Here is a 62,320-nt window from a genome sequence, read left to right as displayed (position 1 = left end):
TTAAATCTAATTTTGTATGTATTAATAGTAGCAAGAACTGTGTTTGCATAGGGTTGGGAAAATGAAAACAATATGAGAAGAAAGGAGAATCAGGAAAAAAACATTGGATTGTGTAGTATTGAACAGACTTGTATTGAAGAAGCTAAAATGTAATAGCGAGTAACAAATGGATCTGGACATCACGTTGTTTACTAAGCACTTATGCTTTGTAATAATAAAAGTGAATAAACATTAAAAAAAAAACCTCTGGGATGTAATCTGTCGGGTCCCCGTGATTTATATTCATCAAGGTCGGATAGGTGTTCTCTTATCATTTTCTTGCTTATTTTAATTTTTGTTTCTAGTTTGTCTTTTGCAGTAGTTTTTGGGGTATGTTGGGCTATAATTTCTTTTTGTGTGAAGACTGATGCAAAGAATGAGTTAAGTAGATCTGCATTTTCCCTACTGCCTGTTACTTCCTTCCAATCTTCTCTCTTTAATGGACCTACCATTTCCTTGACCTTTTTCTTATTATTAATATTTTGAAAGAAACTTTTTTTTATTGTCCTTGATTTCTGTTGCAAGTCTTCGTTCATTCTGAGCCTTTGCTTTCCTCACTTTATCTTTACATGTTCTGGCTGTCTGCTGATAATCAGCAATGTGCCCTTCTTTCCATTTTTTGTACTTGTCCTTTTTGTCTTTCAGTCTGTCAGAGAGAGCTTTGTGCAGCCATGCTGGTTTCCTCTTGAATTTCTTGTTTTTCTTTTTCAGTGGTATTGCACTGGACTGGTCCCCTATGATCATACTCCTCAGGGTTTCCCATGCTTCTTGGATTGTTTTCCCCTTTAGGATTTTCATCCATGGAATCTTTCCTAGGTTCTCTCTCAGTTTGTTAAAATAGCTCTTTTGAAGTTTAAGACTCTGGTTGGATTATTTTTTATTGCTAGTGTTTGCATTATATTGAATTTCAGCATGATGTGATCACTTTCACCCAAGGTTCTGGCAACTTCAACTCCCTCTATCCAGTGGTGGGATTCAAATATGCGAACAACCTGTTCTCTGTGTGGATGCTGTTCTGGAAGTCCATTCTGGGCCTGGGCAACAAAAAATTAGCTACCCGTTCTGCCGAAGTGGTGCAAACTGGCTGAATCCCACCACTGCCTCTATCACTTCTTCTCAATTAGTAAGGATTAGGTACAGTATGACTTTACTTCTAGTTCCCTCTTCTACTTTTTGGATGATAAAGTTGTCAGCTAGGTTGGTTAAGAATCTATTTGGTCTCCCACTCGCTGCAGAGTTTGTCTTCCAATTGATATCTGGATAGTTGAAGTCTCCCATTACTACTGTGGTATGCTTCCTACATGTTTGTTAATTGGTTGGCAAAGAGTTCATCTATTTCTTCTGATTGGTTGGGTGGCCTGTAATATACACCTAAGGCAATGTCACTTTTTTCCTTTTATATTGACCCATATACATTCTGGAGGGATTTTATCTTTGATCACATGCACCTCTGTAGATATGTAGTGTTCTCTTACATATAGTGCAACTCCCCCTCCTCTTTTTATAGATCTATTTCTTTTTAACAATTTGTATCCATCCATCAGTACATTCCAGTCATGGATTTGGTCCCACCAGGTTTCTGTAATGCCAACTATGTCATACCTGCTGCCATGTACTATTGCTTCTAATTCACCCTGTTGTTCTCCAAGCTTTGAGCATTTGTATATAAGCATTTATGACTTTACGCCTGTCCATAGGTATGTTTCCTGCATCTCCTGATTGTTGTTGGAGTTTTTCTTTTTTCTCATCACTCCCTACCTCATTGTTTGATTTGTTTTCTTGGAATTTATGACTGGTTTTGTGTTCTAGAGATTCTAAAGATTGGTCACCCTTTCCCCTCAATTTTAGTTTAAAGCTCTCCTGATGAGTTGGGCCAGTCTTTTTCCAAATACATTTTTCCCTGTTTTATTGAGGTGCAGCCCATCCCTTGCCAAGAGTCCTTCATGCAGGAAATGCAGTCCATCGAGGAAACCAATCTGAGGTCCAGAGAATTTTTGATTACTGCAGAAGGTAACAACTGCCATATCATTTCGTTTTCATGAAAAAGTCTAAATAGTACGTGGATTTCGTAAAAAACTCCTCAATAACCTTTTACATCCATGCATTCCAGCTAATACACTTACTGTACTTACAGAGAATACCAGAAGCAACTGCAAAGGTATGGGATTGTTATTCTTGATACGAGTTACTGCCCATGTAGATAAACTCAAAGTTATTGGCACTGAAAGAACAACATTTGTTTAGTGAGTGGGTCAAGGCTTTCAAAGATGAAACTATTACAGAGTCAAATGGAACGGAGATGCTGAAAGAAATTCAGTTGGCAACAAAATGCATGAACAGATGCAGTGAACATCACTAATATATATCTGATGGGAGAAATCTTGGCACTGCCTGTACTGAAGTAGCAGAGTCTGTTGTTGAGTTCTTGAATTAGTGCTTTGAAGTTGATACTGAACTATTGCTAATTATGAAGCCTTTTGCCACTTTCCAATCTGCAATAAGCCTGGAAACAGTTCACAAGGTGTTAGGAAATGACACTGATCTGGTAGGACTTTCATCAGAACACGAGGACATAATTTAAGTTGTCAATCTGACAATTTCAGTGACATCTGCAAGATGACATTGGATAGTGCAAGAAAATGGAACAAATGAAACAGTCATTATAAAAAAAATGTCAGAGTAACACTAATATCACCTAAGCCTCATATTGTTGGTGCTAAACATCTCATTAGCATCTGTGCAGTGTTGAAATTTGTACCCCCAAAGAGAATCTCAGTTGTGTCAGAAATTTAATATAGTAGGCCTTTTGATTTAATGGATTAATAAGTGGGCACCTGTCAGTTAAAATTGACTTATCTATTCAATGGCAAACAGGAAAAAAGAGGAATCTTGGGACACAACAAGAAACAATATTGTGACTGAAAATGATTTGGCAACCACAAATACAACAGATTAGTGCACCGCAGAAGAGGTAGTGTGGAGGCCGAGAATCAGATCATGTGGGCTTAGTGTTTCTAGTGGCAGTAAAGAGAGGGCAGTCTAGGTACCAGGCAGTTCCAGTTGCTATCACCCCCTGCTTTGTCAAATCAAATCAAAAGTCTGCTCAACCAAGATTAAGTCGAGAATTTTTGGTACGTGTGTATCTATTACAATATACTCCCGTTCACTGAATGGAATTTTAAAACATCCTTACAATCTTGCGAATGAGTAAACAAGACCAAGCACACAGCAAAAGCAAGATCGCAAATGTGATTCAAAGGAAAGTCTTGCAAGAACCAAGGTTTCTCCCACTAGATGGTCCAGATGACCATACTATGATCAAACAAAGGAAATCATTCAGTATAATGTGAAAGGAGGCACAGTACTATGATGTTTTCCTTATTGTTCCAGAGAGAGAGAGGGAGGGAGGGAGGGAGAGAGAGAGAGAGAACAATTTATAACTACCTTTAATTAATTGGATAATTTGAAAAGAAGCAATCTTATTTTTTTTTATATACTTTTTTGCAACTGTTTTTTGTTAAACTTTATGCTTCCAGCTGCACAAAACCCTAGATCCAATTATATATTTTTTCTCAACACTATGTGCCCAGCTATACATTAGAACAGGGGTGGGCAATTCATTTTCCCAAGGGGCCACATGAGAAACTGGGACTGTTGTGGAGGGCCGAAACACCGTAACCAAATTTGATGTCCTCAAACTCTGTTGCCTCAGCTCCTCAGGCTGCTCCAGGCGAGGGCGAGTGCTGCACAGGTGCAGAAAAGCACTTTCTCTTTTCGCTTTCCCGCAACCATCAGCTGACTGAAGGAGTGCATGATTACTGCACAGAGCCAGACCCAACTCGGTTTCTTCTCCTGCCCCCTGTAGCATGCTTTGATTGCTAATTTCCAACTGACCTCCCACCTCCCTGGCCAAGCAGACACAGCCAAAGGTCTGAAAATAGCCCAGGAGCCATAAAATGCATTAGACTAAATCTAATTAGGAATAGATAAGCAATGCACACACAATCGTGCCCAATTTTTCTAAATGTATTTATGACAATTGTAATACATACTGTACCTAGAAAAATGGCCCATCAATCACAGTGAAGTGTACTTCATGCATTATGTTTCTCTGGTACATTTCATTAAAATCATTGGGACAACATAGGTTAATTTTGCACATCAGGCTATGTAAAAATGTGGTTTTATTTAGTTTCAGCTTAACCAAGAAACCATAGTTTTAAAAATTGTGGTTTAATTCAACAGGTTGAACCTGATATGTCTGCAATTAATTTCAGCCAAACTCAGAGAGAAATTCTAACTATGAATGGATCTGAAATCCAACATGTTTTCTCACACTAACCTTTAGTTTAAAAATAAAATAAAATGAAACAAGTAGGATAAGAATCAATATTCTTTTAGATGACAATGCGATGATATGTATCCAGGAATGAGGCCCCACTGAGCTCACACAGAACTGTACTGGTAATACGTTTGGGAAATCCAGTAATGAATGAAATGTTCAGCTAATTAAGAAGGAATTTCCTCAAAGACAATATGGGGATAAAATATATACTGTTGGAGATTGATGTGTTCTGTGTTTCATGAGTGTTCCTGAGAGTAGGTATTTGAGTAATGATTGGCTGAAGCAGAAAGGAGATGTATTTATAAGAAATGATAATGGGTTTAGTTAAAATCTACCACCTGTGAAGAAAGGCAGAAGGAGGTGATCTCAGACTAGTAATCTGAAGTGCTGAAGGGTTTATTCCCCTCTAGTCATAGCATGAAGAGTTATTAAAGAAACAGACACAGTTGGAGCATATCAAGAGAAATGATAACAAACTGCAAATTGTGTGCATGTGTGGGTATGGGTCAATTTAAAACTTTTAAAAGAAAACATTAAAACTAATAGAAACTAATATAAAGTAAGGGAAAAAAGAAAAAGAAAGAAAGAAATCAAGAGAAAAATATACAAAGAAATGGCTCCTGATATTCTTCACAGCAGTTATAAGTACAATTATATTTTAACTTCTCTCGCTCCCAACTTACTTCATAATATTCTTTATATAATTTATCTTGTCTAATCATCAGCCATAAGTCGCAAGTTCTTTTTTATTTTTATACAAGTCTACAAAGAGTTTCTAGTCACCAATAAATATAGCAAATTTAGCATTCTGAGTTGAACCGAAATATTATTTTAACTAATAACTGTATTCATTCCCAAGAATTCTATTTCCTGTTTGTTTTGTTTATTTGTTTGTTTCAAGTTTTGTAACCTGACTTAAATCATAGTGTGTGGGCAATGTATCACAGAGTAAAAGTGCAGAACATAAAAACAAAAAGACACACAGTTAAACCGATGCCAACCCTTTTGCTAGTTACAATGGAGAGCTATAAAATTATTTCAGCATATAAATAGTTTATAGAAATTACAACTCAGAATTTTGTAATATGTGATTTAAATGAAAGCAACTAAAACTCAGAATAACATAAACTTTATATGTAATATTCTAAATGAGCCAAATACTGTTTTGCTTTTAAGATGTATAGAACATGTTGTAATTAGAAACATGTTATAAGGGTGCAGTCTAAAATATACTTATCACATTGATTTCAGTGGAGCTAAACTTCTCAACAAATAAAAGCACCTCTGAAGTACAGAGTTAGAAGCACTGATTCTGGCTAAGTCCTTTTAATTTCTGGAGCAACTTGAGAGCTGTTTCCTAAAATCCTTTGCAATGTCTTATTCTTGTCAACCAATTGGCCATGCTGTGCTGGAGCTTATAAGGGATGAAATCTCATATACTTGGAGGGTATCATAAAAGGGAAAATTGCTATTTACAACTTCAAAGTGTTATTCCTTTCAGCTACAAACAGACCAGGGCTATAATTTTTGAATTATATGATTCAATTCTGGTCATGTATTGCTGATGTAAGAAACTATTAGTGTTGCATTGGGCAGTCAAGCCTGAATAATGTAGAATTAAATTTCATAAGTGGCAAAGTTCTGAAGAAAGATAGGCTTAACCTTTTCATTTTGGCGCACCAAAGAAATGCATTATCTCCATTGGGGGGGGAAACGTATTTTGTTTCACATACTCTGGAAAAAATTAGGAAAAAACAAAAATGTTCAAAAGTGAATGCTAAATTTATCCTGAAAAATGGTGCATTGATTTGAGTAGATATACACATAAGTACGAATGCTGCAAACCATACACACGTTGGCTTCAAACCCTTCACAGCAAATCTTTTATGAAAAGCTTCTAAGCCCTGGAATGTTTATAGGCCAAAACAGTAAAATGGAACTTTCTGTTCTCATAACCCACTTAAACTGCTGCCCAGACAATTAGCTTAAATAATGCTGTATGTATTGCATTTATATTAGCTATGCAAACTTTCCATGAAGGTTCATTGCTGCTTTTGTGGAGATTTCTAAAGTTGTGTTTGCATTAAAAACCTTAAAAAAGCAGAACATCTATAGCCGTAGACTTTTTAGTGAAAAGGGGCACGGTGCTTGTGTAACTTACTGGGCCTGATAAATACAACAACAATTTTAATGCTAAAGGCATGTTTGGGCGCATAATGGTTAAATTAGTAAGCTTCATAACATTCCATTATAGTGTTTCTGCATTGCCCTATAAATAGGGGATTGGCAATGAGTCATATGTTAGAGGTCAATTCTGTTCTCTCTTCCTTTTTGGCTACTCAGATGTTTTCAACTGAAATCCAGTACCATATAAAAAAATTAATTTTAAGATATTTACATTTTTACACTGAGGACTCTACCAATCAAATCTGCAAAAGTGACAGAAATGTGTTGTCAAGATATATTTCATGATGATCTTTCCGTTGAATATAGCTATTAATTTATTATATTGTAGTTATCATTTTAGATAACAGACCCATCTTACAGGCTTGGTGTTGGTATAATACATGGTAACAATAGTGCCAAGCTTGTATTATATATATTTACATTTTTAATACGCAGTGTTTTGATTATATTTACAACTCTGCTATTCTGATCATAAATTCAGAAATATGTTTCATTTAGTTTTATTGGATTTACTTTCAAGATAGTAATTATATGATAACCACCTTTCTAAATTGATCCCTATAAATAGAAATATAAATGTCTTGGTTCACAAACCCAGTGAATACCTGCATCCTAAAATTAAGGTTACTTTATTTAGGACAACAAAAATACAAACGGCAGTAATCAGTGACAGAACACTCTAGCTCTCTATTGCCATCTATCAGTAGTCTGAATTTTTGCAGTCCAATATGGTAGCTCTGAGTAAGATTTCTAGCTTTTTATTAAACCAGCAACTTGCCTTTAACACTGGTGTTTTCTATCAATATAAATTGCATAAAAATAGTATATCAACCTTTTTCTAAAAATACAGCTTTCATACAAATTAAATAATTTGCCTATTGCTTTTTGTTGATACTATAAAGAGATAGTATTAAACCAGATAACTTTCTTGTTTTAGTTAGCTGGCTTAAAAATAATTAAGTGGGTTGATGCCTGGTCTTAAATTTAAGTGTCAGGACTGAAGATAATGTTGCTATCTGGGAACAAAATAAATAACATGGAAACTAAAACTGTCCTGAAAACCAACTAGTTAAGGCAATCATTATGTGAGGAAAATGTTGTAAATGACAGAACTGAGAGATTGAAAACATTTATTACTCTATATTTATTTGTCAATTATTCATGTTAGAAAAATATTTTTGTCCAGTTTAAGCCCCTAAAGAGTTCACAAGGCAGCTCATATAAAATTCAAAAGTATTATAATTTGAAATGAATATAAAAGGGAAAGTTAAACCTAGTAAAGATATTAGAAGTTATACTTCTATGTTTACAAATACTATGTAATGAGTAATTCTAATCCCTGCTAAATCTAATATTGAATAATAATGTAGTTATTTTCAAAGAATTCAAAGAATATAAAGATTAGTCATCCAGGAAGTTCATCATTTTTGTCATGTTCTAGATCAGGGATGTCAAACTGGCAGCCCACAGGCCAGATGCGCCACACGTAGGTCACGCCCACCCAGACTCCGTAAAGGCAAAAAACGTAGCGATTGAGTTTGACACCTGTGATCTAGATGGTATGGGAGATTATGTTGCATTGTGACATATTACAAAGAATATTTTTATTGTTTCTGTCAATCAATTCCTAAGAATTAGAACCATATTATTAAATAAACTGGGCTTTTAAACAATGAAAATACATCATATTCCCATCAATCCTCCCAAAAAAGAAACAAGTACTTTTCCATGTTCTTTTATTAAATCTAATAGTTTCTCCTTTAAATGGTCTTTGTATTGTATATTTGTCTCAGTGAAATATTTTCATTGAGAAACTAGTAAGCAAATAGTTGTGATGCACTAGCAGCATTTTTGACCCAAGTTTGCATGGAACTTTAATACCTTTAAATATATGCAACTTGGGCAATTCTAAAGGTTTTCACATCCTGTATCTTGGCTAATCTTTGATTTCTTTTCTTTACCACTTTATTATTTCCAGGACCTTTTAAATAGAACTGGGTGTTAACTGAATAAAATTGATTTTTCTGAATTAGGGCCTAATTAAAAAATGCATGCTTATAAAGCAGAAATTCCTTTGAAACAGAATCCCTCATTAGAACTGGCTACATCCATTCGTGAATTATTCTATTTCCCCTCTCGTGTACACAAACCATACAAATAAAGTTGAGAGGCCAAGTCACATTATAGAATCAGTGGTAGATTCTATCATCTCACAAATATGTTTCAGAGCTCCCAAGGAACTTCTTGGAACTTTTGGTTATTATCCATTCAATTTCTTGGAACTTTTGGTTACTATCCATCTTCAGACGACCAATCAAGACCTTGCTCTTTGGCCAGGATTTTTAAGCTGGAAAAATAACATATCTAGCAATTTTTTTTACTGAATATTTAATTATTTATTTTTATTGGCTGTCCAACTCTAGTGGACTCTGGGTAGTGTGCAAACTAGGGAAAACATAAAAACAGCTAAAAACATTGAATCACATAGACAGCCCAGACTAAAATAATCTAATAATCTAACAAACTAGGGGCTATTGAACAAATAATAAACACCAACCCCAGGCCTGGGACAAAAGCTAGATTTTTATGGCTTTTGGGAACCCAGGAGAGAGGGCACCCTCCTTATTTCTGAAGGATGCTGTTCCAGAAGATAGGAGTCACATCAGAGAACATACAGTTGTTAGCTCCTGCAAACTACAATGTTAAATGGAGGTGATCTGGAGTGCACCCACTCTGCTGAAATGCACAAGGCAGGCAGAAAGGATTGAAGACAAATATTACTCAAATATACAGGTCCTACCTATACCATATAGGACTATATAGGTAATAATCAGCACTTTGAATTCACCTGAAAGCCAATTGGCAGCCAATGCAGCTTGCGTAGCAGTGGTGACACATGGGCACATCAAGAGTTACTGCTGGCACCATTGCATTTTGACCCAGTGTAGCTTCCAGATGACCAAAGCACCCTCCCCCCCAATCAAGGAAAGGGAGTAATTGGTGCACATGGTGAACCTGTGCAAAGGCCCTCCAGGCCACAGCTGCCACCTGCTATTTGAATAGTAGCTGCAAATCCAGGACTCCCAAGTTATGAACCAATCTTGCCTGAGGAAATGCAGCCACATCCAAGATAGAGGCATCCTCGACCCAGGGGGGTCCCAACAGTCACAATCACTCCATTCAGTCGTGTTAGGATTCAACTAAAGTGTGTTCTGCCCAACCCAAACCCAGAAGCCTCCAGGCACTGGGTCAATGCATGGATAGCTTCATATGGGCCACTTGAGATGGAGATGTAAAGTTGGGTATCATCAGCATACGGATGACACTGCACATCAAACAAGCAGATGATTTCACCCGTGGTTTTATGCCGATGTTGAACAGAAAAGAGGAGAATAAGCCCTAATGAAAACCATTTATGGTTTATATTATAGTTTGGATCGTTAGCTAACTTGCGTACCCCATGGTGTGTGGGATTTACATTGATATAAATAAACAAATACTAACTAATATGCTAGCTGTATTTATACAGCACACTAAGATAATGATGTGGCTCTTTTGGGGTTTAACTTATTACATGAACCAGCTATTGTGGTTTATATGCTTATGGCTTAACATGCTTTGCAAATTTAATGCATTGTGGTTTTTCCAACAAATTACCATTAAACAAATGGTTTGGCTGCTGTACAAATGTTATATTTTTATGAATCCACTGGACCTGGCATAACAAATATTTGTACTTGTTTCATTATAAAAGTCCATTTTCAATTAGTCATAGTCAATAGCGATCAGCATCATGTGTACATATAACCAAGTGGAAAAATACAAATTAAGTAGCTTATTTGACTTTTATTTATTCAATATCTATAGCCAATCATCTCAGATAAATGACTCTAGACATCGAGTAATAGTACATGAATACAGCTACAATTCTACTTATCATTTTATTCTAAGAATTTCACATATGACCACTGGCTCCCCTAGTAGAATGGAAGATGTCCACATAACAAAATAAATGGTGCAAAAACAAGCAAAGAAGGTCAAGAACTGGAGTGCCTCTGGTTTAGATGAGCTGCATGGATTCTGGTTGAAATCACTAACAAATTTGCATGCAAGATTAGCAAACCAGATGAATCAGGTTTTGGAAACACTTGACAGTGAAAAATGGGTAACAACTGGAAGAACTTTTTTGATTCAGAAGGATGCAGAGAAGGGAAACCTGAAAATTACAGGCCAATCCCTTGCCTGTCGACAACATATAAATTCCCTACAAGCATTATTGCAAACCAAATTATGAATATCTAGAAAACAAGGATTTGCTGCCTGTAGAACAGAAAGTGTGCTGCAAAAATTCAAGAGGAACCAAAGACCAACTAATGATTAATAAACTGCTTTTGAAGAATTCAAAGAAAAGACGAACAAATTTGTTCATGGCCTGGATTGATTATAAGAAAGCATTTGATTCTGTTCCACACAACTGGATTGAGAAATGCTTAGATATATTTGCAATTAGCAGCAAAATCCAGAAATTCCTGAAGACTTCCATGAAGCTATGGCAAACTAAGCTGATGGCCTATGGAGAAGAACTTGGTGAAGTTGAAATCAAATGAGGAATCTTCCAAGGCGACTCATTGTCACTTCTGTTATTGGTACTTTTGATGGCGACACTAACAAGCATTTTGAACAAAATAAACTGTAGCTATGAATAGGCTAAAAAAGGGTCCCCATTTGCTCTACATGGATGATTTAAAACTGGAAAAACAAAAGCTGAATCAAGCTCGCTGCTGAAAAGCACTGAGGAGTTTAGCAGAGACATTGAAATGCAATTTGGCATTGACAAATGTGCAACAATTGCTGTTAAGGCAGGAAAAATGGTTGAAGATGATGGATTCAAACTTGATAATGAAAAGCTGATAAAAGCAGTAACACCAGAAGAGGGGTACAAGTACTTAGGAGTTTTGGAAGCTTCTGACCTGTTGCATAACCAAGTCAAGGATGCTACTTCAACAAAATACATAAAACAAGTCAGGAAAAACTTGAGATCAAAGCTGAGTGAAGAAAATATCATAAAGGGAATTAACATCTGGGCAGTGCCTATAATATGGTACTCAGCTGGAATAATTTATTGGACTCAGTTAGAACTTGATAACATGGATTAAAAGACAAGAAAAATAATGCACCATGCTCTGCAATCAAAAAGTGATGATTGATTGTACTTGCCAAGATCTCAGAGTGGCAGAAGTCTCTTACAGGTGCAACAAACTGTGGAAGAGGAAAAACACGGCTTAATTGACTGCATAAAAAAAGCAAAAAAGCCTCTGCTGAAGGAGGTGAAGAAGGAAAACCTCTTGAAAACAATAAAATTTGAAAGCAGAATATTGAAAGGAAACAATTGAGCATCAGGTTTTTAACTGGAAAAAGAAACCTGTGCACAGTCAATACCCGAAAGACATTGAAGGAAAGGTAGATAGGTAGATACAAAGCTAACATGGAGCTGGTTGAGATCAAGAGTGCTGAAGAAAGAAACTGAAGTTTTTATTTTGGCTGCCCAAGAACAAGCCTTGCAGACCAATTCCATGAAAGCAAAAAATCAACATGGCAGCAACCACAGGAAATGTTGCTTTTGAAACGAGAAAGATAAAACAGTAGATCACAATCTAAGCTCTTCTACCTCCTTGTATTTATGATGTACAATCGTCCATTTGATTTTTGTGTGCTCTATATGATTTCCATATATATATATAGGTATCATTTTAATTTTATGAATATGTTAGCACTGAATAATATGTAATGTATACTGTATCACGTAAGATAGAGGATTTTATTAGACAGAGATTACAATGAAAAATGCTCGTAGTAGTGCTTGAAAATATTTCATAGAAAGGAAAACAGAAAGGTTTACTAGAAAGAGGTTCAGAAAAACACAATGGATCTTGAATTGATGTTGTCCACAAAGCCTCATGAGTTCCAGGTATTTTATATATGGTTTGTGAAACATAGAAAAGCTGGATTCAGATTTTCAGAAGAGCTTCTTATATGGAAAAATAAGGACATATTGGATTAAAAATATTCTGGTCATGCATATTTTCCTGCTCTCCCAGGAGACTATTGGTAAAATGCCTATTCACATTATGAAACTGCAGTGATTAACTTCACGTTATGAAGTTAGAAAATGTATTAATCTTACCTTTCTCTAAGAAACTGAAAGACATGATTGAACATTGTAGTAAATCCCTACTCCCACATTCAGTAGGCTCCAGTAATTTTGTCAGAGTAGGTTTCAGGCTATTTACATGAACAAGGCCTAAACAGATATTACTTTTAATTTTAACAACTGTACAATTTTATTCATGTTTGCTTTCTTTTTTCACTCCCAAATTCTTCCCCACTTCAACAGTATTGCACTATAGTTTTAAGACAAAGCACTCGCAAGCTGCATTTTCCTACGTAGCTCAGTACAGTTCATACTAAGTAGCATAGCAGCATTTTTAGGCATTTCCCAGTCTTAACCTGAAATATGAGAGGGACCCTGGATGGAGACTTCTTCCCTACAAAACTAGGCACATGTTCAACGCAGTACTATACTAGTCTAGCTTCTTTTATGTTGCTGAATTGTTCCACTCCTGCCACTCCCAGTATCCATCATTTATACAAAAACACGAGGAATATGCTTGCTTTTAAAATCAGCACACCCTTAATGTGACTCTGAGCAGATAACTCACCACCCCTAATTAATCACTACCTTGGTACAAATATTAGGACTTTTTCTCCACCGCTTCTTAGATTCACCATCCACGTAATGCTCTTGAGATCTTTCACTATTGCATCATTATACTGTGCAATTAAACTTTCCTCCACAGTGCACACTTGGCTTGGATTGTTTCCAACTAGTGCACAAGGTCCACCCAATTTTCTGCACTGATATTAGTTTGCTTAACCTTTTAAACTCTTTTCACCTTAATCTGTGCTTAAACTCCTATATCTCCTGCAGCTTGACCCTATGTATATTTACTCGGTAAGGATGAATTTCTTGGAAAGTACTCCTTGAATCCAGCATGAAGCAATTCAGTTTGAATTCCTCCTGTCTGTGTTTTCCTTCTATAAAACAAATCCAGGGTCCCTTTTCTGTTGAAGACAATCATTTTCCCCAAAGTTGGGAGAATATAGAAACAAAGGATAAAAATCACAAACCAAAAAGTAAAAGCATATGTAGCAGGGGTGGGCATTCTTTTTTTTTGGGGGGGGGGTGCATTTTTTTTTAATTTAACCTCTGAGACCAATTGGGAGGTAGTCAATGGTATATTTATATGCAGGCAAGATAAAAGAGTCAAGAATGAATGTTCCTCAGCATGTAATCAGAAATTATGAAAATCAATAAACAACCACAAGGGTAAACAACTATTAGCAATCACTTAAAATTAAGTGTAAAGAGAAAATAGGAGAAGAAAGATTTACTTCTTTTGAAGCAAGCCCTGGATTCATTCTGTTCGATATATAAATGGAAATTATAAAATAGGCCATACGTGGAAGCAGGGCAAGTTGTAGGCCAGGGTTTTTTCCCCAGATCAACCGGCTGGCCTTGTCCTACCTACAAGTGCATATTGAAAACAAGGAGAACAAGCTGAACCAGCAGAGCTGTTTGCCTGGAAAAGGTATCAGAATCTCAGGATTGCATAATTACCTTTAGCTTAAATCCTCCAAACTCCTGGAAAATATGAAATGACATTATTAGAAACTTCAGCTGTACCGACATAAAGTAAAGAGATATTAAATTTAATTAGAAGACAGAAGAGATGCTTATACAGGTGGTTCTTGACTTACAACAGTTCATTTAGTGACCGTTCAAAGTTACACCACCACTGGAAAAAGTGACTGATGACCATTTTTTACACTTATGACCACTGCAGCATCCCTAGGGTCATGTGATCAAAATTCGGACGCTTGGCAACTGACTCATATTTATGATGGTTGCAATGTCCCGGGGTCATGTGATCCTCTTTTGTAACCATCTGACAAGCAAAGTCAATGGGGAAGCCAGATTCACTTAACCACCATGTTGCTAGCTTAACAACTGCAGTGATTCACTTAACAACTGTTGCAAGAAAGGTCATAAAATGGGGCAAAACTCACTTAACAACAGAAATTTTGGGCTCAATTGTGGTCATAAGTGGTGGACTACCCGTGTATGGAGTATAAAGGTCTTCAACAAATATGTACTTGAGAAATAGAAATAAAATGAACTGCTCTCTTAGGTCATGTTTGACTTACGTGATTTATTGACTTCAACCTTTTTCAACTGTTTTTTTCCCCAAAAAAAGTTTTATAAAAATAAATCTGTCAAATAACTGAAAATGTATATTTTAGGGTTACTACCACATTTATAGAATTTATTTTATTCTGTTGTCATGTTGGTAACATAGTCTACATGATGCTTTCCAAAAACAATAACTGTCTTCTGGTTATGTTAATGGTTGTTTTAAAATGTCTGATTATATGTTTGCATTTTGTTTTGATTGTAAGCCACCTTGATGTATCTCAAATGAGTGGCTATATCAATCAGTCTATCAAATAAGGAAACTATTTACCATCATTTTCTTACAGGATTTTTTTTCCAGCTTTCCAGTCCGGCCTACATCCCTGTGATTTCTTGTTGGTCTCCCATCCAAGAATCAGGACCATGATTTATATGGCTGCCCATCTCACAACAGTAACTTTGAGTAGCATACAGAGTTAAAACAATAATACTGTTGAACTGGGGATCAGCTACCTATGTATGTAGGCTGTATCTGCAGTACACAGCTACTGAGTTTACATAGGGATAAAATTGGTTCATGGCAGGACAATTACAGCAGATAAGCAAAAAATACTTTGTTTTTTCTGCACATTCCATGATATTGACCAAATGGGACTTCAGAATAACAATAGCTGAAAGCAGATATGGAAGATAGTCACCTTTTGTTATTATAAGGAACATGATATATTCCATTAGTGTCAAATTATGTCTTTTAATGTTGCAACTGACATAAAGTGACACAAACATTAAAGTTCAACTACTAAATGATGTAATTGACATCAATTATATAATTTTGGATTTAATGGATATTTTGATTTAACAAATACAACTTTGTTCAAATGATCCACTTTTGTTTTATTCCAGATTTTTGTTACTCAGCTTTATCGTGAAAACGGACTGATTGGAACAAGTAAATGAATCTGTATACCTTAGTAGAATGCTAACTAAAAAAATAAAAAAGGGTGGAAAAATGTGGTAGAAATGTAGTGAATAGCACTAGAATTTAGATTTATATACTGCTCTATAGCACTTTACAGCAGTCTCTGGGTGGTTTACAATGTAAGCATTATTTGCATATTCCCCCCCCCCCCGACAATCTATATAAAACTGAATACGTTCTCGCTATTCTATAGTTAACTTATGGATCAATGGTCACTACTGGCAACAGGGTGCTGCCAAGGTAATTGAACTGGTCCATTGTGTTTCTGCCATTTGACTGCGATGTTGAGCACTCTGTGTGGTCCACGATGAGCAGACTGATGCATTACTTCAGTCTTTTGCATATTGATGGTGAATCCAAAGTTGTCACAAGCCGTAGAGAATGTATTGATACTGACTTGCATCTCTGGCTCTGAGCCAGCATTTAGGGCTCAGTTATCAGAAAAGAGGAAATTTCCCAGAGCCATTTCCTTCACTTTGCCAATAGTTTCCAATCCTCTCTGAACTTAAGGCTGATACTGTTCTGAAAGACATCATTCAGCATGACAATAAACATCATGCTGAACTGTGTGGGAGCAAGCAAGCAGCCATGTTTAACATGGTAGCTGGGAACGCCATAGAGGATTCTCCAGCAGTTAGGCCATCATGCCAACATGGAATATCATTTGAATTTGGTGGGACAGCTGAACTTTGACATAATCCTCCATGGGCCTTTTTGGTTGACAGTATTAAAGACTTTCATGAAGACAACACTGGTTGCATAAAGTCCACGATTTAGCTCCTGATGCTATTACTGGCAGGTCAATCATGGTGTTGTTGATGTTGACTTGGGGAACCCTATCACCTTGTTATTAATAGATGACAGTTGGTTGAGGATGGCTATAAGGTGTTCAGCCCAGTTCTGCAGGACCTGAGTCTTCTCTGTAATGAAAGTTGTACTATCTATACTGGTATTCCCAACAGACTGAGGTTTCCAGGGAGTGCTAAAGACTTAACCAAACCATTTCAAGTCTTTACTATTAGCATATTTTGTCTGCCTTGGTGCTCAGCCAGGCATCTTGCATTTTATGCAGTTTATTCTGGACTATCCCACAAGCAATGGAAAAGGCGTTTTTCTTGGCAGATGATAAGTTGTTCTGATGGACATGATAAAAGTGATGCTTTTCAACAAGTAGAGCCTGTATCTCATCATTCTCATCAAACCAGTCATGCTATTGGAGAGTCCTAGTATCTTTAGTGCACATGAATGGACAACATCCATTCTCAGTTGTCCTCAGCACTGCCAGCAAGATATAGGTCAGCTAGCTTAGTTTTTAAGTCTAAACCCTGCTGGTTTTTTTTTTTTACTCTTTACATTAATTCTTTTCACGGCTTTGCATTCTTGTAGTCCCTTGTTGGGTCTGATGAGTAAGCAGGACTGCTATAATAAAACTAAGAGGAAGTGTATTGGGTATGTTCTATCAGTTGAGGAAAGGTAGAAGACAAGCTTGAGTTTTGCTGCACTGTAATTATTCTCTTTCTGAGCCCTTTTTTATTGTTTTGTGACCTACATCCAGGCTACTTTTCAAGACAAATTAAGTGACACCTTTAGGAAAGGTTTTCTTTTGAATCTTCTGTTCTGTGATTTGGGAAGATTGCAATGTATATACTGAAGTTCCTGCCAGACTTTTCCTCCAATCCCCTTGAAGTAAAAGTTGGACTTAACATTTTCCTATAGTTGATTCCTTTTTGGTTAGCCCCTGCCAATAGTAAAGCCAGTTTTGCAGTCTCCAAGATTTTTTTTTTCAACACCCTTAAGGTATTTTATTAAAAATAAACTACTCAAGCAGAAAGAAATCCAGGTTTTTCACTTTTTCATCTTTTTTAAAAAAGATATATGCAGTTTGCAAAATACTTTAATATTTATTATTCTGACTTTATAAGTAACTCAAGGCGGCAAAAATATGTAAGATTCTTTCTTCCTGCTATTCTCCTCACAACCCTGTGAGGTAAACTGGGCTGAGAGAGAGGGACTGGCCCAAAATCATCCAGCAGGCTTTCATGCCTAAGGTAGAACTAGAACTCAGTCTCCTGGTTTCTAGCTAGCACCTTAACCACTACACCAATGCAGTTATTTTTAACACAGTTAACCAACTCTCAGTAGATCTTTCACTTATAAGAATTTATTTCCATGTTACTATTAAATTGGTCTTGTCAACAATAGCTCTCCTGGGAAAGATAACCTTTCCTGCTGATTCATTAAATGAAATTACATAATTCCGATTCTTTTAATGAAGTTTATCTAAGGACATAGCTGGATCTATTTATACTCAATTTAAGGGATTGCTCACAACAGCAATAACCTGCCCTTTGTGCTAGATTGGGTCCGTATAGTCTGAAAACCTTGTCATAAAAAAGAAAACATTTTGCCTTTTTTTTGGACTTGAAGGTTAAAGTCTGTACAATGTGCTGATCTAGGCTTGCTTGCATATTGGTAAGAATATGCAACATGCTGAGAGATCAGCTAGCTCAATTTCAAGGAACAAGGCATCCTTTTACTATTGGGACTAAGAGTAACAGTTCAGGGTACAAGATAAAATGAACTACTGTACCTCATTGCACAACAGTGCTACTTTTTTTGCTTCCTTTAATGCCAGAGGTATATCCCCATGTTATACGGTAATTGTTGCTGGATTAACAGTTTGAGCCTGGCACTCATTATTTCATATGGCTAGAAAGCTGACTCAACCAAATAGTCATTCAGAGCATAGAACCTAGCCAGAAACATCCTCTGTTTTTCAGCAATTGTTGCATTGGAGCAAGGTTGTACACTGAATTTAATGTAGCAACATAAACAAATACATCAAGACTGCGATCTATTTAGTGATAAACAACTAAACACTGGACTGTAAAAGCATTCTTACCTCATCCGTTTAACTTACTTTTTACTAAAGGAAAAAAGATGGTTGGTTCTAGAACTGCTTTTAAATAAAAAGGCAAGAGATTTTCTTTGTAACAAGAGTTTGCTTTTGCTGGAAATGGGGAATAGACGAAATGATAGAATTAAATAAGCTAAACAATCTTTAAATTACACTAGAAATACTATAGGCTCTTTTTACAGATAAATTATGTGTGCTGAAGAATCCATACTTTCATAATGCCCTTGATGTCTCTGCAAGCTTAACACACTCAGCAGCACATAGTTAAGTTGTAAGCTGACACCATCATAGGTATAGTATAAAATGATGTGATAGAAAATGTTTTCCAGAAAGTACAAGAGGTATTTCCTGACATCTTACAAGTCAAATATCCATGCAGTTCTCAGGGCTGATCCTTGAAGTCTAAAGTGAAGTTGGCCCAAACAACTTTTGTGGAAGTTTTTTTTCTTCACATATTGTACTTTACAAAATATTAGCACTTCAAGGGGTTTGCCTAATGAAGAGATGTTAACCACATATTAAATATACAGTATTCAAACTGAATCTGGTTGCCAAGTATTATAGACTTTAAATAGGCCGTACAATATCTTTTAACATGTTATGCCATTACTGTATTAATTTGCAAACAGTGGTGCCGTGCATTAAGTGCAATGAAAGAAAATATGTTCAAATAGTAAAGCAATTAAATGCATACAATTCTTTTATTCATGAATTAATATGTGAATACAAATAGCCTTCTCACACAGTTCTTGTTTCAAAATCGCCACCGTTTTGTACACAGAACTTAAAATTTGCCTTATTTTACTATTTATAGCAGATGTAACCATGGTCGGATGGAGATAAGGTCACAAAATAGGCAAGACTAGCTCAAGTGCGGGTGAGAGTAGGTTTCTGAGAATATCTGCGTTTAAAAAAAACAAACACAAACCTGTTTTAAGGCCTATATTTTTAATTTGCTTCCTATCTCAACATAACAAGAAATCATACTCTTGCTTTTCAGCAGCCATGACCAGAAAGGCTTGCAAGGGCCCGTTCTTTTCCCTCTATCCTAAAATTACGGTCACTGTTAACTAATTTAATTACCTTTTTACACACCACCATGCACTCAACCTCACTTGAATATTCGCCCAAAGCGCTTATTTCACGAGGCAGCCTTCAAACTACCTTCACACCCTGACCGATACTAGATTTCCCACGTACTAGGTACTGCAGGTGTGAACCTAAGGTGCGGCAAGGAAAACGATGCCACGCAGATCGATAGGGGTCTGCACCCCTCACGGCTGAGCCCTTTCGCCGGGGAAACACCTGACGCGAAGTGCCTCCGCGGCTGCCTCCCACAACTCCTCCGGAATGACTCAGCGACTCCCATGCCCTACTGACCTCGGAGGAGGAGGAGGAGGAGGCAGTTGTGGAAGCTCTATTCCTTCTCCCTCTTCCTCCTCCTCCTCCTCCCAAGAGGCGGCCGCCTCAGCAGCCCAGGCCATAAACGTCAAGCACCGGCACCAGGCATCATCCACCGACCAGTGCGGCCCCACCACCGACTCCCCTGCTCCGCAACTGGCCGACCTAGCAGCATGGAAGGAGCCGCGCCTGCTGAGAGGAAACCTAGTTGGACCACCAAGAGGGGCTGCGATGTTTTACGCGACCCTGCCTTCAACAAGGTTCGCGGGTCGGGCTGGGTGGCTGGCAGCAACTCCGCGGAGGAGAGGGGCGCGGGGGCGAGAGCGGCTGTCGTGAGAGAGAGAGAGCAACCGGGGGAGGGGGGAGCCTATAGCTCCGGCTCGGTTCCAGCCCCTCTTTTCCCGGGACGGGCTTCCAAACAAGGGGAGTTTTCTCTGGGCGCCGAGATTCTTCGGCGGCATGACATTTTGGCGTAACCGAGCCGGTTTGTATTTTTCCTGCGCTGGCTCCGCCTCAGCGCTCGCCCGGTCAGCTAGAGGGAAACAACTACCGCCGCCCTGCGCAGGAACGAAGCTCCCCCCTCCCACCCCCAAGCCGCTTTTCTCTAGTAATTTGAACCCAGGCTCCGTCGATTGGTTGGGTTCTTCTGGCGTCTAACTCAGTTGGAGTTAACTGCAGACTGGACGGGTTGTGTGTAGCGTGCGAAGAACAAGACAACACTTCATACAAGGGGAAGGTGGCTGGGATAGAAAAGGGGGATCGGCTGCTTTTGGGACTTCAACGCTTTGCTTTAAAAGCAATGCTGGAAAGAGCAGGCGAAGCGGTTCCAAGGGACGGCCGGATTGACACGCCGTTTAAAGGGACACTGACAGCTCTTAGTTGTAGTAAACAGAAAGTACAGCGTAGCTTCTTAAGTCAACCTGGTACCATCCATCCACTTTGCTTTCTTAGCGGAATTAGCTGTCTGCGGTGTGAGCCTTTTTCAGTGTGTGTTTACTGTACACAAATAATCAAACCCTAGTTAGCTTTGTGTTCTGATCAACAATATCTGGCTTTTTCAGCAAGATTTTATCAGTATATCATAAGAACATTGTGCTCTTTCATTTTTTCCTGTCAGGCTGCACTATTTCATTTTTTTTTAAAGTCTACTCTTACACTACCACAGCTGGCCATAACAACCCAAGCAACATTTTCTCCATAGCCCTTCAGCTTCATCTGATTAGAGATAAATTACCAGACTTTGTGGATAAGGCCACAAAGGGGGGGAATGGATGGAATGCAATTAAAAAGGTACTTAATATGGGATGAAGGTGAAATTTGCAGAAAGAAGTCTAACAGGCTAAAGGTATTTTCCAATTGAACTTGGAAACTACATGGATGTTACTATATTTTTAAAATTATGGTTTTGAGAGAACCGAGGAGTATTCTTTCATAATACCATACCATGTAGTAAAATGGTAAAAAATATTTGGTCTATAAAAGACACGATTAGGGCTTCTTTCATGTAGAAAACAAAAATAGGATTTCCTCAGGAGAAATGATTTCCCTTTGCATTTAATGGGAATTATTTCAGGAAGAAGTAATCATAGGACTGCAGCCATGTTGATGAATTTAGCTGATGAGGAAAAATTCAAGTCATCTAGTATTATGCTAGAATAACGGAAATGAAACCTTCGTTATTGTGCAATTAGTTTCTTTCAGCTTTTTTGCTCAAATGGCAGTAATTTGGGTATAAATAATTTTCACCACTGCTCTTTCCATAGGTTAGACTATGTGGTGAGTCTTGCACGTTTCCATCTTTTAATGGCACTTTTTAAAAAAATTATATTGTATAATGGTTTTTACTGTATGTCACTCGAGTTGGGCAGCCTTATACATTTCTAAAATAAAGAAATGTACCTAATATAACAATGGAAACAAATAAAGTTCCCATTATGTTGACCTTGACTATTAATGACTACCTGAACATGTTTGCTTGAAAAAAATATGGACATAATTTGCCATTATATTTTAAAACACTTTTTAATTAATTTACATAGAGCCCTTGGATTTTCTGTACAATAGACTTGTTTGTAAGTCATATCCAGATCTGACTCTGTTTAGCTTTTCTCAGATTAGACAAGGTCAGGTAGATGCTGCCACCTGCTGTGATAATAAGGAGTGTCTGTATGTAGTGCTAAGATGTTACAGGTATTGTAAATTAAATAATAAAAGCATTCTATACTGTATATTTTAAGATAGCATGTACTTGTAGCCCTTGATTAAATTTAGGAATAAATGTCACTTTGTAAAAATTCTGCAAAGGCCTGGTCTTTAACAACTAACAATCTTAGGTCTAGGCACAATATATGACAATATGTGGCAAAGTGGAACCTAATCTTCTGAACATTTTTATAACATTCATATTTTTCAGTCAAAAACTAAAATTTAAATATGAACCTAAGTGTTTTTGCAGAGGAAGGAAGATAGATAAACTATCAGTAGTTTAGTTAAATAGAACATTTTCAAGGCTAACTCTATTTCCTTGTGGAAATAACAGGAAAGTTTGGTGATGCTATTTTAATTAAATGCTGTGAAAATGATATTTAACCTTTTATTTTCCTTGGAGATCACTAATTATTTTCCGTCAGTCTTGAAAATTAACACTCATTCTTATTTGGAAACAAGCATCCTAGTTCCAAAGGTAGAAAATTGGACTATGTCTACTTTCTTTTATAACATATGCAAGATAATTTAGCAAAATGAAACACATTTAACTTTTCAAGGATCCTGAAGAATAATTTTACTTATATACAAATTATTTTCCTGAGCATCATTAGGGGCCACACTGCAAAATTGCAAAAAAAAAGTCCTGTTATAGATATTTATATTGTTTACTTTTAGTTTCTTCTTTGTTTATAGGATATGAAACTAGTGCTCAAAAATGTCCATGTCTTGGAAGTTATATCCATTGATATGCTTTTTGCATCTCTCATGCATGTATTGTGAATCACCCAGAGTCATTTGGAATTGGATAGTGCCTAAATCAAATACATTAAATTTAATTATCCCTTCCTCACACTCTTTTGCACCGTCCTCATGCCTTGCTGCACCTTTTGTGCACTTTCCCTGACCCTCCTACACACCCTTATTTCCTTCCCCACCCAGCAGCAGCCACTTACTTGATTGTATACCTGGGTCTTGCAGTTTTTTGCCAGCTTTCCCACTGACTTCAGTTGTGGGAAACTGGCAGGAAGCTGCCTAGCCTAAATGTTGTGGGAATGCAGTTATCGGCAACCAGGAGTCATTGCTAACTGATGCAGTCTTTTATTAGTGTTGGAAATTCTAGTCCTAATTACTCTCATATATTGAAGATTACCTATATATGTAAAATTTGTACCTGACTCACCCTGTATTTAAATGTTTCTTTGATTAAATTTTTTTCTTCATGGAAATCTTAGCAACAAACAGGGACCCAGCATTTCTGAATCATCCTTGAACTTCTGTTCTGATCTGTCAGTAGCATTTTCCTTTGGGGTGTGTACCTTCCCTGGTGTGTCAGCCAGAAGTGACAGATACTGCAATTACCTCTTGACGTTTTGGTTCTTTGATGCTACTCAGGTTGATTCAGCACAACAGAATTCGAATTGCACATTATATTGTCAACCTACGTAAATCATATGATTGCATATTGCATAACTATATGAATGTATATTTCTAACAGACACGATTAACATGTAAGATGAAATAATGCTAAAAGTAGGTTAGTGTCATACTAAACCTTGCGTGAAAGCTGAAAGAGTGCCATGAGAACATCTAATGACTTTAACACCAGAAAAGTTGTTATTTATACTTCAACAATACCTATTATTTTCTCCTCCTCCTTTATAAATCTCTGGTTTGCCTCAAAATTAACTGGACAGCTTTGCCTTAGTCATTCTTGTAACTAGCAATTAGATGATCAGCTGTCTGCAAACTGCTTTTACTAATGTCTACAGAATACTACTGATTAGCAGTGATTTCTGAGAAGGACAGAGGGAGAGGAAGTTTGTAAAGTGGGACATTGTGTATACTTCAACTGTTGCCCATGTACTCTTTTATTCTACAACCTATAGTCTTTTGGAATAAAAACATTATATATATCATATTGTGAGGATAATATTAGAGAGGCAGAACAATGATATCATCTTGAATTCTTTGAAAAAAAGATGCCATATCAATTCCTTGAAATACCCGTAGTTGGAACATTGTTTTTTGCTTGTCTCATGCCTTTCACTTCTGACTATAACAAAATTCTATTTCCTATTGTTTGTGAAGTGAGGAGATACTTCTACATTTCAAATTACCTCATGTAGAGATGAAGTGTTGGAAACATGCAGTTAAATTATACAATTTGAGAGGCCTGTAGGCACCTATAGCTGAAGGTAGTGAATTGTTAATCATTTTTAGGTAGAAATGAGGCTTATCATTCCATAATATTGATGTTTAGAGTTCCAGTAATAAAAAAAAAGTAGGGCTAGAAGGATTTGTGGTGAATCCAGAATTATTTTTGCAGGCTTCTGTAATGTATCTTTGATGCCAACCAAATAAATTAGTGAGTAGGGAACCCAAATAAATGGGTTCCACACAGGTGGTAATCTGTATAAGTAAGCATGAAAAAGAAGGGCAAGGATCAAGCAATCTCTACCATATTGGCTACTCTCAAATATATAGATGGTTTTGACCACCTATATACTACTAAAACCCTTGTGTTTGTTTGATTCATTACGTACAATTGAGGACCCATGACTCCTGTGAGAATGAAAGTTGGGGAAGTTGTTGCTGCTTCAGCACCACCACTGCCCAACTGTGGTCACATGTTCATCATGATGGATAAGCTTGCATGGAGAAAGTCAATGGACAACTCAGGCAGGGAAGTTGCAAGTGCACTCAATTTGCACATTTGCATCAGCCACTTCTTGTCTGCTGGCTTTGGACATGCAACTTCCTACCTAGGACGCTTGCAGGGAGAAAGTCAATGGGAAACCTGGCAGACTAGCAAGTTTCCCCCACTTGTGGATTCTCTTCCAGTTCCTCTGCACTCACACTGCACTTACATGCCTTCTGGGAAGGGAAGGGAAAGGAAGGGAGAAAAGAGGACAGAGGGAGAAAGGAATATACTTGCCATAAACATTTGTGCATCATTCTAAATTAAGTGATTTGTTTTGCTTTTGCTTTAGTACATTAAACTTTGCTATTATGCTTTATAAACCATGACTTGGATGCATCCATCCAATTATGGTTGATTCAAGAAATCATGACTAAATAAAAGATGGCTTAGAGTGATACGTGGTCACTGAATATGATAATTCAAACATGTTGTTTGGTTCTTAACATTTTACAAGGATACAGCCATGTGGCTCTGTATACATCTGAAATGCATCAGTGTAATTAGGATGTGTTCCTTATATCTTTCCATGATGCTCAGAAATTAAAGGGTTTTTTTCTGAAAGCCATTGTTGATACATTTATTAGAAAGTTTGATTTCTAAATCAAATAATTATAACAAAAGACAGAGATCTAGAGATGAATTGTGTAGATGTGGATATGTTTAACTACTTTGATTTCAACACAAAAGAATTGCACATGGAGATTATTAATGTGAGCATAAAGATTTGACTTTTAAAAGCTGTCTGGACTTGGTCCATGAACAACTCTTGAAGGATGTCTATAGATAAATCTTTCTTTGGCCACATGTGCTGGACTAGATATACCAGCTGAATTCCGAAAACCAAAAGAGAATAACAAATAACAAACAGTAAAGTTTCTGGGCTGGTATTACATCTTTTAAAAATGTTCAGATTATTGGCTTTCTACACATTTTAAATGCTGTTACTGTAATGTTTTTTCCAAAGAATCTTTTGCATATTTTCAGTTATGAATTCAAACTGTACACAATTGCTCTTCATATTGTATTCTGAAATTAAATTCAAATTAATTAAAATTTAATTAAAGTGAAAATAATGATTTCACGAATGAGACTCAGTTTTTGGTTAAGTACTTAGTGATTAAGATAAGTCCTTAACCTGATCGATGCCACATGTACAATGAGTGCATTTCAAATCCAGCATATATAAATATCGTTATCTACCTTCACATTGGGTGAACTGTGATTCATAATTAAGAAAAAAATTGAGCATAACACTGTTAGGATATTCTTTCTTTTTTTCCAAATTCTTGCCAAGTTCTTTATATACTTCTGTATTCATATAGAATTCAAGTCATCAAAATAAATTATACCATTTGTTAATTTATATGGCATTTTTGTTCATAGAATATCATAACTTAAGCTATTTAATTGCATAAATTAGTATTATATTTTGATTTCATATCTGGAATCTGATTATACCAGAAAGTTAGTATTTTCCAGAATAATGTCTCCCAGAGCATGATATAACTGTAATATGTGCATTTGTGGGTGTATGTTTGTGTGTGTAGTTGAACATGATTTTCTGAAGACAAAAGTAGAAACGAATCTTACAAAATGTGGCAACTCTGTGTTCCTTACTGTGTGTTCCTTACTGTGAAACATATAAATATCATTTGATCTTATGAGGATGCTTTAACAAAATGAGTTAGAAGCACTGTGATGTACGGTATGTATTATATTTTTACAGCAAGACATATTTGTAGATATCTAGGGAAACATTCTCTTAGGGATTAGATTCAGTTTTTTGTGGGTGCTAAAATTTGTCATTCTCTTTGCCGGGCAACACCTTTCCCTCCACCCTGCCCAACCAGGTGACCTCCCCCTCTTCCAAGGATTCTGTGAGTTGCAGAGAACGTGGTGGAGCAGATGGATTTGGGTTTTCTTTTCCACAGATTTTGCAGATGCTAGAAGCAGCATCTTTATAGAGTACTATTTTTACAAGAGCTAAATAGAAAAATTAAACCTGCACTGGAGACCTGGAAGAGAGGAGGTTTTGGGTTTACTATCGCAGCAATGATTTGAAAGTCTAACAAATATTTTCCCATTATCCTCTTTGCACCCATAATATTATGGTCCCATAAAACATAGGTTAAATCCTTGTTATTTCAATAGCAACCTTGGCTGACTTTCTATTCTTCAGTCTAGTTGTTCTGGAATATTTTATGGTTTCATATGGAGCTTATAAAAATTCAACAGGAAGCTAGGAATGTATCTACCATTTTTAGTTTGTTCTAAGGACTAAAGAAGGAAATAAATTATTATAGACATAATAAATGAGTAGCTAATAAGCCATTCAAGATTAATGGTAATTTACATAAGCATTCATTAGAAGAGTGCTAGTTTGGCTTTTTTAGACTAGAATAGAGCTGGAAGGGACCTTGGAGATCTTCTAGTCCAACCCCCTGCTCAAGCAGGAGAGTCCTATACCATCCCAAACAAGTGACTGTCTCTAGCCTCTTCTTAAAAATCTCCAGTGATGGAGCGCCCATAATTTCTGGAGGCAAGCTGTCAGGAAGTTTCTCCTTAATTCCAGGTTGCTTCTGTCTTTGGTCAGTTTCCAACCATTGTTTCTTGTTCTGCCCTCTGGTGCTTTGGAGAATAACATGACCCCCTCTTCTTGGTGGCAGCCCCTCAAATACTGAAATACAGTTTCCCCCATTTTTTCTTTTCTTTAGACTAGCTAGCCAAACCCAAGTCCTGCAGCTGTTCTTCATATGTTTTAGTCTCCAGACCTTTGATCATCTTAGTTGCTCTTCTCCGATTTTTTTTCCAAACTCTCAACATCTTTTTTGTGATATGGTGACCAAAATTGGCTGCAATATTCCAGGTGTGGTCTTACTAGGGTTTTATAAAGCGGTATCTCACGTAATCTTGATTCTATGCCTCTGTTTATACAACCCAGGATTGTATTAGCTTTTTTGGCTGCTGCTGCACACTGATGGCTCATAGTCAAGTGATCGTGCACTAGGACTCCAAGGTCCCTCTCACAGTTACTGTTTTTAAGCCAGGTCTTGCCCAATCTGTACCTGTACCTTTGATTTTTCCTGCCTAAATGTAATTGAAACTCATTTTGTTGGATAGGGCCCATTGTTCAAGTTTGTCAAGATCTTTTTGGATCCTGAGTTTGTCTTCTGAAGTATTGGCTACTCCTGCCAGTTTGGTGTCATCTGCAAATTTGATGAGTTCCCCTTCAATTCCCTCATCTAAGTCATTGATGAAGTTAGTGAAGAGAACTGGGCCTAAGATGGAACCTTGTGGTACCCCACTGCTTACTTCTCTCCATGTGGATGTAGTGCCATTGAGGACTACTTGTTGAGTATGGTTTGCCAGCCAACTACAGATCCATCTGGTGGTGATGTTGTCTATTCTCTAGCTTACCAAGGAGTAGGTTGTGGTCTACTTTATCAAATATCTTACTGAAATCTAAGTATACTACATCCAGAGCATTTCGCTGATCTACTAGTTTAGTCACTTTATCAAAGAATGAAATAAAATTGCTTTGGCATGATCTGTTTTTAATAAACCCGTGCTGGCTACTAGTTATAACTTTGTTTGCAGATGTTTTTTGATTATATTTTCTAGGATCTTCCCAGGTATTGCTGTTAAATTGATTGGTCTGTAGTTTCCTGGATCCATTTTTTTCCTTTTCTTGAAGATGGGAACACATCTTTCCAATCTTCAGATACTTCCCCAGTGCTCCAGGATTTATGAAAGATGTGGTGCAATGATTCTGAGATAATATTTGCCAACTCCTTCAGAACTCTGGGATGTAATCTATCGGTCCCGGGTCAAGGTCGGATAGCTGTTCTCTTACCATTTTCTTGCTTATTTTAATTTTTGTTTCTAGTTTGTCTTTTGCAGTGGTTTTTTTGGTTATGTTGGGCTATAGTTTATTTTTGTGTGAAGACTGATGCAAAGTATGAGTTAAGCAGCTCTGCTTTCTCCCTGTTGCCTGTAATTTCCTTGCCATCTTCTTTCTTTAGTGGACCTACAGTTTCCTTGACTTTTTTCTTGTTGTTAATATGTTGGAAGAAACTTTTTTTATTATCCTTGATTTCTGTTGCAAGTCTTTGTTTGTTCTGAGCCTTTGTTTTCCTGACTTCATCTTTGCATGTTCTAGCTCAGTGATGGGACCTTTTAGAGACTGAGTGCCCAAACTGCAACCCAAAACCCATTTATGCATCGTCGAGTGCCGGGTGGGTGTGACCCATTGGGTGGGCATGGCCCATTGGATGGGCGTGGCTGCGGTGGTAACGGCAGACTGGGTGGGACTAAAAGTTCAATCAATCAAGTCCAACTTTGCAAGATCTTTTTTTTCCCCGCAAGAAGTTGAAATTGACTGATTGAACCTTTTTTTTTTGCACACGGTGGCGGAGGCCTAAAGCGAAAAGGTTTTATAAAACCCAGCTGAAGGCCTAGGACTGGGGCAATGGCGCACGTGCCCATAGAGAGGGCTCTGAGTGCCGCCTCTGGCACCCGTGCCATAGGTTCGCCACTACTGTTCTAGCTGACTGCTGATAATCAGCCTTAGTTATGTGCCCCTCTTTCCATTTTTTGTATTTGTCCCTTTTGTCTTTCAATTTGTCAGAGAAATCGTTGTGCAGCCATGTTGGTTTCTTCTTGAATTTCTTGTTTTTCTTTTTCAGTGGTATTGTGTTGATATGGGCTTTTATGATAGCATTTTACAGAATTTCCCCATGCTTCTTGGGTTGTTTTCCCCTTTAGGATTCTTCTCTATTCCATGATATTTTGAATATAATATATAGTAATGGATCTTGTGGCTCCTAGTTTGGGAAAGAGCTTTGTATTATTACTTACTAAAGGAAGTAGAAATCTCATCACAGTATCCATAACTCCATCTGTTGTAGTAAGATAATATCAGCATATTATAATCATCTGGGGGCTGTTTATACTAGTTGAGTTTATTCCTCATTTTCCACTGTGTCAGTGATTGTGACTGTTTAGAGTTCATAATTTTAGTATCAATCAACCAGCCTTATTTGTTTGTTTCCCCTCTCTGCTGTTTCTCCGTTGCTTTTTGTAACATCTTCTTTGATGAAGAGATTTGAAGATCTTTTATACAATCTTTGTTGTGGCATGTTAAAGTGGAAATGGAATAGGGATAATTTATTACCTCAGTCACAGAACGTTTCCAAGGGTTCCCAGCAAAAAAAAATAAAATCATAAGCATAGCCTGGTTAAGCTGAACCTCTAACATATACTAGTCTGTCTGGCAGAGAATGTTTAGTCCTTCATTATACATTTTTCTCTTGAGCCAAATCCCAGGAAGAACAGAAAGGAAAGTGCTTTGAACCATCCTATTCAAAAACGTGAAATACTGCCCATTACAAAGTTTGTGCCAGTCCAGAAACAAAAAAAGCTAGACATGAAACAATGCAGTTTTGTAGGTGAGGAAACATTTAATAAGAAATTCCCTTATTAAGTCAATTGTCAAATCTTTATTTTTTTAAAAAAAAGGAATGTAAAGAAGATAGCAACCACACAGAATTCCAAACAAAATCCACATTGTTAGCTTAACAACTACAGTATTTACTTATTATGAGTTTATAAGATCTTAATTTCAGAAATTATTCAAAATTCATTGTAAAGGGAATGTCTGGGGAGAAATTACATGGTCCTTTTTGTTGGCAGGCCTTCCTTCCTATTGCTATTGCTTTCTATTTTTTGAACAATATCAGTTTTATAGAATGTGGAGAATAATGGAAAAACAAAGGTACCCTTTGGAGAGATTGTCAGTTGGTCTCTTCAATCAAGTAAATGCTTAATCTCTGATATCATTAAATTTACTAGTTCATCAACATTTATCTAGTTGAACCTGCTTTCCAAATTATCTTGGTGAAATGATAACAGTGCTGATTAGCTGCCATCAATTATGCCATTGTATAAATGCATTTATATGGAGGAAGCTTTTTTTTTTAAAGAAAACAAAAGTGAATTCTGTTTACTCACATCTCTCAGCCAACTTATCTGATGCTTTAGCAGCCATTCAAAAAAAAAAATACAGGGTTTTTTTTTCACACCAGTCTTTCCTTTTATCCATAAAATCTAGAGATGGCCACTTCCTGTGAGTGTCATGACATCCTCATTTGGTATCTAAAATTTCCATGTTAATAAAAAAATACTTCATATTATTTTACTGATTTGAAAATTGTGGGATTTTGGTATTCCCATCTAATAGCTTGCATATTTTTTGGCAAGAGCACCAAAATCTCATATTGCAAGCAAAATGCCAATAACATTTATGATTTGGTAAGCTAGCTAGATAATAATTTTTTTCTATTTAAAAATTATTTCACTGTGTCCATCAGTTACAATCTTCAGTACATTACATAAACTGTTTGTTTAAAGCAGATTTGACATGTTTGAGAACTACATCTCTCTCTGTAACTAGTAGCAATAATCACAAAGTAAAGCTCACGTTGTGTATGAAAGAATAGTTCTTTCTGTGATGCTACTTTCCTCACATTTCCTTCCATATATCCTGCACATATTTATTTAACTTAACAGAAAAGAAAGAATATAGATTATATTTTTTAGAAACAGAAAAAGATCATATTTGAAAGAAAAAGATGAAATAAGCCAAGATGTAAAAACTGTTTATTTTCACATACAAAAAAGTAATGATGTGAGAACAAATAATGTGTGGTCCAGTCAATAATAGTTAGATTTTGGTACTGTTGCAGCACTGGCCAAAACAAATGAGTACTTGACATACAAATTCAAGTGATATGTGGAAATTATGTTTACCTCTGAGGTCAGTTTTCCAATTTGGCTGCAAGTGCGCAAACGTTTACCGTGAGGTTTGAATTAAATACGCTTTCTTTAAAACGAATCAAATATTTCTGCAGTCATGGAAACTTTGTAAATAGTTTTAATACCTGCAATTTTCATATTCTTCCTGCCTATATTTGAGGTACTGGAGAAAGCATCAATTGAACAGATACTGCAGGAACAGTAATAGTAAACCAAAAGCCTAAACATTTGAAGGACCCCAGGTAGTTGGTGTGGTATAATGGATAAGGTAGTGGACTAAGCAGGGAAAACCAGGTTTATATCAATGCTTGACCATTATAGGTGATTGAGCAGCTTGGTTCACTTGCTCTCCAGCCCAATCTACTCACAGAGTTGCTATTGAAATAGAAAGAGCAATCTTTGAACTCTGTTACAGAAAAGGGGAAATAAATAAGCAATCTCAGTCATTTTATTTATTTTTATTGTGTCTTTGGGTGTGCACGTGCGCAGAAATATGCAATGTCACCTAATGGTGCTTGGCGCCTGAAAAGGTTGTCACCCTGAAATAACATAGGGGCAATTGTCATCCAGGAAGGCCTTGATGACTTTCAAAGAATTTGCTCCCCAGAAAACTGAATGTGGAACTGGACTTCAGTTTTTCTGAACGTTCAGTTTTTCACTCTTGTAGTAGCTTCCTTGCTGCAGAGTGATATCCTTATTTTAGCCACTAGATTTCATTGAAGCTGAATAGGTCTGCTCTGGTTCTGAAGAAAGTGGAATATGCCTAGATAAAAATAAAGTGGCAGGAACAGCCAACACTCCATAAAATAGGCTTAAGATACAGAAGGATCTTGACAGACTTGAACACTGGGCACTATCTAACAAAATGAAATTCAATAGTGAAAAAAATAAGGTTCGATATTTAGGCAAGAATAACCAAATGTACAGGTATAGTACTATAGGTGGTACCTGGCTCAATAGTAGTAACTGTGAGAGGGATCTCGGAATCCTAGTGGACAATTACTTAAATATGAGCCAGCAGTGTGCTGCAGCTGCCAAAAAAGCCAACACAGTGCTACGCTGCATTAACAGAGGGATAGAATCAAGATCACGTGAAGTGTTAATACCACTTTACAATGCCTTAGTAAGGCCACACTTGGAATACATCCAGTTTTGGTCACCACAATGAAAAAAAGATGTTGAGACTCTAGAAAGAGTACAGAGAAGAGCAACAAAGATGATTAGGGGACTGGAGGCTAAAACATATAAGGAACAGTTGCTGGAATTGGGTATGTCTAATTTAATGAAGAAGGGTGACATGATAGCAGTGTTCCAATATCTCAGGGATTGCCACAAAGAAGAGGGAGTCAAGCTATTCTCTAACCTAGAACTAAGGAGAAATTTCCTGACAGTTAGAACAATTAATCAGTGGAACAACCTGCCTCCAGAAGTTGTGAATGCTCCAACACTGGAAGTTTTTAAGAAGAGATTGGATAGCCATTTGTATGAAATGGTATAGGGTTCCCTGCCTAAGCAGGGGGTTGGACTAGATGACCTTCAATATCTCTTCCAACTACTACTACTACTACTACTACTACTACTACTACTACTACTACTACTACTTATTATTATTATTATTATTATTATTATTATTATTAAAGAAACTTTTAAATAATGTACAGTATATTTCAATTTTAGTTCTTTTTTTGTCCAATAACTTCTAGGCAATGTTCTAAACACAGCTTCCACTTAATATCATCCATACAATATAGCTATTATAATAGTTCTGATTCATATAGCATAACTGTTATATGTCTGTTCAAAATAGACTGTTGTTTTGTGTTAATTGTGGTTTATCACTTTAACGTGTATTCCAGAGACAGTTTTTCTGCGATGTACAGCAGAATTGTCTGCTTGATAAACAAAAGAATAATACAACTTTTAAGCTAGGGTATTTTTGTGTACATTTATATAGTAAAGAATGTTGAATTTACATGTAAAATGTATGTGTGGGAGAGGGATTTAGTATATATTTTAGAAGCATAACATGATCATGTAGTAAAAAGATTATATAGAGAGAGGTACAGTTGAACAATATTGATTTCTCTAACAAATTGGCTCCCGTAATGTTTTAAAATATTTTTTCACTAAAATGATTATTGTTTGTTTGTTTGCTTGTTTTTCTATACAGGGCCTGGCTTTTACTTTGGAAGAGAGACAACAGCTTAATATTCATGGATTACTACCTCCCTGTTTTTTCAGTCAAGACAGACAAGTTTTAATCGAAATGAAAAAATTTGAAAGACAAGCAACTGACCTGGATAGGTGAAGTCTTCAAGGGGCATGCTTATCTACCCATCTACTATGGGGAGAATTTTTATAAACACCTCAGTTAAATTAGTTACATATTTTTATGCTTTCCCTCTCTTTCATTCACAGCTCCAGAAATCAAGGTCTATACATCTTAATTTCTGGTTCTCTTCCAGGATCATATCTATAAATATACTGCACCATGCCTGCTTTCCTGCTTTTACCTGTCATGCCTGTTGTAACATCTTTGTTTCACCCTTCATTTCGTCCCCACCTGCCTATTCCAAATTTCAGGCTTTTTTCCCTTTTCATTTAAATGGATATTGTTGCATCCTTTTTTATTAAAATAGAATAGGTCTGTTCTTCCTTTGAAGCAACAAGATGTGTTTCATTTGCCATCTGCCAGTTCTACAGCTTGATAAACTCTGTAACTTTGTGTGGACCCTACAGGCAATAAGACCAAATAAAAGCAGACTATTAGAAGATATAATTCCTCTTTGAAATACTTTTGGCTGTCCATTTTGGAAATTAAGTTTCAAAGAATCAGAGGGAATTTTTGTGGGCAAGAAGGGCGATGCATCTTTAAGCACTGTGTTACCTACTTCCTGAACAGATGAATCAATCTATAACTAGTCCCAATCGGTTTTGCATGTTTGCGTGGAGGTTGCATGATGGTGTGAGGAAGTGTTTGAGAGGTTCTGTGCAAGTCAAGGAAGTGTGTGAGTGTCCCATATGGCATGAGTGTAGAAGGGATGAGGGTTAGGGGGGAGAGACTTACCCCAGTGACATGTGATCTTCCCTACTGGCTTCTCCACTGATTTTTCTGGGGAAGCCAGCAGGGAAGGTTGTAAATAGTGATCCTGTGATCCTGGAGCACTTGACAACTAGTTGTAAGTGCAAATAGGTTGCCAAGCACTCAGATCGTAATCATGTGACTGGGGTGTGTGTGCTTGGACGGCCAGAAATCTGAGGATTAGTCATAATCACCATTCACTCAGTGCCATCATAACTTAGAATGGTCACTGATTGAATGATCGTAGGTTGAGGGCTAATTGTATGTATGCATATTATAATATTATAATAATACTAAGTATTTGTAAAAGGCTTTGATTTTTCTAGCCTGTCTTAGAAAATAGCTAAAAATATCTATCCATCAGTTTAGTACATAAGATCCATGTTAATTCCAAAAGCGAAGAATGGTTCATATAAAATTGAATCTAAACATATAGATCAGCCAAAAACAGCAAACAAAAAATTCCCAAGCTATATGTCAATTTCACATCCATATTGTTGATCCAGGAGTCAAGTATGACAATCAAGAGAAAGGATTATTAGTGATAAGGGAATCTGACCAAACTTTTCATGAGATTTGAAACTTTGCCTAGTAATTTTCTACCCCACAGAGAAATATTAGCATTAGCTGAAATATTATTTGTAATTGTAATGCAAGTTAAATAACATATAACATACAGAAAAACATGAATACAATAACATTTAATAAGAAATAAACTAGAGATGCAAAAGTTTATATGTTTAAAATGATTTAATATAAAAGACCTCACATAGATTGGACCTCCCAAGTGTTGATATGATTATAATAAATAGCAAACTTTCCTAAAATCAGAGTTTCAAACTTCCTTCAATCAAGTTTGAAAGCTCTTAAATGGAGCCTCTGAAAGATCAGCAGATATCTCCTGATCAAGTTCATGAATGTTTGTTTCTTTTTTCTTTTTACCTTTTTACCTCCAAAAGCAGGACTGTTGGGGAAAACAAGGGCAAGTATGAAAGAGCTGGAATTTCTCACTTTCTGTTTTCTTTGATTTCACTCCAAGCTCTGGAAACAACAATAGTTAATAATAGTTATTATTAGTGTAAGTAATAATCACACGTTTGTTCTTTTTTCTCTCAAATATATTTCCTCTCATCCATAGAGATGTTGTGGGTTTTGAAAGAGATTAAGGAAGGACAGGCAACTTTATTACTATTAATAAAAGCTAGTTAGCTGACTCAACTGTGCTAAATTAGATTGGCATGTCCAGAATTTCACTTCCGCTTCTATTTTGGTTACCTCTGTTGGTTGCAAGCATTGCTCGGAGGTCACCCTCTGCTTTTATAAACATCCACTCCCACATCGGGAAAATGGTTATACAGTATGAACCTTGTGAAATACAGTACTTTTTAAAGTGAGGAGTTGGAATCCTACCTTTCTTTCACAATTTTTACTCATATTTTTCACCCTGCTTTTTTTTTTTTAAAAGTGGGGACTGTTAGTTTAAAAAAAATCAGTTGTCAAGGGCAAAGGATATGCATGGGTAGCTTGGCCATTACATATGTGGACTTTTTAAAGGCAGATTCTGCCATTGGCTTTCTAGAAGCAGAATGTAGCGTCCCGGGGTTCTGCTGTAGCAGTGATGGCGAACCTTTTAGAGACCGAGTGCCCAAAAACTGGCCCCACCCCTGTTCCACCCCCTGCCCTGCCCCCCATCCCCCACCCAGGCAGCCCAGCAGCACTATGGTGGTTACACCCTCTGCCCAGGCCCTGCAGCATCAACTGTGCACGATGGGATGTGAGGGCAGAGTCTTGTCTACGCTGCCTGGCTGCCATATTCTTGGCTGCGCTGCTCCGTGTGGGCCACGCTCAGGGGCGACTCTCCTTCAGGGGGGCTGCTGGAGAGGAGGGGGTCATGGGGGGAGTCGAGGCTGGGGCAACCGCACGTGTGCCCACAGAGAGGGCTCCGAGTGCCGCCTCTGGCACCCATGCCAGAGGTTCGCCACCACTGTGCTATAGGGTTTACAGCTATTCTTCACAGTCAATTCTCTCTTGGTAGTTCTGCAAAACCAATAACAAAAGGAATGATGGGGATTCTGTGACTAATGTGAAGAGCCTATGGCCCATTAGCTTAAATGCCAAGCCACACCAGCTGGTTTGGAAAGGATGCTATATATACCCAATACCTATCCCCAAAGTATTTTGTAGGCTTGATAAATGGTGTGTTTTTGAAAAATCAGAAATTTCATTATCTTCCTAATTGTGCTTTGTTTACTACAAAATTGAGGGCAGTTAATACATGGAATAATATTTCATATTCCATACACGGCTTTCTAATAGCAGAAAGATTTTTTAGCAGACTTTTCCTCGTACCTTGCCCAAAGCATCATTTTTATAGAATTTGCCATCAAAGATTACTCCAAAGAAATGAACAGAAGAATAAAGTAAAATTAGACCTTTAAGCAGAAGCAGCTGGTTATAGAGAATGGAAGAAATTTAAAAAAAAGATAATGGGCAATTGTTCAGAAAAAGTCTATGTTTCAAATTTCTGGCTGCCATGAATGCTTGAACAGCTTGGCATACTTTAGATTAGGCGATGTGTAATATGTTTTCCACCTGTTACTTTCCTTTGGAAATGAAATGAAATGTAGATTTTTTTAAAAAAAGATTCAACCAGCAAATTGTGTAGCATTCAAAACTAGCGACTATAAATTCAGGTACTTTAGAATGATAATCTTCCTGAAATTTAAGAGCGTCTAACCGAACTGAATTAGGGGAAAAATAATTAGATACCTGACACAAAACTCTAAAAAAAATCAGATTATTGACTTTCATCATTTTTCCATGTAGCAAATAAATTACTCGCTGCTATTACAGGTTGTCCTTGACTTACAACCACAACTGAGCCCAATATTTCTGTTGTTAAATGAGACATTTGTTAAGTGAATTTTATGACCTTTCTTGCCACAGTTAAGTGAATCACCATCATTGATAAATTAGTAACACGGTTGTTAAGTGAATCTGGCTTCCCCGTTGATTTTGCTGATCAGAAGGTCGCCAAAGGGATACAGCAACATTCATAACCAGTTGCCAAACATCTGAATTTTGATCACATGATCATGGGGATGCTACAAAGGTTGTAAGTGTGAAAAAAGGTCATAAGTCACTTTTTTCAGTGCCGTTGTAACTTTGAATGGTCACTAAATGGACTGTTGTAAGTCGAGGACTACCTGTTTATAGATTTATAAACATTAGGATTAACCTATAACTGTTGTGAGCTGTGTTTAGCTTATGATCTTCTTTAGAACTAGGAGTGGAATTTAAAGGCAAAGGAAGAAGCAGGTTTCTTTAATTTACTTGATGTGTGATCGGGCAATTACCTGGAGGCCACATATGTGGAGCTGCTTGTGGAAGAGTGATCCTTTGGGGGCTATTTTAATAGATTGCAACAGTGCTTCCTTCAAACAGGAAAACAATGCTAAGCTTCAGCAGATGGATAAAATATTCACATGTTGATAGATATATCTAGCTTTATGTTGATGTGGTTTGTGAAAAATAAAATGATTTAAAAGTATTATTTATGATCACTGAATGCATAATAGCTAGCCCTTTTGTCATATTTTAGTCAGATAATAAAAGTAAAAGCAAGATTATGTGGGGAGTGCAGCTCTTTTAGTTATTTTTTTTTAGTCTGAGTGGTCCATCTTTTCAATCAGATTGGGAATAACCTCTCTAGCCCATTCAAAACTGAATCCTTGACTTTCTCACAGTAAACAAAAAAAGATGTTTTTTTAGATTCTAGAAGTGTGTGACAGTTTGATGCATTATAATGTTATATTTCATTTTCTAAACAATATTCATATTCTAACCCACTCTGTCCCTAAAAATATAGAATGAATAACAAAATAAATGATATATATGCTAAATAATTTCACATTTGCTACAGATTCACCAGATTCACTGGTGATACAGTAAAAGGTTTTTGACCAGAAAGAAGCTTTTTCCATCGGTAAAAATAGGTCTAATGGGAAAACAGTCTCCGTTTTATACCTTTTTTTACACTTAATTTACTTCAGAGCTACATATGGAAGTCTGTCTAATTTATACTTCATTTTTCACAGGTATATTTTACTAATGGGTCTTCAGGATCGAAATGAAAAACTCTTTTATAAAGTGCTGACTTCTGACATTGAAAGATTTATGCCTATTGTTTATACTCCCACTGTGGGTCTGGCATGCCAACAATATGGTATAGCATTTCAGAGACCAAGGTATGTAAGGTTATACTTCACTTTTAAGTAATTATACATTTTTCTTGCTTCATAGGTTTTTCTTTCTCAACATAATTGAATGTAATCCAAACCTGGAATAATTAAGATAATTTAAACTATGTTAAGTACACTTTGCAAAAATAAATCATTACTTTATTTTTTTAAAACACTGACAATTAGAAAAGGTTTGGTTTAGGTGGCTTTTCAGAAAAAAAACTAATATTGCCTAATAATAACAATAAAGAAAACTGAAACAAGGAATCCTACTTTAATTTAAAAATTTGAAAATATATTAATATTGTTAATACGCTAACATCATATAACAGTGGATTTAATTACAAAGAAAAAATGTCTGGAGGATATTTTATAATGTATTTTTTCTGTAAAATATTAAAACAGAACTTTAAAAAGGCAGTTAGATTCTGTTACTACCATTGGCAAGCTCAGGTGGTCTCTGCAGTTCACATTTATTTTTCTTCCAGTTGCATTGATAGCCAATTCTTCTCCAGAGCTTTCTCACAGTGTATTTGATTAACATTAGTGTTTATAGCAATTCTTTTGATTCTCTTTTTAAAAGGCGATAAATTTAATCACTGAACCCTTCCTAATATTGAAATACTACAGCAGTCCTCGACTTACCACCATGATTGAGCCCAGAATTACTGTTGCTAAGTGAGATATTTGTTAAGTGAGTTTTGCCCCTTTTACGATCTTCCTTGCCACAGTTGTTAAGTTAGTTAAGTTAAGTTAGTAACACACGGTTGTTAAGTGAATCTGGCTTCCCCGTTGACTGTGCTTGTCAGAATGTTGCAAAAGATGATCACGTGACTCTGGGACATTGCAACCGTCATAAATATGAGTCAGTTGCCAAGCATCTGCATAAATCATGTGACCATGGGGATGATGCAATGGTTGTAAGCAGGGCTTTTTTTTGTCATAGAACGCCCAGAACGGAGTTCCGGCACCTTTTTTGGATGGAACCTTGTAGGATAGGCAAGGCGGGTTGTATAACGTGTGTGAGTTCCGGCACCTTTTTTTTTTTTTTTTACAAAAAAAGCACTGGTTCTAAGCGTGAAAAATGGTCACAAGTCACTTTTTTCACTGTCATTGTAACGTTGGTCACTAAATGAACTGGGAGGTACACAGGCGGGAGAGATTTATCCCAGTGACTTGTGATCTTCCTTTGACTTTTTGGGGAAAATGGTCGCTGAATCAATGGTTGAGCGGTTGAAAGTTGAGGACTCCCTATAATCATTTGTAACATCAATGAGTGAGTTAGGTCGTGAGAAGGGCTGATGGTCGAATTCCGAAAGATCTCCGGTATGGAGAACTAGTGCAGGGAAAGCGCCCCAGAGAGAGACCTGAGCTGTAATATAAGGATATCTGCAAGAGGGACCTAAAGGCCTTGGGAATGGACATTAACAGCTGGGAATCCTTGACCTCTGATCGTTCAGCCTTGAGGCTGAAGACGCAGCATGGCCTTCTCCAATTTGAAGAGACACTTGTGCGGCAGGCTGAGGCAAAGAGGCAGTCCCGGAACTAGCGAAATGGGGGGGCTGGACAGGGGACAGATTGTATCTGTCCTCAGTGTGGAAGGGACTGCCACTCTCGAATTGGCCTTTTTAGCCACACCAGATGCTGCCTTAGGACCTCTTTTCAGAGCACGATACCATAGTCTCTCAAGACTGAAGGATGCCAATGATGGTGAATGAGTTAGACAAGAAAGAATTCTGAGTGCCCTTATTGTAGCTTTTTACCAATTATTGTATTTATATTATTACTAAGAAATAAGGGAAGCAACCTTACAGACAGACAAATATTCATTATATCCTCCTGGCAAGCTATATCATGGAGGGCATATTTTATTTCACTGCCCTAGGACTTACTTTCACAGTCATACTGGAAAAGGGACTTCTGAGTGTTCTGTTTTAAAGCTGCTGATTATTTGGAGACGATCCGGTGGCTGTAAAAGACTATATACTTCCTGCAATTTTCAGACCGCTTCTCTAACATATATGGATATTTGGTTTTGAGGATGCACCTAAATGAATTGGAACCGCATTATTTGACAGCCACAAACGCACCGCTGCCAAGCTTTTTAAAAAGAAGGACCCTTTTTATAGTTCTTAGAGGCCCTTTCACTATGATTTGCTAAACGTTTCCTACTGTTTGGAGATAGGAAATGAAATACGTGAAAGCTTTGTAGACCTGTGATATGTAGACATATCATAATAATAATAAAAAATCCCCTCCAACATGAAACTCCTCCCAAGTCCAAATACATGTTCTTCCCACGCATGCGATGTAATTTCATCCACTTTGTAATCTTTACTTAGGTCCTTTCCAATATTACATGCAGCCTATAGGATAAATTGTGAATGTGAATAAGACACAAAGATACTTGCCTTTTCCAAAATGTACTTTACAGTCATAATGGATAATTACTGAATAGATCTGCTGGTCCTAATAGCACACTGAATCACTGTGTTACCAATAATGGATGAAGTTACAACTGGGTTGCTAAGCTAAAAATATAGTTATAGCATATTCTGAGTATTTAGCTTTATTAATATATATATATATATATATAATACGTTTTTCAGATTTCACCTTTCTGTATCATATCCAAAAGTTTGAAAAATTACAGTCTCAGTAACCCATTCAGACCACCCATCCATACACCATTGAAAGACATTGAAGCCTCTTTCTGAGCACTTTTGAATTATCCCAGAGTTGGAAAAATTGATGTCAGCACAATAGCTCAGATTCATGTTTATGTAATTTTAAGACACATTTTGGAATCATTGGAAGAAAAAAACGCACTTTTAAATTATAAATAAGTGTTTCTGTCTTGTTTTTTAAAAAATACAGTGTAAAAATGACAGAATAACAATTGAATGAGAATAAAAACTCTATGTTTTCTAAACGTTGGAGCATTTATGATATTATTATCATCTCTATAGATTCATGCAGCTTTATAAAACTTAGAACTGGTAACATATCACATCATCTGTTTCATGCACACTGGTACCCCCTGCAATTGTCCTGAGGCTGATCTATGGAATGGCTGTGTGGGAAGCAGGCCCAAGGCCTGCAGGACCTGGGTAGGCCTGCAGGCCCCCTGAAGAGTGGGAAGCAAAGAACAAGCTGCCTCAGGATGTGGGGAAGGCCTTGAGAAGCCTGGATCAGGCCTCCTAAGGCCTCTGTTAACACTGAAGCATTTAACAATATCTGGGGTCACTTAATAACTGTATTTGGGGACAGTAGGGTTGGGGGTTATTATGCAAGGTTATCATGTGAGCGCGTTGCTTAATGACCGTCATGACTTGTGACTGCAATTGGCAGGCTCCATTATGATCCTAATGATTTTTAATGAATTGTTATTCTTTCGATATTTTTTTCCTCCTGCTTCTGCACTTTTTGGAGTTTTGTGGCTAGTGTGTAGGTGTGCGCATATATACAAAGACTCACAAAACCCCCACTCAGGATAGATTTTAGCTGACGTTGGCAAATGTTAAGTTAACTAAGGGAAAGGTGGACATTTCAAAAACCTTTTGTATGTTTAGATATAGGTATTTTTCTGTCTAATCTTTTTTTTTGGACTATCATCTTTAAACCAGTCTGCCATTTTAGTAAACACAATATGGCAGTCATGCATAGTTTTGTTTTTCTTTTACATTCTGTTATGTCTTTAAAGAAGAAATTAAAAGTTCAGAAGCAGCTTCTTTTTCTACATGTTTTCTGTTTTTATACAGGCATGCCTTTGACTAAAGAAGTTAGGGTAGGCATCACACCAGGACATATCCATAATATTTAGATAGATTTGTATATCTGTAACTATATACTGCTGAAATGTTTAGTTTTGCGTGCAGCTGTGTATCATATATTAATATACCTCTACAGTTTTTTTATACGCTCTCTGATTTCTGCAAACATCACTGCATTCCTAGTAGGGGCTGCTATTGCTAATCCATTCTTCTCTTTCCATCGTTCTTCAGGCTTGGTTCCAGAGGGCAAATCATGCATAGTGTATTGGCTTCCAATTCATGTCCTCTGTTTTAGCAAATGTGTATAAAATTGCTGTGAGCAAAGATGTCTCTTTATGGAGTTTGGGGCTGTCTGTCTTGTTTTCTCATATACTGTGTAAATTCATTTCTTATTTCCTTCCTAAAATATTGTGGCTTGCTGCACTGATATGTGGTATGATTATAGATCTGTGCATGCACTACAATTAACTTTTTTTTTTTTACTTAGCATTGTTCTGTGGAAACAACCATTCTGGGTTTTGTGTGATACTGCAACAGGTCACTAGACTTGTTATAGCGCAGAGCCTTACAAAGACAAAGTGTGGGCATGCATGTTTTCCACATAACACAGGTTGTATTGCCTTTCTTTGTGTGATATATTGAGTACACCTTCCACATTATTTTGGTGGTCAGGAATACAGGTAGTCCTTGGCGTATAACAATTCATTTAGTGACTTTTCAGAGATGCAACGGTAACAAAAAGTGACTTATGACATTTTTCGCATTTATGACTGTTGCATAAGGTTCACTTAACAACTGTGTTACTAACTTAACAACCGCAGTGTTAAGAAAAGTCGTAAAATGGGACAAAACTCAACAAATTTTTCAATTAGCAACATACATTTTTGGCTCAATTGTGGTTGTAAGTCGAGGACTACATGTACTCTGATGTTTCTTTAAAAAGCATGCAACAATTGTCTTGTCAAAAGTACTTTAGCCTTTCTTGAAGTCTGGTGGATTTTTTTTTCCCATCAGTGACTATATCTTTCATGGAAACCTGGATTTCTTTCAAATGCAAGTATCTGTTTTCCTTGTTCCAAGAGTTCTACGATTTATACAAAGAAGAGAAAAAGTTGGTTACACCAGCATCTTTTGTGCCTGAAAGTTGATAGTAATCTATCTCTGCTTTCATTTTTAAATGGTTAAAAAAGAAAGAAAGAAATTAATTTTAACAAATAAGAGCCAGTGTTTTTAGTTAAACTAATATAATTTGTTTGAAAATTTATATTCTTCCTTGTGGTTTATTTTTTTAAATGTCACTTAAAAGTATTAGGTTCCAAAAGATACTTCTATGCCAGTGAGTTTCTGCAGGTGGTCTGCCTTATAGAAATGGGGTGAAACTGGATCTATTTTGTAGTTAAAGGGTAAGGGTGATAGTCAGTTCAGTTATAGTCCTTATTTCATTTGGCTTATTTTAGCTATTCTCTTGACATTCTTGTACAGAGCACTGACATTTATGGATACAGGCAGCAATGACTTATGTGATAACGATAAAAATTGGCAACAGTCATACATCCATGAGTTTCTGGGTTGTAAGTTATGTTTGCTCATCCAGGCACACATTTAATAATTTATTTAGTATCAAAATAAATCTCAAATGCCTACACATTCATTTTTTTTTGAGAAATTGCTATATTTTTATGCAAAAATATCCCTACTTTTATTCCTAAAACTATATAACTAGAGAATCATATAGAAAAGCTTGTAAAGTATGTAATTTCCTCTGAAGTCTTTTGGGAAATATTTTTATGAATTAAAAGCAAGATTAATTTGATTGCCTCCTAAATGAACATTATCTCTGAATTAATCAACACTGGCTTATGCACAGTAGCATATAGTCTAGGCCAGGGACAATCTAGTATATTATTGCTTGCCTGCTTGCTTATTTATTTGTATGTTTTATAGCCAGTCTAATTCCTCTGACTCCAAGTGACTTATTTAAAAAAGTAAATATTATTTAAAAATAATATTTTTACAAAATCACAATTATTATGTGAACAAGTATAATTAAAAAAAAAGATAACAGGCATCAAACTCATATGAAATGGTTGTACCTTTGCTTCTTTTCTGTATTATACAAGTCTGGAGACTGTCTGGGCCTTAGGATGAAGAGTATTCCAGAGTGAAGGGGGTTGCCTAAGAAAAACAATGTCTTCAGCTTCCGTCCTTCTGACATTTCAAGGGAAGGACACTTGAAGCATCTCTTTCCAGACTTGTATAAGGCTTTTAGGGTTCAAGAATTGTACTCAGTAACCAATGCAATACCCCCAATATACAGCTGGCATAATACTGCTAAAACATCTCTCTCTCGCCAGAATTTGGGCTGTCACATTCTGCACCAGCTGAAGTTTCCAGGTATTCGGCCAAGACAGACTCAAATAGAGCGTGTTGCAGCAATTCAACCTTAAAGAAATGAATGACTGCTGCAGAAGCTGGGCAGAGACATCCCTGGCCACAGCCCCCACTCCTAGATCAAGTAAAAGCTGTGAATCCAGAAGAATCCCACCTCCCCCACACCTCCTGCAACTTTCAGGAAGAATGCAATATAGCACTTATAATCAAATCAGATGGTTTTTGGACAAGCCACAACTTCATAGTACTAAGATTCAGTTTCAAGTTGTTTCATCCCACCCAGTCTTGTACTGCCTCTAGACAGTAAGAACACCCACTGTATTTCCTGTCTGACTTGGGGAAGGCAATATATAACTGGATACTACCAGCATACTGGTGTTATATCACCCAGAATCAACAAATGACCTGACCTAATGGTTCCACGGAGAAGTTAAATAACTTTCAGGGAAGAGTCAGATCTTGCAGCATCCTATATACAAAGGTTTGAACACTCATTCTCCATTATCAGCAGCTGGAACTATCTTCTTAGGTAGCAGCAGAACAGCAGCAGACATTCCCGGCCATTGTCAATCCTTTAGGTGACCTAGAAGGATCCTATAATCAACTACTGTGAATGCTACTAGGAGATCCAATAGGATCAGGAAGACTGCCCTCTCTTTAACCACCAAATAATCAATATAGTTTCACTACCAGGCCTAGATTTGAAATCTGTCTGAAAGAGATCTAATTAATCTGTTTGGTCAAAGTGTTGCACTAGAAGCAGGCAGACCCTAGTTCGAGTTTACCCTCACCAACAGAAGCCTAATACTAGATGATTTTGTGCCCTTCATTCTTTCTCAGCACCCACACTCGGACTTTTCAAATTGGTTTAATCTATAGTGGCACATATAATGGCATTTCTATACTTGCACTTGCATTCATCAGTCAGTTTCTACTTAGAAATAGATTTTTTTTAAAACCAGGCTACTTTAAATGCAGATGATACTTTTATTCTATGGGGCTTTGCCCACTACTGAATGAATGTTTTCCATCCATTCGTGAGTTGGCAAAAGACTATACTGTTTCCATTACCTGTTCCTCTTGTTGCTGCTTCCAGTCATTGTCAGTCACCCAACTTCCCTCCAAAATCACGGGTAATAAAGTATATTAGATTTTATCCACTTTGCAGGTGTTGAAGGTCACAGTCATAATAAAGAGGAAAATGGGGGGGGAGAACAATTTGCATGAGCACTGTAGGATATAGGGAACAAAGATTTAACTCTTCCATTGTGAGTTGCAATCCTGCTGAAAATCCCTCCGTCCGAATGCTGTAATTAAACTTAATAAAAGAAAACAAAGCTTGTATTGTTATCATTGTGCTAAGCTCATTATTTTTTTTTTTAAAAAAAAGCAAGCCATGTTATTTGGGAACTGTGTTATTAATTTAACATGAAGATAAGTCTTCGATGTATTTCTGGGCTCAGAAAAAGTAGAGGAAATGATGTGCTTCTGAGATCCTGCTATTTCCCAAGCGAATTGTATGGGCTAGGTTAATTATGGGGAAGGAATTCTTTGGAAGCTGAGTGCATTTCTTACAACTTTGCACAGTGGACAAAAAGCATATGCATTGGGGTTATTTTGAAGATGCCAAGAGCTACTTTACTTCATAACAGCATATTTTCTAATCTGAGGTATCTGGATATGTTGGGTATGTATGTGGCATTATTGGGCTTACTGTAGTTATTATAAATCTGGTATCATATTCCTCTTATGTGAAATATTTCAGGCAGTATTCAGCAAGCATGCTACTACTATAGTATATGATTTATATATTTCAATGGAACTTTTTTAATTGAAGTAAAAGTTTTAACAGTTGACAAAGGAAAAATATATATGCAGAGATATATAACATATTTGAAAAAGAATGGTGACGTAAATGAGTTTTCCCTAATGAAGTAGGATAGGGTTTTTAAAATTAATGCTGAGCCAGATAAAGTCCAGATGTTTAGCCTTTCAAATGTTGTTTTAGGATTTCATTCTTCTTTTAAAATTTCCATACCTAGTTTTTAGTAGGTCTTTCTTAGTTAGACCCTCACTAGTTATTTTAATTGAATCATAATTAAAATATAATAGGTGGAATAATTTTTAATTTAAAAATGTAATAGGTTTTCAGTTAAAAATCCTTCTTAACTAAAGGAAAATGAAAATACTAGACATGAGATATATTATTTCTTCTTCCCTCTTGCTTAAACATGGTTAATAGTTTGGCAAGAGTGAAATCATGAAATCTCATATTTTCATGACTGTTCTTGTTAGTTTATACAATATCCTAGTTTTTATATTTTGCTTACTGAACATATCACAGTGAACTGGATAGTACTAGTATAACCAAAATGCAAATGGAAGTATAGTTCATCAAAATATGTGAATCCAGCATATAAATATTTGTTCCAGGTTAATGCCTGGTGAAGGCAATGGAGGCCTTATGTGAGCTACCAGCATCTGGACCTACAAAAACAATCAATCAGAATAAACATGGAAGGGACCTTGGAGGTCTTCTAGTCCAACCCCCTGCTCAAGCGGGAGACCCTATACCATTTCAGACAGGTGGTTGTCCAGTCTCTTCTTAAAAACCTCCAATGATGAATCATCCACAACGTCTGACGGCAAGCTGTTCCACTAATCAATTGTCCTCATTGTTAGGAAGTTTCTCCTTAATTCCAGGTTGCTTCTCTCCTTAATTAGTTTCCATCCACTATTTATTGTCCTGCCGTCTGGTGCTTTGGAAAATAAGTTGACCCCGTCCTCTTTGTGGCCCCTCTCAAATACTGGAATACTGCTATCATGTCTCCCTCAGTCCTTCTTTTCTCTAGACTAGCCAAACCCAAATCCTGCAACCATTCTCCATTATGTTTTAGTCTCCAGCCCTCATCTTGGTTACTCTTCTTTGCATATTTGTATAAAACATATTTGTATATAATAATTTGTTGTTTTTTCCCTCACTATTTGGTGGTCTACTTAACTTGGCACTTCCTAGTTTGTATATATATAGATGGGTTACTCCTAAAAGAGCACATATGGAAAGTTTCCTTAAGCCTTAACGTGAAGATAGACAATTTATGTTGGTCAATGGCTATGGTTGTTTCAGTTTCAAAGGGTCTTTTGAGGGGAAAGGCATAAGAATCTGCAGGCATCACATTGCCAGTGACTCAGTGATGTCCCCCAAGACAGATGAATGGTATGTGAGTGGAGGTGTTCTGGCTTTTATTTCCCCCAAAGTAGATGGGTTGAGTTTCCTTTAAGCCTTTTTTGGGGGGGTTTATTTGTTTCTTTTAAGTCTTTGTCTTAAAAAAAAACAAACCTACCATGAAAATACAAGCAGCGCAAAACTGAGGACAGAGAAATGAGGCTAGAGAGTTCTTGTTGCTTATCCTAGGCTTAAAAGGAAAATGAAGCATTTTATGAGCGTTGTTACCATTGTTTCTCTGTGTTCTACCATACTCTGCCTTTCATCAGAGTGAGCTAGTCTAGCCATTATCCTTTTGTCATATATTACTGTTTTTTGTCAGTAACCCATTCTTTGTTTAGCCATTACTGTCTCTCTAAAGTATGTATCCATTCACAGTTTATTTCAGACAGGCTTTCAAATACAGGCATCTTGGGTGCAAGATGTAGAACATACTGTAGTCATCACGTTAGCATTCTTGGACAATGTTGCATTTCAAAGTGAATTCTGATTCTAATTGGGTAGTACCAAGAGCCTGCTGTTTTTTAAGTTTTAATAGGAATACATAGCTGGAACTTGGTAATATAATGACTTCTCATTTTAGAATAAAGTTTTGATTTCATATTTATCTGGAATATTTATTCCTTGGAAATAGATCCACAGCTAGTAACATTTTATACTTTTTTCTTTTTTTGTAGAGAGTGTCTGGCTTCAGTAGAGTTTGCTTCAGTCATAACAAATATTTTTTTTGTTTGCTTGATAGAGTAAAGTTTGACGATTTGTAGTTCACTGAACAGTTATACATATGCTTAACTTTTGGCACCAAAAATATTTTAGCTGGAATTACTGGAGACTATTCATGGCAATTCAAATTAAATGTGTTTGCATCTTTCATAGTCTGAGATTTACAGCCTCTTAAACATTCTGATTTAATTTTAATGTGTTTTATTATTTGTATGAGTTAAAAATATATGATATATTGTTATTACATCATATAATCATGTCCTCCTATAGTGTAAAGCTGCTTTTTAATTTGTATGTATTTTTTAAAAAATCATCATGTTTTTTTTAATCAGATCTTCAAAGCAGCTACTGTAAGAAATGGCAAACCCTTACTACTAAACAACCAATGGTGTTGTTGGAAAAGGCCATATTGTTTTTCTCTATGCCTCTTCATCCAGTGATAGGTTTGCTGGCATCATTGCTTATTATTGCATTGCTATTCACTTTGATGAAATGCTGTTCTTCTTGAATTTAGCTCCTGTTCTGCCCCCTCTTTATTTATCTGAATAAACTTCGACTCTCCCTCTTTAGCCTTCCAGTAACATCCTTAGCTTTGAGTCTTAAATTCAGATGTTAGGAAATTTTCAAACCTTCCACGCCAGGGGTTGCCCAGGTTTAGTTGCTTGGAGGATTTCCAATAAATCTCTCTGGTCACACAAAGGGCAAAGTACTTTGGGCCAGTCTCCAAATCTTGTCAGCACTAGTTCCTACAGCTTCTCTAAATAGCCTTAACCCTTCTATTCAGAGTTCCTGGAAGACAAAGGTCTCCCCCATTAGCTTGCTTACATGACCCATTGTGATCCAATGGACTCTTTTCATCTCATGCTTCTTGTGTTTCCATAATCTCCAGCTGACCCCAGCTAGCATTCATGTTTATCTGACAACAGGAATTCATATTTTAATTATTTTCTGCTGTATATAAACTGAGTGTGTCAAATACTGAAGGATATTGCAGAATAAAATGGAACGATTAACATTTGAAACAGACTGAGACTAACTCAAGACTAACTCATTTGCTGGATATAGGGGCAACAAATGAGATGCAGACTTGTAGGTATTCAGGCCCTGAGCCAGATAGACTTTAAATGTGACAACCAACATCGTGAATTGCATCTAGCAGCAGACCAGGATAGTAATGATACAGGCAGGCAGTACAGGCAGTCTTCAACTTTCCACAGTTCATTTGGTGACTGTCTGAAGTTACAATGGCAAAATGGGGCAAAATTCATTTAACAACTGTCTCATTTAGTAACAGAGATTTTGTGCTCAGTTGTGGTCATAAATCGAGAACTACCTGTATCGGAATCTACCAGGACTGCTGCAGGCTGGACCATCTGAAGCTTCTTGATAATCTTCTAGCAAGCCTCATGTATAGCAGATTGCAGAAGTCCCACCATGAGCTGACACAGTCATGAATAACCATGCAGAGATCTCCTAATTCAGGAATAGGGCTGTATTTGGCACATCACATGTAACTGTGCAAAGGCTCTCCTCAACATAACCTCCATTTACATTCAAGTAGGAGCTGTGAAAGAACCCCTTTCCCCCCTGTAAGCCAGATTTGTTCAGAGCAGGATAAGTTCATCCAGAACTATAAATAAACTAAAGTCAGACTCAGCTGGCTTTTGACTCCACAGCTATTTCATTTGCTTAGAGTTCAGTCCCACCGAGAACCTAATCCCACCATCAGTGGTGGGATTCAAATATGGGAACAACCGGTTCTCTGTGTGGATGCCACTTCCGGAAGTCCATTCTGGGCCTGGGCAACAAAAAATTAGCTAACGGTTCTACGGACGTGTTGTGAACTGGCTGAATCCTACCACTGGGCACCATGTCAGAAATTCCAGTACATCCTCTACCTGGTTAGGGACAGAGACATATAACTGGGTATCATTTTCACATTGATGGCACATCATTCTGAATCAATGAATGACCTCACCCAATCTACTGTAGATGTTAAACAATGTAGGAAACAGGCTTTTCTGGTTCAGATTACTTCTTAACAGCAGATGTGGAGATTTGATGAACATACAGCACAATTTTCCAGAAATCTTGTGGAATTATTTCTCAATAGTCGTTAAAATTAATTTGGAGATCAGAATAACAAACCTTTTATTTCTTATGTATACGTTTTTCTGTCATGTTCTCATTATACCCTAAATAATAATAATTTCTTCTTAGTAGAATGTAGTAATCAGTGCTCAGTCATTGCAGGGTGCAAATATGGCTGACCGCCTTCGCAGCTTTTATTCTTTTATACAGTTTTCCAAGCAGCAAAAGTTTAACATGGCAATAGCGTAGCAATAGCATTTTATTGGTTAAACTCCTTACCAATCCTTAAGAAGATATCAGCTAGGAGGCCCAAACAGGGAGCAGTTTGCTGCTACATCCTGTTGGTGTAACCTAGCTGATATCAGGCAGGTGAGGTCATTGTACCAGCCTGGAGTAGTTTCCCACATTGCCATGGTGATGTGAAGGGATGAGATCATGTAGAGAGAAGAGGCATGCAGGCTTTGGAGGGGGCAGTTTGCTGCTCCCGACCTCTACCTGGCCCCTATCTCTACAGTAGAACAATCTTAACATTGTTAAGATAATTTGGTACTACTAGTGTTATTTGAATATATTTGAAATTGAATCCTCCGTCTTCTGAATGTAAAAATTGAATACTATTTTTCAATCAGAAACTACCACCTTGTAGCTATTTTTAAGGAATTATTTTAAAACTGTACATTTTTTTAATGTTCGGATCCAAATTAATATTTTTTCCATGAAACATCCATGGAATATCCTAACTGAAGTATTTTAATCCCTCTGTGAATTGTACGATATAACTAAGTTTGGAGTTTCTTCCCAGGATAAATGAGCCATGTTATTTTAACCCTTTTCTCATAAAATAGAGTATCTATTACTGTAAGAATTTATTTTACATTCAACTCTCCTTGAACAGAGTACCCCAGGACAGGGCGACCTAGATTGTGTTTATTTGGCAACATCTTTTAAAAATGACAAGCTTAATAATTTAATGTTAGTAATTTAGTTAAATATCCAAAAGTCACGACAAGCTTGATCTTTAATCCTTAAGAAAATGTAAGGAATTTTCAAAAAACCATATTGTAAATACCTCATGTTATAACAATTTAGAGATGACGTATCTTTAGTCCTATGACTTTTAGGCTGTTATAGATAACTGCTTAATGGGATACCATGGAAATGTATACATTAACTATCTTAAATATGTCATCAGTGCCCAAAGATAGCCAAATTTGGTTTGGAGATTCTATTTCTGACTTGCATGATTCTAAAAGTATCTTCCTCTCTAGTTGATCATATTATAGGGCTAGCAGATTCAAATTGATGTAAAGATTAGTAATTATAACTAAAGCTGTTCAAATTTTGGGAACTAGCTGCTCTGGAATATATGACTGTACTTAGGCAACACCTCTTTTTGAACCATTAAACCAATCATATCATTTTCCACATTCACAAAATGTTCCTAACTGCCTCTGTGCACCTATGTATAACATTTATTGAATCTTCCATGCCAGCTTTTCTAATCTTAGTATATAATGTTGGAAAATAATTTTTCTAGAATTCATGTTCATTAAATCAGGATGGAGTCTAACTGATTTGAACCTGGTCAACTGAGGTTCTGCTTCATCCCCATAGTATCATCCTGTCCAGTTTGATCTGGCAGAGTTGGCACATTTTGGGTTTCTTTAAATAAATGATGCTATCTATTGGTTCCCTGGAAGCATATCTTCTCTGTAGTAGTGAGTGGCCCCTGATACAATCCTGAAATTGTACCAGAGATCCTGATAGCCCCCATCCTGCTGCTGTTTTGAAGGGCCTTGAAGGCTTGGCTCTCCTCCCAGGCCTTTAATGAAGGAGAATAAAACCTCCTTTGGACTGTGTGGGTGTGTTTATTTGTTTCATACCAGTCCAGTTTCTGTCATATTGCTATATTTTATTTGTTATATATATTTCCTCTCCTCCTCTGCCTCCTCTTCCGTTCTTGTGAGCCATCACAGTAAATACAAGAAATACACTTCAATAGTGTTGCATGTAGTTCACCGTTCAGCTCACAAATACGTTGCCAACACCAGTATGTAAGTAGGCAGTTGTTGAGAATGGTGTTAAATGGTGCTTTTTATTTATTTATTTTTTAGACTTTTAAATGATATAGTAGCTAATGGGTGATCAGATTTTAGGGAAAATTTTTAAAATCCCTTCATTTCACAATTGTAATCATCTCCTACTTACTCATCCTAAGTAAGTTAATACCCTGCTGAAGCCTCCATGATTGGATTTAGGCAAGAGTTGGTTTCCACATAGACTAGTCTCTAGATTAGGGAATTTAGCTTGCATATAACAGCATGATCATCCTTTGGGTAAATTGGGCTTTTGTTATGCTGGTGGGAATCATTTCAAAATATGTCTGAACTGATTGATACTGTGCTTATTGTTGGTATCGCTACAACTAAAGCTAGTAGCTTAGTCTATTCCTTCTTTAGCTTATTAAATACATTGCATGAAAGCTTTAATTGATCAAAGCCATGAGTGGCCAAAGGCTCATTTGGTGATTTCCATGGCATACAGAAGATTGTCCTTGAAATATAGAAAGACTAAATGAAAAAGAACAAGAATTAAGGATGAAATGAAAGAAATTTTTAAAAAAATGCTCTGGGTCTGTGAAACAAAAGAGGGAAGGCTATAATCAATCCGAATGAAACTGATCTTATTTGTTACTATGACTTCTGCATCAGTCTAAATATCTGATAATAACAATCTAAGTGGCTGATCTTTAATTTTATAGAGTGGAATTGATTGATATCTGTGGGTATAACACAAAGCATGAATTGGTGCCATCTATTTTTCAAAATATAGTTTTGAAAGGCTGTAAGTAAAAGGCTATATGTAAAAAGAAATACAAAATTTATAGGAGTGTAGAAGATAAATTACAGATAGTAAATATGGGTGGTTAAACAGAGGTGAGGACTGGTTTGTTCCAAAGTATACTGTAAAATATTTAATACACTTTCTCTAAACAAAACTTAAGTGTCATTGAATTATAAGGTAAATGTGATTGATTAATATAGCACAAATCACTAACAAAACTATAAACAATAAGCAATATATTAAATTAATACTGAAAGTTGTACTTCAAATTAATTGTAGGTTGGTAGGTAGGTAGGTAGGTAAGAAGGAAGGAAGGAAGGAAGGAAGGAATCATATTATAAAAATAATTTGAAGTTTGAATTACTTCTTTACAGAGGACTCTTCATTACTTCCCATGATCGAGGACATATTGAAACATTGTTTAAAGCATGGCCTGAAACTACCATAAAGGTAGGTGTCTCTTAGATGCATGTATGTGCATGCTTAGAATCATGTCTATAGATTATTGGGGTAAAAAATAGTGTTGGTTTTTGTTTTGATATTGGAATGCCCCCTGAAAATTCCATTAATCTAGTACCCCCCTGGGCATGTCTCAGAGAAAGCAAGCTGGCAATTTTTCTAACATGTTAGGGTTTTTTAAAATGTAGAGAATATTCAAACATGGAACCCTTTGATCGTAATTTTAAATATTAAAACTAATAAAAGCACCTTTATTCAGTTTGGATATAGTAAAATGCCTTGAGGTTTATTTAAAATAGTTTTAGCTTGCTTTTTTTCTCCAAAAGCACTACAAAGAATAAGTTTAAAAGTTGAAGTTAAAATTGTTATGCAAAAAATGCTTTTGGGGATTTTTAAAAAAAATCTAACATACTGTATATGAAGGAATAAAAATATTCATGTGAGTTATTCTATTTGTATAGAACACACATTTTGATGTCATACTTTATAGTAGCACATATTGGAAAGTGTGGGATATTAGAGTGTTCAGTTAAATTTGTTACATAAAACTTACCTTCATAACTCTTAAAATCCTGCCAGTATGGCCTACTTAGCTTTTTCTGTAAATACGTTTGCTAGAGCCACTAATGTGACCAGCATTGTTTATTAATTTTATATTTCTAAGAGAATGCATTTTTTTCCTTTTGATTTTTATGAAAATAGCAGGCTAATATGATTAAATCCACATTTTGTGTGAGAACAGCATTGTCATCTTATTAAAGATTTCCCTTTGATTCAGTGAGCTTTGAATGGGAGCACTGAAATTATTTGGATACTTGGTATGCACCATCTCTACAGTGGAATGTATAATCTTCTCTAGATCTTGGCTGCCCTTTCAGGCATATGTGCTATCTATAAAGGCATGCAGGGCTGGTAGAGCAGGTGGTTTGCCAATTGCTGCTGCACCATTGCCAGATCACTTCCTATTATGTCAGACAATAACTGATGGATCTTACCCCTCTCACCAGCTTTCAGATATTTATTTTTGGAGCCAGAACAGAAATATGTAATCATTGTGGAATGTAGCACTGAATACCTGTTTCTTAAGCAACAAAGGTTGTATTCTCAAAGGATTAGCACAGGAAAAATAGAAACAGATTATTTTTGTTTATATACATAAATGTTGAAACCGTGGTGAAAAATACCTGGCGCGGAAGCTCCGGGTTCCTGAACTTCTTTTTCTGAGAACTTTGGAAATGCTTTAAAAAAAAAATTCTGGTTGATAGCAGCTGATTTGGCAGGATGATTCATGAACATGACTTGTGTGTGATTTGAGCAATTTTCTTATGTGCACTATTCCACACATATTTTTAAAGCAGCAGTGGGGAAAATCTAGATTGAATGGTATTCCTAGGGTCTTCTTATCTGCACATCATTTGACTATGTATGTCTTTAGCATTTCCTCCATCATATTGCTTTCTTGCTTGTTTATTTATTTGATTATATTCTGCTTTACTATTCAGGTGGCTGATATTCAGTAAAATTTGAAATGCAAACAATTAAAAAAAATAAATCCAATGTTAATTGTAATTAACTTTAAAAACCTGGCAAAAGGCATGTGCCTTGACAGATCTTCTAAAATGATGTTTGCGGTTTGAGGCAATTCCACAGCCCAGGAATAATGCAGGAGAAGACCTTCTTCCATCTGTGATATAGATGAGTTGTAAATTGCAGGGTCTCTTCAGAAGGGCCACTCTTGCAGATTAATATACCCATGCTATTGGTATGGGCCTTCCCTTAGACAATGAGGATCTAAGCCACTCAGGATTTCAGAGGTCTATACCAATACATTAAATTGTGCTTGAAATCTGACATACTAACACCAAGATCTTTGTACTTTGTATTTACTAGTAGCCTAATGGCAATATGTTTGCCTGGAATGGTATAGACAGGGGTAGGCAACCTTGGCTCTTTTATGACTCGTGGACTTCAACTGAGCATGGCTGGCTCAGGAATTCTGGGAGTTGAAGTCCACAAGTCATAAAAGAGCCAAGGTTGCCTACCCCTGGTATAGGGTTTCCTACCTGAGCAGGGGGTTGGACTGGATGACCTCCAAGGTCCCTTCCAACATCATCATCATCATCATTATTATTATTGTTATTGTGTTGTTATTGTTATTATATTTTAAACCAGTTGCAATTACCAGTTATTTCTCAATGTATTTTATTGTGCTTAGCTGATCAGCCAAATATAAATAAACACAAGAATATTAAAGGATCGATGCAACCTCAACAATGATAAACATGGCAATAAAAAAGAACCAGCCCTAAAAATAATGCGATTACTAGAAAAGCTCCAAAAATTTTAACAATGTTAATTGAATATTTTCTTCTTTTCCAAGACCAATTGAATATTTTCTTCTTTTCCAGTGTTAATTGAATATTTTCTTCTTTTCCATTGACTACAATACGTTGCTGTGATGAAGGTGTAGATCAGAATAAGATGTAGTGCAATTCTTTTACAAAATTCTTTTAGCCAGCTCATTCTCCCTCTCGATCTGTAATTCTTGATACCATGATAAATTCCAAATTCTGTAGATATGGCAAAAACAACATAGATATCTTTAATGTATATTGTTAATGTCTTTGTAGAGTCTTGTTAACAAACCTGTGTTTTTTCCCTAGTACTATAGTCTCATGTACACTGCTTTGTAATTATCAATTGCACTATCATCTTTTTCTTTCTTTTTGCATTGTTCTCAGTCCAAATTTCCAGGAAATCCTGCTGGTTGGGAGGCTATACCAAAGAGAGCCTTTGCCCCAGTTGTTTTTCTTTTTTACCCACTGCTTCAACTGAGCAGTAATCCTACTGGGGTTTTCTCACCCTCCATCCATCCTTATTGCAACTCTACCTGGATTGCTTTCTCAAGGTAGAAAGAACCAAACAATTACTAAACAAAAGGACCAAGAAGGCTTTACTAGGTAAAAGAAAAGGTCTTCAAAATTCAACCTTTGGGACATTTCTGAAAACAGGAGTGCCTGTGCAGGATTCCTTTTTTTTGTAAATATGAAAAATAATGGGGGATGATCTATGGATAGATGCCAGTTTGAGGAGATGAAATTGTTAATATAAAATTGTTAAGGGGGACTTATATGCATGCTGCTGGGACAAATGTGACAGTTGGGCTGATAAAGACTCCCTACACCTAAATGGTTGATTAATAGCTTCTTGTCAGAAATTAAATCCTTAAGCTGGAAAATAAGAACTGGAAATAGCACAGCATCATTACTCAGAGCTGGAAATGTACATCACAAAACATGAATCATTACTCAGAGGAGTTAAAGCAATGTGTTAAACAGTTACATTTTTTAGGGCAAATGTTCATGGGCTATTCGTGCTCAATCACATAGATTGTTTTAGTAACAGGACTACTAAGTTTTTTCCTCTTTGAATCACAGCAAGATGTTGCAGTTTTTAAACAACAAATTCATTAGAGCATCTATTAAAAAGAAATAATTAGCCAGAACTCTCCAATGAATTGGGCAATAGAAACTGCAGATGGCAGTTGTTGTCTTAAAACACACATTGTACCAGAGAGTTACATTTTTACTTGCTTTATCTAAAACATTTAAGGAATAAAATTATATCCACTGGTATCTTTTCTTTCATCAAAAATATATTTTATATATTGACACATTTAAAAAGAACATGATTTTTGCCCATTTCTTTCACTGTCTTGTATTCTCTGCAAAATCTGCTCTGGGAGTATGGGCAAGTATCTGGAATAGCAGGAGGAAAAGAGAAATTGATAAAAAAAAAGCCTTGTTCCCTTTTATTATTAGTAGGATTAGACCCACTATCTATTCTGGAAATAAAAGGCATCATTAAACAGAATGTAGTAGGTGCACTTCATTTGCCATGTGTTGTTTCTCATGTAGTGATTGAATCAGCCCATATAATTGATTGACCAAAGATTTATTTACTTAAATAATGGCCTTAAAGAAAATGCAGTATTTCATTCATTTGTTTATTCGTTCTTTCGCTCATTCATTCATTCATTCATTCATTCATGGTAGTTGTTCAGAAAATAATAATATCATGAAAGAACTTAAAACTGATCTTAACAAAGAATTCCAGATACCTTTGCAGTTTTATAATGCTTACCATACTTTTCCACAGGCTATTGTGGTGACTGATGGAGAACGTATTCTTGGCCTTGGAGACCTAGGTTGTTATGGAATGGGCATCCCGGTGGGTAAACTAGCACTTTACACAGCATGCGGAGGAGTAAAGCCCCAGGAGTGTCTGCCCGTTATGCTTGATGTGGGAACTGACAATGAGGTAACTGTTTTTTTCATGCTGAGGTCAGTATTTGACATATTTCAAGAGAGAAATAGTCAAAACTATGCAGTAATATTTGCCTATTCAGAAAAAAAGGTACAGTGTGTTTAACATTTTCCCAGAAAAAAATCTTTTCTAGCAGTAACATAGAGATGTAATTTGTTAATTCCTAGTATTTATCCCAGTTTCATTCCAGCCTGTAAACACTGAGGCTTTTGCTACAGCAAGTACCATACTATCCTGAGTAGTGCAGATGGGATGAAACTGAACTGAAAAGAAGATACATCAGTGTAACTCTCAGCAAGGTAGTGACTCCTAGATGAAGTATTAGGACATAATGATAGCTGACCTATGCTTTATTCCTTGTACGATTTTCTTACAATAATGTAATGTTTGTTACTTTAATAAATAGGAACTGGATTCTGTTTATTCTGGCATGGAATAAGAGACCATGTTCACATTTTATGCACATGCTGGATATCAGCATTGCAGTCCTTTCTCTAGTTCTCTTATTGTAGAATTGAGCCCTATAAGGAAAGAATGTTTGGTAGTCACTACTTGTATTATATTATAACCTATATAAATAAAAATGTAAATGTTCGTTTGTTCAAAATCTTAAATCTCCGAAAGTTCTTCACCGATTGTTTTGAAATTTTGACACAACGTTGCATTCGAATACGCGCGTGTTTTTATATACCTACTATTATATAGATGTCACACCTGTGACACAAACGTGTGCTTTCTCTTTTCTTTCTTTTCCATTTAACCAGACTGAGCCACAGCAACGCGTGGCTGGGTATAGCTAGTATAATATAATTATATTCATCCCAAGAAGACATACAGTCTTAGATTCTAAAACTGACTTTCCTTTTTACACTAAGATAGGCAGGCTGCAGTCTCATGAAATATTTGGTAGACAGCAAGCCATCCTGTTTACAATAAAAACAGACGTATTAACACTGAGGTTCTATTTGATCACAAGTATTCTGCATTGTTTTAGGATTATTTGAAATGAGCTTCAATATTAACTGCATAAGGAGAATGTGGTAGAAAAGGAAGATGATGAAATATTGGCAAAAACTACAATGAAGAAATTAAAAATATCAGATGATTTACTAAATAGATTTAATCATTTACTGTCATTGTTCCAGAAAACCTGAAGGTATATAAAGTTACTGCACAGTCTATTCCCTAGATTTAAAAACAGACAAGCTTGGAATCAGTTTGAAAAACAGAACTTATTAGTATATACAGCCTATTACCCGTGCTGTCAATTAAACTTTAAAAAGATCCTTAGAAACTAAATCTGTTAGGTGAAATTGGGAATTACTTGAAGGAAACTTTTTGTTGTTGTTAAATGCTGTTCTTAATGGAAAAAATGGAATATTGGTTTAAACATCAACCAGAACTTCCAGCACCTGACAGATCTGTTTAGTTTAGTTCTTAGTCAAAGGGCTATTTGCTCTGAGGCTGTGTCTGTACAGCATTTTCACACAGTTCAGAACAACCTGTTGTTCATTAGGAGACAACAAAAAAATTCTTGCAGAAAGATTTCCCTGCCCTGATGGTTGGAAATACTTTGAAATGCTTGCTTTCACTGGTAGAATATGTAAGAAGCATAATTTATTTTCCTCCAAGTTCCGTCTCATTTTTATTTATAAATTATGAGCCAAGTTGGAAAAATGGCAATCTACCTCCCCTCATGTTTTCCTTTTTTCCTTCAAGACTTCAAATATTGAAAGCCAGCTCTAGTTCCTGAAATGCGAGTTTGGTCTAAAGGGCTAAGATTTCCATTTAAATGCCTCTTTTAAAAACTTGGATCCCAGAGACAATTCTGAATCTATTCTTCTTACATCCCAAGGAGACTGGAAGGAAAAAAAAAGGAAAATTAGAGAACAAAACCATAAGGACCAGGTAGATAAACCACTTGTGGAAACCACTTGTGGAAAAATAAACCACTTGTGGAAAAGGAATAAGCCTCTCAGGTTAAACTGGAGAGGGTTTCTTGATAAAGGACAAATATTGCAAATACATACTGTACAGTTTGGCATCTAATCGTTTTCCTTGAGAAAAAAAATTGAATCTCAGAAGAAATCAAATGGGAGGATTTGGTTATAACAAACTATTTTATTCCTAAGGGATAATAATAAATAGAGTACTACCAAGTTAAAAATGCCTTGCTTTAGATAATTGTGTTATAGTATCCTTCCCAAACTGATACTCCTATTCCCTATATATTGGGATAAAAATACCTGGAAGTTGTCATACCGAGTAGTAATTCTGAGGATACTGTAATAATCCCAATACATTCAGCATTAGATTGAAAGAAGCTGCCTATCAATCTATTTGGTTTTCTCTCTCTTTTTTTTTTGAAAACGAGTAAGGAATACTGTATATATTTTCACATTCAAATAATTCAATCATATGCCCATTTATTTACACAACAAATTTAATTCAAAAAGTATGTGTTCAGAAATATATATAATGTTGAATTATGTTAGCCTCTGTCTTCGAACTCTTGAAAATGTAGCTAACCATGTATTAGAACTGAAAATACAGAATTGTGTTACAGTATGGCCATAACATTCCATCTCTGCTGGAGTGAAATAGTGTTATTGGATTACCAACAAATAATCAGTTGGAATGCCAAGTAGGAGGTTTACTAAAAGTTTCAGTTTGATGAGGCAACTATCTGGACTGAACCTATGCATTTCAGCTAGAATGGAGTTGAGAAATTATAGACAAGCCCCATTGTAATAGACCATGTTTCTTGGTTCTGGATGATTATGGCAGTTTTGATTTGGGAGCCTAGATCCACCAAGGAGACAGCATATTCACATCAAAAAGGCTTACAGGTAGTCCTTGAGTTACAGCCATTGATTTAGTGACCGTTCAAAGTTACAGTGGCATTGAAAAAGTGACTTATGAACTTTTTCACACTTAACAACCATTGCAGCATCCCCATGGTCACATGATCAAAATTCGGACACTTGGCAATTGGCTCATATTTATGATGGTTGCAGTGTCCCAGGGTCGTGTGATCCCATTTTGTGACCTTCTGACAAGCAAAGTCAATGGGTAAGTAAGCCAGATTCAGTTTACAGCTATGTTACTAAGTTAACAACTACACTGATTCACTTAACAACTGTGGCAAGAAAGATTATAAAATGGGACAAAACGTACTTAACTGTCTCACACAACAACAGAAATTTTGGGCTATATTGTGGTTTTAAATCAAGGATTACCTGTATTAGCCTCCTATTCTGCCCTGATGCCTCCTTATGACAACACTTGGCATCCTTATGAGTATTTGAGTTCTGCTGATATAG

At 36.5% G+C, this 62,320-nt stretch overlaps 1 protein-coding gene across 1 annotated transcript; it reads left to right on the top strand.

The window, feature by feature from the left end:
• Nucleotides 1-20,174: 20,174 nt before the first annotated feature.
• Nucleotides 20,175-58,991, top strand: LOC107295042 (NADP-dependent malic enzyme-like; the record flags this gene model as incomplete). Its single annotated transcript, XM_015824332.1, has 5 exons — nt 20,175-20,379; nt 34,012-34,145; nt 39,021-39,170; nt 54,587-54,662; nt 58,830-58,991. Coding segments are annotated over exons 1-5 (609 nt in total), but the record flags the coding sequence as incomplete, so codon positions are not given.
• Nucleotides 58,992-62,320: the final 3,329 nt, after the last annotated feature.

This window comes from Protobothrops mucrosquamatus, unplaced genomic scaffold, assembly GCF_001527695.2.
Source record: "Protobothrops mucrosquamatus isolate PMUCROS unplaced genomic scaffold, P.Mucros_1.0 scaffold2207, whole genome shotgun sequence".
Classification (NCBI taxonomy): Eukaryota; Metazoa; Chordata; class Lepidosauria; order Squamata; family Viperidae; genus Protobothrops; species Protobothrops mucrosquamatus.
This window is presented reverse-complemented; position numbering and strand designations above follow the sequence as displayed.